Here is a 72,089-nt window from a genome sequence, read left to right on the forward strand (position 1 = left end):
TGAACAAGGGACCTGAGGAGGTAAACTAGGTCTTCCTCTTCACATATGGTTATACCTGGGCTTCACTAACGAAACTCAGTTTTGAAGGTAAAAGCTGTCTATTTCAGAGCATTAGGCAAAGTCAGAGGATCTTCCAAGTATGAGCCTCATGAGACCCATGCAAGTCTGCTTGACAAGCAAGACACTGTAGAGTGTCTTGTCTGTTATGCCATTATGTAGCATCCAAGGCTGTCTGGTTGTTGGCCTCCTCAGAGCTGTTCAGTCACTTCCCTTCCTTCCTTCCCTCTCTCCCTTCCCTCCTCCCTCTCTCCTCCCTCTTCTTCCTCTTGCTTCTCTCCTTCTTCCTTTGACTCCTCTTGGGACCACCCTTCTATAGTGGATGACCACACACTTAAGAGTATATGGACATTATGGATTGAACTAAATTGGGTTTAAAAAAATGTGGGGACACAAAGTTGGGTAGGTAGAGAAGGGAGGGTGGGCTTTGGAGGAGTTTGGGGAAGGGAATATGATCAAAATACATTGTCTAAAATTCTCAAAGGATTAATAAAAATGGGCGATAAGCATTTCAATTGAGTGATGCATAGGATTTTAACACAAATTTTGGCAAATTAATAAGAGAGGACATGAAAAATCTAGCATTCAGGTGAACAGAAACAATCTTTAAAGAAGAAAAATGAGAACTTATAATCAGGTGAAATGCTCAGCTATGTCAAATACTTTTTTAAAAAATCAAAAGTTCTGCCTGTTGTAAAACCTAGTAGTATTTCTTGGCCATCAATTTTCAAATTTATTTTATTTTACTTTTTTTTTTTTTGAGACAGGGTTTCTCTGTGGCTTTGGAGGCTGTCCTGGAACTAGCTCTTGTAGACCAGGCTGGTCTTGAACTCACAGAGATCCACCTGCATGTGCCTCCAGAGTGATGGGATTAAAGGTGTGCCCCACCACCGCCCACCATTTGGCCCTCGATTTTTGTGAAGTACAAACTTACAAAGCCAACTACATTTAGTTAAGAAGATTGTATTTTTTCCACAATATTTACCCAATAGCATACTTTACTATATGCAATACTAATTGTTAACGGTTTGACTTATTGCTGACTTTTTTTCTACCTATAATTTTCATTACAAATGAGACACTCTTACTTCTTCAGAGACATCTCTACTGAAAAAGCATAAAGATGGTGGTGGTGGGGGTGGAGCTTGCAGTTAACACCTGGAAGATCACTCCTGTTGGCATTTAAACGATGTAATTACTTGCACTTGGTGAGCAGTTCAATGGCATAGAAGACTATAAAGTGTAAAACTCCCCCCACCACATTCTTCTCTCTGAAGCAGCAACATTCTGCTTCTATGTCTTCCAAAAATGTTTCAGCTGAAATTTATTTTTGAGCTTGAGACTTTGGAAAGTTGTGTGTAGGTGTTTGAGACAATGACAACATCGGATGAAATGATATGTGACTAGAGGAATAATGTAAACAGTACCCTGGAGCAACCCTAAGTAGACCTTTAGGGTGCCACACAATGGTTTCAGGTTGAAATGAGGAGGTCTGCACATTTTCCCCTCAAATTTGGGAAACAGCATATTTTACTTAGCCTCAGAAGCCATTCAAACTTAAAAGTGTTCATGTGAGAAGAAATCTTCAACTACAAGATCACTTGCCATGCTATCTTCCAGTAATATATAGAAATGCTGGTACACATTAATGGATGAAGAACTTTAGGGTAAGTGCCGGAGAGATGGCTCAGTGTGTAAGGACCCTTGCATGCAAGCACTGGGACCTGAGTCCTATCGTGGGATATTAGTTCACCGTGTGAAGATGTATTTGCTATGGTTGGTACAATAAAAAGCTGAACGGCCAATAACTAGACAGGAGGTATAGATGGGATTTCTGGGGGGGGGGAGAGAGAAGAGGAGGAGGAACCTAGACATATAGGAAAAGCCTGGAGACGTGGAGAGAAAACAGGACAAACAAGACTGAGGAGAGGTAATGCCACATGGTAGAGTGTAGATTAATATATAATATAAATGGGTTAATTTAAGTTATATGACCTAGTTAGGAGCAAGCCTAGGCTATAGGTTGAGCTTTCATAATTTGTAAGCCTCTGTGGCATTATTTGGGAGTTGGTGGCCCAAAGAAAAATCCGCTTACAGAGTTCAGGTCCTCAGAGCTCATGTACAAAAGCTTGGCCTGATTGTAGAAATGCTTGTAACCTTAGTGTTGTGGGAGATGGAGACAGAGACTCCTGAGCCATGCTGGTGAGACACCTAGAATCAATCCAGGTTCAGAGAGAGACCCTATCTTAAGGGAATAATGTAGAAAAGAAGACATTCTCTTCCTGTCTCCGTGTGTATGTACTACTGTGTCTTGCACAGCGGAGTCCTGGAAACATGACTTGGATGACAAGGGAATGAAGAAAGGACAGACACACAGATATATGTACAGAACAGGTGGGATGAGGTAGGCTGTGCCTGCTCTGATGGTGAAGCACCAACTATACACAACCTGGAACTTCATCCTGTTTATTATGTTCAGATGGGGAGGGGTGAGCTAGTGGTAGGAAGTCATTGTAGGGCCTCAGTCTCAGGTTGTAAATGTCAGAAGGAGGAAGCTGTGGTTGCTAGTGTTTGCACACAGTGGTCACTCATTCATAAACACCTTACACACTGTCAACATTTGAACTTGAACCAGAGGAAAGCTTTGTCATCCCTCTCTCTGAGTGGTGACAGCTTTGCCATTATCCTGAGTCTGAGTCATTTGTCCATGACATGGCTGTGCCCATGCCAATGATACAAATTCACTCAGAACTTCGTCTGCTCCTTACACATTCACTCAAGTCTTCCTCTGCTCCCATCAATGTACAAATGGGCACATGTACTTACATGTTCATACATGTCACACATGTACACCATACACATATATCACAAGCAAAATATTGAGTTTAGGGTAGTGTTAATTACAAGGAAGTGATAACCCAAATTCTTTTAAAAGAGAATTTCATGCATGTATGCAATACATTTTGATTATATTCATTCCTGCCCTTCCCCCTAACTCATTTCAGATACAACACCTCACCCCTCCTAATTTCCTGTCCCATCTCCTTTTTAACTCAAGTGCAATTTGTGCTACCCACATACTCCTAGATGTGAGGCCATCTATGGTTGACCTACTGGGAGCCACCCCCTTAAAGAAAATTGACTCTCCCTTCCCTGAGAGCTCTCAACTGTTAATAGCTTCTCAGCTGGGGGTGGGGGTTGTGTTGCCTGACTTGATCTTGTGCAGGCCCTGCCTTGTGCATTCGTCCTGAAAGCACATCCAGAAGATGCTGTTTTGCCCCACTCCACCCCAACCTCTGGCACTTACAGTCTTTCTGTCCCCTCTTCTGGGACAGTCCCTGAGCCTTATGGAAGGGGTCTGACTTAGGTGTCCTGGTTGTGGACACTTATCTTCTGCATGATGTCCAGGTGTGAGTTTCCGTGTTAACTGCTTTCTACTATGCAAAGGAACTTCTCTGATGAGGTCTAAGAGCTGCACTAATCCCTAACTGGGGTAGTTAATTCAAAAAATATTTCCACAGGAAGGTCATCTTGGAAGAGGTGACAGAAAGATTCAAAGAGCCAAGGTGGGAGGGAGCAAAGAGACTTGAGCAAAACTGCCTTCTGGATTGTCAAGGCTGCAGCTCTCATGAACTCACAGTGCGGCATCTGCCTACACAAGAACTTCCCAGGATCAAGTCAGTGAATACAGGAGCATGGGATGGAAGAATGTTCATGAGGCCATGCCCCTCCCAGGCTGAGGAGCTGATGGCATGGGGAGGAAGAGTCAGCTTTCTTGAGGGGACAGCTCCTGGTAAGTCAAGCATCTTATAGTGGATGCCCCCTCCCACGCAGAGGTGTACAAACAGCATAGAGTGGAGTTGATGGAGTGTTAAGTTTTTAAAAAAAGAAGACATTAAAAGTTTCAGGGGTAGGAGTGGATTTGGGAGGAGTCAAGGAAAGGGGGTTGGGTTGAATGTGATCAAAATGCTGTAGGAAATTCTCAAATAGTTAATAAAAATATTTATTAAGAAGAAGTATTATATATAGTGTATTATAACATGCAGAGGTCAAGGCATGAGAATTCCAAGTTCAAGACTAGCCTGGGCTACCTACTATGATCTTGTCTCCAACAACAACAAAAATAAGAAATATATAATAATAAAACCATCTGCAAAACAGCATTTAATGACCTATTTTTGGTAGTCCTTTGAAACAAAGCAAAAATGGGTTATGAAATTATATGTGAAAAATTGTCTTTAGAATGGAGGAAACACAGGAGAAAGGCCAGAATAAATTACGCTGAGTAATAATTTTTGAGATATAAGTTTTCCAAATTTCCTAGATATAAAATGGAATAGTAGTGTTAAATAAAGTGCACAGGGACCTATAGGTTTGGACTTACTCCTGAGCCCCAGTAGTAGATCAAACCAAAATGGAGTCAGTCATGAAAAAGCCACATGTCACCAAGCCAAAACTCAAGACATCAGTCTGGCCATCTGAGAAATCAGGAGACAGCTCCAGTCAGGACAAGAGGTCCCTTCTACAATATTCTTTAAGAATATTCAGAGATGGGGAAGATGGCTCAGGTGGTCAAGGGTTTTTGCTGTTCCTGGCACCCACACTGGGTGGCTCACAACCCTGAGTAACTATAGCTCCAGGGGGGTCTGACACCTTCTCCTGATCTCCTTGGAGACCTTCCTTCACGTGAATATACATACACACACAGACATACACCTAACATTTTAAAAGAAATCTATACAAAGAAAATGACTTTAGAATGTTGTGGCTGGTTCTTGCTCTTTATTTCTGAGTTCTTCAGCTGTTTTTTATGCTTCCATGTGCACTACCTGAGCTACCTAATCTGTAAAGCCAACTTCCCCTAAACTCTCCTGGTTCTCAGGGTGCCTCATTGCAGACCGGCTTAATGTTGTAAAGGTTGAATGAAGGTTGAATGAAGAAACTTGCCCAATGTGCTGCATTCTGCCTTCAGCACCACAGAGGAAGCAAAGATAACAATGAAAAAACAAAAACCTGTGTTGAGTTTACTTTGTCAACTTTTGTCTTCCATCAGCAATTAATTATATGTTTAAGATTTCTTTCACAACATTTCTCCAGAGAGCCAATGGGCTCTCAGTATCCATGGCAGCAACTTACCACACTTGCCCCTCAGGGCCAGAGAAGGAACTCCAGAAACGGGTGCTGGTCTCCGGCTGGTCATGAGGAGAGAAATAAAGTTGCCAAGTACAGAATAGTTAAAGGACAGGATAAAAATTCAGGTCAGCTGCTAATATATCAAGCTGTGTTTTTTTTTTTTTTCCCCTGAAATACCGAATCTTTAATTCAAATCTTAAGCGCTAATAAAAGTGGGCATGAATTGCCTACCTCACCCACATCTCTTCAGAATTCAATCACTACCAGCCATCCCTGGGGGATGAAGAATGAAATAAAAAAGCACATTTCCCTGAGTTTAAGAGATTCAATAGACACGGAGGAGAACATCACTTACTTGTGTATGCATAGACTTCGAATAAGCGGGAGATAGAGGATCAAAAGCTTCAGGCCCTGATGAGGAAGAAAGCCTTCTGTTTAGCTGGAGGTGAAAAAGCCACACCCTGCCAGAGGACTCTAAAGAGGGGCTCTGAAAGTCCAGAGCAAGGATAAATTAAAACTCTACCTCATGTGTTCCAAAACATGCATCCTAAACAGCTCCTCTGCACTTCCCCAACGTTTCTCTGTCATCCATCTAGAAAACCACCATTTTGGATGTCTTCATGTTCTTAGGAGAGGCAAGTGAAGACCCTGGTTTTCTGTGTTTCGCTTGGGGTTGGTGAGTGTGAGTCCACACATGAACAGGAAGGAAAAGGAACAGCTGAACAGCTGAGAAATGTATAACAAACAGGCTTGGGTATTTGCTGTTGTTGTCATCTGTTAACTTAAATTCTGATTTCTGGAAGGACTTGCATTATGCTATGGTCTATTTTCAGAAGTTTGTAAGTGAGCTACTGGCACTGGAACGTGATATATAGGACTCTGCCAAGTCCAAGGTAAAGGAAACCCTGGATTGAAAAGAGAGTTAACTTAAGCAACAACAACAACAATAAAACCCCAACCAAAAAACAAACACAAAAGCAGGACAGGAGACACGTCTCAGATGTCAAGAGCTCTGGCTGCTCCTTCAGGGGACCAAGGTCCAGTTCTCAGTATCCATATGGAGGCTCACAGCCATCTGTAACTCAAGTTCCAGGGGATCTAATGCCTCTTCTGAACTTTAAGAGCATCAGGAATGCAAATGGTACACAAACATTCATACACAAAACTCATACAAGTAAAAAAAAGAAAATAAACTAAAACAAAAATGCCTTATATAGCAGATTCAACATCTTTAGTTGAATATAACTCTGACTAAATACAAATTTGTTTTTAAATTTACAATTTATTAGTGCTTAAAAATGACCTTTATTGAAATGTCATTCGAATAAATCACTTAGTTTTAAAAATGATTTCCAAGCTCATAGGCATGTTCATGATCAGAGGCACCTTTTGGGACACAAAAGCCTGGGTCTGTGTTTGGTTCTTTCTGTAGCAAATCAAAACCTTGATGATTACTTAAGGTTAACTGCACTCAAATTGGTAGTGCATACTTAGGAACGTTCCATATTTGATGATGATAGCAATGGCATACTTGTTATTTATATACACACATAATAAATACATATATGTTATACATGCACACAAACGTTTTGCTTGTGTGTGTATACCCATGCACATGCACATGCCTTGGTTTGAGTATGGAGGTCACAGAACAACTTGTGGGAGTCAGCTTTTAATTTGTACCATGTGGATTCTGGGCAGTGAACTCATTCAAGTCATCAGGCTTAGTGGTGGGTGCCTTTAGCCACAGAGCTATCTTTCTGCCCCCATTACTGTTTTTAACATTGTGTAAGGATACTATGTGCACATTTTTCTTTCACATTCTTGCATGGATTTATATCTCCAGTCAGATTAGTAAATGGGAGAAACTTATGCATAAGCAAGGTCAAACAACTCACCCCACATCATCTGCTTCGAGGGTAAAAAAAAAAAAAATAGAGTTAGCTTGCTTTCACTGTGTCCATTAAGCTGGCTCAAAATCAGAAAGACGGGGAGTGGCAGCCAGGGACATGAAGGTAAAAATAGGTCTCCAAGGCTCTGTTTGTTTTGATCAGATTCAGCAGAAGTAGGATATAGGGAGGGGCACACTCACACTCAGGCCTGGCTGGATGGCCACTAAAGCTTGTGGGACACTAATAGGAGAGTCAGCCATTCACACTGTGGGACACCTGCTGAGGGGTAGACTTGAGCATTCCCTCTGTGTTTTGAACCCTACACATTCCTTCTCTGTCCCTTCTGATATCCCCTTGTCTTTGCCACTTGGCTGACAGGCTGACATCTGAATGTTCATTGTGTTGTGGGATACTGCCTCCTTGCCTCTCTCCCCCTCCTCTACATTTGTTTTCGGTTGTCATACCACCCAAGATCAGACTTCATTACTTCATTCCTGACCACTCTAATACTGCCTAACCAGTTCTCAGTTTTAGACATTTTTTCTACTTGAATTCAGCCTGAACCCATAACACCATCTAATTAATTTTCTTGAGACACTTTGATCATGTAACCACTGTGACCTCAAAATGTTAGTAACCCATCTGGCCTGCTGGACAAAGCAAAGCCTTCTTAGCACTGCATGCAAGGTGGTGAAGGACCTGGATAAACTCTGCTTAGAAATGATTTAACATATTCACTTTCAGATTTTTTTTTGTTCACACACTCTTTTCTTCTCAGCTAAGCCAAAGTTGTTTGGAAGCTTAAGTGAACCATCAAGATGTCCCACTCAGTCATTTAACGATCCATCTGGGGGAAGTCCATTCCCCTTCATCTCCAACTACAGTCATAGCTTCATGAGGAACCCAAGGCACAGAATGCACAGCACCAAAGGGAGCATTGGAACCAACATGGCTGCCATGTAAGTAGAAGTAAGGACAAGTTCTTCTGTGGGATTAAGGATAAGGAGGCTGGCGAAATGCCAGAACCAATTTGAAGTTATGAAGAATAAAGGTAGTCACAAGAAGAAGCAGGTATGATAGGGATTGCTGTCATTGCAAGGAACCATTTTAGCTAACACTGAAACAGCTGCTGGTGGTTCTCCATGACATTTGAGGGGAGATCCGTATCTCTGAGGTTGCAGTTCTTATCCCATCCCTAGAGAAAGTATTATTTTCTAGTCTGAAACAGTCCAAAATTCCTTTAAAACATGGGAGGCTTGAAGCAGTGAACATATCACTCTCTTGTAATAGGTTCATAACATTTCTACTTGGGCCATTTCCCCACCTATGTCAAGAGACCTGCCACTTTGGTCCATACCACCATTCACAGAACTTGTATTGGGGACTCTTTTTTTTTTTTTTATCAAATCCAGAACACCCCACCCCACCCCCACCCTTATCATTAGTAACATTTTACAACATGCACATATCACATGCCATGTTAGCCTTAGTCTGTCTCCAGCACCACGAGTCCTGGAGACGAGCTTTATAATTTTGAAGTTTCTGAACTATATATAATATCAAGGACATGGCGTTTGTAACTAAACAATATATGGGAAGAAACTCAGGGTAATGGCATTTGGCTGGAGTTGAAAGCTTAGCTTTTAATGTCCCTGAAGATCTGAAAGAAACTTCGGTTTTGTTTTCTACAAGGGTCCTTCACAGTTAACTGCATAATGCCCAATTAGGCATCTTAGAAGAATTAAGGGTTGAGAAAACCCAGCCTCTATTGGAATCTTTGATTCTGCGAACCATACTTTTCCCCAAACCAGCTTTTATACAAGTAAACTCCCTGTGGGATACAGTTGATTGTCATAACTTTTGAGTTTGCCTGGCAAAACCACAGACCCATTACAGGAAAATGCTGCAGTTTAAGATGTTTAAAAGTCTAGTGTTGTAGCTGATTTTGTTCATTACTTGATCAGGATAGGAAAGAAAAACCCAACAAATCTTTTTGTTTTTCTTCACGTCTTGAATGAAATGACATTTCAGTGTTTATTTTCTAAGTTTGCAACATGTTAAGCACAGTGTTTTTTCTTTTTTGAAGGTGGGGGAATCAGAAACCATGAGAAATATTCTGATCTAAAAGATGGAAGAGAAGGCACAATGTTCGTTTGCTGCTTGAGAGCAGGGCCACAAGGAAAGCTTTGTTTAGTCTCCGTGCCCCTGTGGTCAGGGTATGACAGGCTATCCCTGCCAGCCACAGAGACAAATTTGCTGGGGCTGCAGGTGTCACGCTGGTATGAGAAGGTGTAAGTCGTTTGTCATGCATCTGGTTTTGCAGAAATCCCGGGGCTGCAGGAATTTATAAACACCGTTCCCCTTAATTTGTGGAAGACATTGTACAGATAGGGCTTTCCACAGGCCTGAGGCAGGAATCAATTCTTATTCCTCTTGGGGGAGGGGAATGCATTCTCAGTTTAGTAAGAGAAGTTATGGAAGTCACTGGTTGAGTCACGGATTTAGTTACTGAATTTCATTGCCCTTCACCACAGTTTCCCAGCTCAGCACTACTCACATTGCAGTCCCTGCAGTTCCTGACATGGGGAGCTGCTCTGTACATCCTAGGGTGTAGGCAGCAGCCCACAGCATCACCCTTTGTTTTTTCCACCCGCTGTCATATCAAAAAACACTTCTGGACATTTTTAAATGTGCCCTGTGGAGGGGGCAGGGGTGGGTGAGGAAAGAAACCACTTTGTGCAGGTTAATTTTTATTTACTTGGCAGAAACTAGAGTTATCCGGGAAGAGGGAAGTTAGTTGAGAAATTGCCCCTTTGTCAGACTGGCCTCCATCAGTGTCTGCATGGGTATATTTTTGGTGGCCAATTGGGATAGGAGGGTTCAATCCACTATGGGCAGTGCTGTCCATCAGAGGTGGCCCTGGGCGGGGAGGTGAGCAAACCGGAGGCAACAAGCCAGTAAGCATCATTTCACCATGGCCTCAGCTTCCTGGTTCCTAGCTTGAGATCCTGCCACAACTATCCTCCATGACAGACTGTGATGTGGAGTCATGGGTCAAATAACTCTTCCCCCCACCCCACCCCAGGTTGCTTTTGGTAAGTGTATTATTACAGCAGCAGAGACACAAACTGGAACACACCCCTGGTTGAAGACCACTGTTGAGGATTTGCTTTATATCTGGGGCTGTGGTCGCCTTATATGACATCCTACATAAAGGAGAGCAGGGTTTGTGAGGGACAAATGGTCAACCATTGTTCCAATGACAGAATGTGTTGGGACTTTCTTAAAGGAATCATGGAGTCTCTCAGATTCAGTGGCAACCAGGATTCCATCTTGGGCCAAGCTCAAGGAATTTAACTTCTGTAAGACTTTAGAGGGTTCAGAACAGTTGCATATCCTACAAGTCTCCGCTTACTTTCAGACAGTGTGCACTCTAGTTTCCGTTGTAAATGCCGGTGTTAGCTCTTCTTCTCACTGCTGAGATAATCACCTGACAGAAATGACTTTAAGCACAAAGGTTTATGGTTTAGGATGGTACAGTATACCCTGCAGGGAAAGACAAAGCTGTGGCTGTGTACATCCATGACATTTCGAGCTGGGGTACAGCTTGTTATATCTTGGGGGGGGTACCCAAAAGAAGAGGGAAAGGATGAAATGTGGACCAGAATGTCTGTACTCCAGAAATCTATTTCCTTGAGTGAGACCCCACCTCTTAGAGTTTCCCCCAAATGCTACTGCCTGCTGGAAACCTAGTGCCTATTAAACACAAGCCCACCAGGGGCATTTCACATCTGAATCATAATTAAACACACACACACACACACACACACACACACACACACACGCACATATACGTGTGTGTGTGTGTGTGTTTATATATATATATATATATATATATATATATATATATATGCTGGAGATATCTCTCTCTCTCTCTGAGTGTGTGTGTACATATATATATATATATATATATATATAAAATGTTGGAGATCTCTCTCTTTCTGTGTGTGTGTATGTGTGTGTGTATGAATACTTTCTTCAAGGCAGACATCACTAATCAGTTGCTGTGCTTCTTGTCCCTGAGCTAACTGTGAAGTCTCAGAATCTTTGTGGCACTGGGCCCTGGCCATGGCCTCAGCAGTGTGTCAGGATTAGGGCTCCAGTGGAAACCTCTGTGTGGACCCTTTCTTTTATAAGGACAGGTTACTTAAAGGACAATGACAGCTAGTGATGAAATGTTATTTGGTTCATTGTCTGGAGGAAGAAAAAGCACTGAATTCAAGAGTGGAAGAGAAGAGGGAGGAAACTTTAAAAACAGGGTGGGTTTCGCAGAGGTGAGAAGAGAGACATTGGGTACAGCTAGGACCCCAACCGCTGAGTCCTGAAAGAGGTCAGAGAACTGGCTCTGGGCATCATTTCATGAGAAAGCCACCTCTCTCTAGATACGGTCACTCATACTTTGGAGGTCAAGATCTCTTTCAAGTCCAGGGAAGCCACAAAACTTGACACATACTATTCAAAGATGGAACTCAAGCTAACATGGCCAGTTTCATCTTAGGGGCCTAGCAACCATATATGGCATTCTGGGATGGGACTAGCAATCTGTTGTGGACTCTGACTTGGGCTCCTCCCATACCCCCAGATGATCGTGATACGTGTTGAAGGTGGAAAATACTGACTAAACCATATGTGCTTGATTTTTGGTTTACCTTCCGGTTGTTAAAGTGCGGTGACTTGGGGTAGAAGGTGTCTCAGTTTTTGTACCAACTTTTGGTTTGTGGGTACAACCCGTGACCCAAAGATGATCCAAAGATGGCAAGATTTGGAAGGTAAAAATCTGTGTTGCTGTCTACCCTAGGAGCTCTGGCCTTGTGGGACAAGCCACTCCCAGGACTGGGGTTGAGGCTGTAGAAGAATGGGGAAGCTGTGGTGGCCTGGGGAAGGTCAAACTGAGGACAGTCTGGAGATGTGTACACTTCCTTGGACACCTGAAGGTTGCCTGTCATCTATTCCCTAGGACTCTGACGTCCCAGGGACATGGTGGTTTCAGCAACCAATTTATCACCCTTCCAGCTCTCATCCAACTTCAGGTTGTGTCCATGGACTGTGTGTGTATTAGGGGGTGTGTCTCAAGGACTGAGGTTGGGGCAGAAGGAATTTCTTGGCTTGATCGCTGCTTCTTTTTTTCCCTTTTCCTCCTTCCTTCCCTCCCTTCCTCTCTCCCTCTCTTCCTCCCTCCCTGTCCCCCTTCCTCCCTCCCTTCCTTCTTTTCTTCTTTCTTTCTTTCTTTTTTTTTTTTTTTTTAAAGTAGAGTCATTTTAGCAGGTGTGACAGGAAATTCACTGTTTTTGAAACAGAGTTTCCCCCTAGGTATCCCTGTCTGTCTTGGAACTCACTCTGTAGACTTTGCTGGCCTTGAGCAAAGAGATTTGCCTGCCTCTGCCCCCCCCCCCCAGTCTGGGATTAAAGGTGTGCACCATTTTCATGAAGTCCTCTTGTTCCCAAATGTTTTTCACTTCCCTTATTCAGTGACCTGGGTTCGGAATGGGATCTGATTATTTCTAGAAGTCAAATATCTGTCCCAGAATGAAGCCTGACAGTTCTGGAGCTGTGGAGAAGGAGAAGCCTGGTCTCTGAAGGTGGCTGCCTGGAAACTGAGACACATTGAGACCAAGATTTTCAAAAGACTCCTGGGGAGGGCTTTTCTGGAAGCTGCTCATTTGCATAGGCCATGCTCACAGGTACATGTTGGCTTACAGAGGGACAGAGCTTGTTGCAAGTAAGGGCTTTGGAACACTGGATACAATGGTGTTAGGAGCCAAGGTGAGTACAAGAATACTGGGGTCCTTGAAAGCAGAGGAGGGAAGAGGCCCCAGGGTGAAGAGAGAAGGCCTGGGTTTGCAGCTTTACTGGCCACCAACTCCTCAGCCTCTGCTAACCACTGTGTGTTTGGGAGGGAGAGGAGGTGGCCATGACTCCATTGTGGTTCCTGAGTCAGCCAGAGCCCATTGCCGCCAGGGAACCAGACTCCGTGAAATGTTAATTATCTGTTAGAAAAAACAGTTTATTTTATACAATTTTGAAAACAAAAACCCGATTCCTGAGCAGCCTCTGTTACTTGACTCACTCAATGTACATTTATTTATGCCCCATAAAGGTACACAGAAAACCACACAGTGGTCTTTTTCAAAGGCGATAACATGTTCTGCACTTGAAACCATAACACCTACGCACACAGTGATTGAGTTATAGTCAGAAAGGTACCAGAAATGACATTTCCTCCCACTAACTTCACATTGCCTGTGCAGTTCTAGGGAGCAACATTGCTCTTCTACAGAAAAAATGTCTTATCCAACTTGGCAGCACCACATGGCTCTCCTATCCCCATCAGCTGTTTTATCAGCTTGGCTTCCCTTGTTTCTTCAAGGATAACTTGATCTCTGATTCCTAGTCTGCATTTTATGGAGTGTGGAGTCACAGTAATTTCCTTGTCCTGGTGCCTGTTAACTTCCTGGTACTATTGTTTGAAGTCTCCAGACCCTGATGTGTAATCCAACTGTTTCCCCACCGTGTGGGAAGCGGAAAGCTGTCGGCTTATGTCTTGAACAACCCAGGCTACAGCTTCCCTTTCTTTTTAACTTCTTTTTCCCATGGAGATTCAGGTGAGAGCTTGTTGAGGATTCTGGGATGGGTGCAACTCACAGCAGTTTTGAACAGGAAGCATCTCTGCTCTGTCTGGACACCGAGTTAGACTCTGCTGGGAGCACACTGCTTATTAAGAAAGTTTAAGCCCAAAACTCTGAAAAGAAGACCTTTGCGGTGTTCATATCTGCTCTTGGTGGATTTTTCTAAGTCCTTGCCTGTTTTTTTTTTTTTTTTTTTTTTTTTTTATGCCACATTTTTTTTTAAAATTCTTGATCTTATTCCATTTTCTTTTTTTTTAAACAGTTTCTATCTCTTCTTCCTTCCTTTCTTTCTTTTTTCTTCCTTCCTTCCTTTCTTCCTTCCAAAAATAACTTTATTATAATTACCTCCAAGTAAAAATACATGTAAGTAGATTAATATAGCCAGTGAAGGTAAAAAGAGATGTGGGTTTTGAAGGGACATTTAGGTAATTGCTTTTCTAAGTTCAACCCCGGCTCTGATTTTTCTTCTTCCTCCTTCTCTTCCTCCTCCTTCTTTTCTTCTTTTGGTAAGTCCACAACATTTAATTGTCAGTAAAAGTGTAAAGCCCTAAGGCTTCATGGCTTCAGAATACAGAGTTTTAGGCTGGGCAAGATCTTGCTTGACTGGTTACCGTTTCATGAAACAAGCTGCCTCTCAGTTCATTCTGGAAGAGGTCACCTGGCTCACGTCCCTCCAGTTTCTCTCCGTCTCTGAATTCCTCTATGTAGTTCCTCTTCCAAACATTTTCATGTTGGAGAGATCACCCATGGTATTGACATCTTACATGTCTTGGTCTCCTACTCTCCCTTTTCAAACACTATGTCTAATCCTCCCCCAAACTCCTCCATAAATGTGCAGAGCTGAGATTCTGGCTTATTATGAAACAGGAAGCAATTTGTGGGGGATGAAAGAGCAGAGGAGGACTGGAGGTGGGGACACCTGCTAGTGGTACTCACCAGTCAGAGGAATCGGGAGGTGATAAAGATGGGTACTGCTGTGTGTCATCATCAGAACAGAAGAGCTTGGGCAGATGCCACACTGACCTAAGCTGTAGGTGGTTGCTACTTCATTGGAAGTGTTTGGTATCTGGAGAGTTTTTGCACAAATATTGGGGTTGTTACAGGTAAATGTCCCACAGGAGGAGAATTACCTGATGAGGGGATAATGATGAGATGTATTTTAGCATGTTACTATGGAGCAGTAAGATGGCAGGCATCTCAGTTAATTTTCTACTGCTCTTGGACAAATTGCTGTGAAGAGATAGCATGACCAAGGCAACTTGTAAAAGGAAGTATTTAATGTGGGCTCATGTTTCCAGAGGATTAGATTCCATGGCCATTATGGTGTGGAGCCTGGCAGCAGCAGCCAGATGGGCATGGTGCTGGAACAACAGCTGAGAGCTTATATCTGATCCCGAGGCAGAGAGAGAGAGAGAGAGAGAGAGAGAGAGAGAGAGAGAGAGTGTTAAATGGGCCTGGCGTGGACTTTTGAAACCTCAAAGCCCACCCTCAATGACAAACTCCTTCAACAAGGCTGTCACTCCTAAACGGACTACCGGCTGGGAACCAAACGTTCAAATATATGAGCCTATGGAGGCCATTCTCATTCCAATCGCCGATGCTGGCTTTGCTGCTTTGCGGCCCAGGGTGAAGAGCATATAAAAGTGGGCACAGCTGGCAGGGCAGGATTTGAGTCAGAAGACTCAAACAGAGAAAGAAGAGGATTGGCTATAGTCTCATTAACCCCTTGGATAATCTATGCACTTCCTACTAGGCTCTGCCTTTTAAAAATCTCATTGATTTTGGTAGCACCACCATCAGGACCCGGGTTCCACCACGTTGACAGCATTTCACACCCAAATTACAGCAGAGATGATCTATTATCTCATGTAAGATGACCAACAGGGTACAGTGTCCAAAGCCCTGTTTTTGGAAAACAGTTTATAGATGCAGCAAAGGTCAGTGAATCCCACCCCTGCCTTCAGGAAGCATGCTCTCTAACAGTGGAGGCAGAGCACAAGAAGGAATTGCCATCTGACTCCCAAGTGTTATCACAAAGGCTAAGAGGGGTGTCTTTATCACCAGTGTGGAGGGGGTGACTTGAGTGAGGGTCTGCTGGCTTCTCTCTACCTGAGGGATATGGAACCGGCAGTCACAGTCTGTGATGGCTTCACCATGTGATGTAGAACAATTTGGGCATCTGCCTCTGTGTATTTCATCACCAGCAGTGAGAAATGCTCTTATCATAATCACTTTGTTTGCTTCATAGGTTCATAGTGAGCGTTAAATATGCTAAGACATATCATACTGGGCAGTGACTGACTTGGAAGAAACTGCCATTTGCAGTCTAACATCTCTGGTGCTTATTTGGAAATAAGTTCTATTTTCACCCCGCCACACCCCCCTCCACACACACAAACACACACACAGTCACACACTCACACACACACACACACACACACACACTACTACTACTACATATATTTATATTAATTATGTGGGGGGCACACAGGCCAAAATGGGTATGTGGACATCAGAGGATAACTTTGGGGACTTGGTTTTCTCTATCTACCTTCCCCCCCTTTTTTAAATTTAAATTTGAAACAAGGTTGTTTTACATGTCAGTCCCAGTTCCCTCACCTTACCATCCTCACCAATCACCCCCACCAAACCCCAGCCCCTCCCCAGGGAGGGTGAGGCCTTCCATGGGGAGTCTTCAAAGTCTGTCTTATTATTTGGGGCTCTTAGAAGAGAAAGTGGAAGGTATTCATCTACCTTTTTGAGGGATCCAGGGATAAACCCAGGTCTCCAAGCTTGCACAACAAATGCTTTGACTTGTTACACCATCCTGATGGCCCATCACTCATGTTTTTATAAGTGAGGCAATGAATACAGATAGAGACAAGGTGTCTCTTCCAAGGCCACTCATCTACAAAGGTCATTTTGTTCATTGTCTCCAGGACTGCCAGTGAGAAAGGGGTTTCCATACTGGGCCATGGGGAGATCCAGACCCCTGACCAGACAAACAGTGGCTTATCTGTCATATGTACTCACAGCTTAGGAAGAAGTAATGCAGGGCCTTGGTGGACATTCTAGAATGAAGCAAACCAGCAGAGCCTGTGTCTGGAATTGTTACACTACTCTCTCCCTAGAAGGTGTGACCAGTATTTACACAAGTCTAAATGCTGGCAGGGGACCAGGACTGCTACCCACCAACAGGCAGGCACTGTTTGGCCCCCCAAAGAGTATTGTTTGGCCGAAGGACTCTAATAATTCAGTATGGTGAAGGGAGGAAGCCAGGAGGCAGTCAGACCATTCATGACCTGTCCAAGTAGCACCTACTCTGAGTCCTAACTTCAGGGGCCCACTTCTGCACCTTAGAGGGGATGAGGTCCTGGATGATCTCTGTGCTTGGTGGAGAGGGTATGCCAGAATATCTGGGTTTGGTATGATGCATAATCTATTTTTTTTTAAAAATGTGTATGATGTTTTCTTGCATGTATAACTGTGTGTCTCAAGTGCAAGGAGGTCAGAGAAGGAAATCAGAGTCCCTGGAAATGGAGCTCTAGAGGATTGTGAGCTACAATGTAAGTACTGGGAAATGAATCCAGGTCCTCTGAAAGAGCAGTCAGCACTCTTAACTGCCAAGACATCTCTCCAGCTCCTTGATGCATAATCTTAAGGAAATGCTTGAGACTGGCCTCAGCTTACCCATGTTTTAGATGGGGGATGATGATGGCCTCTTAATAATATTATATTTTTTTTCCTGAAAATCCAGGCATAGTTTAGAAAGTCTACAGGAGGTAAGGGTTTCCTTGTCTTTCAAATGTAGAAGATGATATTAGATTTCTGTATGTCACCCGCACAGAAATCAGTTAAAGTGGATCAAAGATCTTAATGTAAGACCTGAAACTCAAAACTCTTAGAGAAAAACATTGAGAGAACATATAAGGCAGAAGCCCAGGCAAGAACTTTATGAAAAGGACTCCAAGAAACCCTGGGATAATGGCAAGAGCTGACAAATGAGTGATAAGACAGCCCACAGAATGGGAGAAAATAGCTGTATACCAGGCAAGAGATTGGTATGTAGGATCTCAGTAAAGTCTCCAAAAGCCTGAAGCGCCTATGGCCCACATCATCCAGTTAATAAACAGGCAATCTAGTTTAGCAGTCATTTCTCAAAAGAAGAAACACAAATGGATGATAAATATTTGAAAAACAATGTTCAACTCACTCAGCTACCAGGGAAATTTGAATTTTCAGAATGGTTGTCATCATCAAGGCAACAGCTAGGTAAATTGGTCACACCTGTAACTGCAGCCCTCAGGCGGTAAGAGAATTGCTTTAAGTTTGAGGCCAGATTATCAGGTGTTTTATGGCAAGCCCCTTCAAATAACTCATGTTCCCCCCACCTGCCCCTACTCCTCCTAAAACAAAAGACAGCAAATGCCAGAGAATGCGGGGGTGAAAATGGTGCAGTTTCTATGGCATCGATATAGAGTTTCCTCAAAAGAACCAAGAACTGAATAACCTCATGATCTAGCTATACTGCTCCTAGGAAAGTACCCAGGGAACTCTAAGTCAGTATACCACAGAGACATACACAATTTACCGCTGTACTATTCACAATAACTCAGTCATGGAGCCAGTCTAGATGGCCATCAACAGATGGATGGACAAGACAATGTGACAGATGTACTTACCGGAGTTTTGTTCACCTCTGAAGAAGAGGTCACTGCAGGGAAATAGGAAGGAACAGAGATCGTCATGTTAAGTGAAGTAAGGCAGACTCAGAAAGACATATGCAGTGTGTTTTCACTCATGCCGAATCTAGATTAAACAAAACAAAACAAGATGACACAAACAAAGAATGGTACATTGAATAGGGGAAGAAGAGTTCTAAAGGGAAGAAGAAAGTAAAAGAACACAGAGTCATTGCCGGAGGTGGAGACAAAATGTAGTATTTTTCCTCATGCAGAATCTAGGTGTGTGTGTGTGTGTTTGTGTGTGACATGAAAATAGAAAGTAAGAACATTTGGGGTGAGGATTGGGTGCAGTGAGAGGGTTAGAAGGATGAGGAAGCATGGTAGGTATGAGCACACATAAGGTAAAATTACTCACACATATATAAAGCATACAATAATTTCATATACTTGTGAAGTGTAATGAAAGCTATCATTTTGTATAGCAAGTAACATTCAGTTAAAACACAGCTTCCCTCCCTTGAACAATGTGGGTTTCTACTGACCCCTATGTTACTGTGGCTCTTACTGCAGTGCTTTGCTGAGTTGCACCTGTGTTCCGAGAGCAGGTGCTATGCTTCCTCTTGTCCTTGTCCTGGACATTTCTGCTTCACCTCCACTTGCAGGCTAGGGTGCTCATGTTGGTGGAGCTTCTGCTAACTGGCAAGCAGCTAAGAACTTTGGAATTAATTGTATACCATCTACTCCTTCTAGGATCATTATTAACGGGGGGAACTATATGTCTGTGTCTGTCTGCAGTAATCTAACAGATGACAGAAAACAGAACACAGTAATTAACTGTGAATGGCTTTACTAGTGTGTGTCCATATGCTCTACTGCAACAAAAACTGACAAGATAGTGTGGTACAGTTAGTAGCAACCACTGAGGACTCACCTTAGTCCAGCATCACATGGTAGATGTTCTTCTTGACCACAATCATCGGGTATGGATTTGCCTGCATGACATCTTCCAAGTTTGTAGCTGGCTTTCTTGACTGAGTGACTAATGACACACACAGCCCTGTGTTGTCAGTTCGGTTGTTATAAGCTAATGATGGCCCAAATATCTTAATGGGTAAAGTGGTCAGAATTCCTGGAGTTCTTTATTTCAAATGAGGAAATTGTAGCCTGGCAACTGCAGTATATAGCCAATGTTTTTTATCAAATAATCAAATAAACAACCACACTTAAAAATAATCAATTCCCTATAATTTAGGTTTAAAATAAAGCACTGAGGTTATTTTCTCCCCTGTCGCCTGGCTTTGAGAAGATTTGACTTCCACAAGGCAGGGGTTAAATTCTTAAAAGCTAACAGAATGTGAGGCACACAATGCTTGCTCAGCAGTGTTTGTTGAATGCTTGTAAGATGGAGCAACAGAAACGTGGAGGTCTGAGGCAATAAAGGTAACACACAGTTTCTCCCTTCTGTATTGTATGTGCTTTCTCTAGTGGCTTTGACATTTGGATTGTGAGCCAAACTAACATCTAAGCCATCTCTACAGCCATCTTCACTAATATTTTAGGCCTAGTTTATGTGGCTGAGATGTATAAAGTTCTATACCAGAAACTATGAATATGATTCTATCATAAATAAGAACTTTCAAAGTCTTTGGTTACTTCCTTGTCTGTACTTCATCAAGCTATTCATTTACCTGCCTAAACGTTTATTCTTCCTGTAATGAGATAAGAGTCACTACCAAACTCCTTTGCATTAAAAATTAGCTCCATGTTAAGTCAGGCGTGGTTGCTCATTACTTTAATCCTAGCACTTAGGAAGCAGAGGCAGGTGGATCTCTGAGTTTGAGGCCAGCAAGGTCTACAGAGTGAGTTCCAGGACAGCCAGGGATACACAGAAAAACCTAGTCTTGAAAAACAAAACAAAACAAACAAACAAACAAAAAAAAACCAAAAGCAAACATCAGTCCCATGTTGATGGTGTATAATTTTTCTCATATGTATAATCTATATTAAATTGATATGTGTAAAACTGTCTACATATGTGACACAAAAGCAAAAGGGAGTCTATTTGAGGAGGAGAAGAAGGAGACCAGAGAAGGTGGGATGGAAGAGACAAGAGTGAGTTTTGAGGGTGTGAATATGAGCAAGACACAATGATTGAAAATGCCATAGCTCAACACATTATTTTACATGCTAATGTTAAAATTTAGTTAAAGCAATCACTTAAAAATAAGAAGTTACCATAAGGTCAAACCCTAGCATTCCAGATGTGAGGGCATTAATTATATATATATATATATATATATATATATATATATATTATATTTATATATATATACACATACATACACACAAATATATGTATATGTATGTGTGTGTATGTTATTTTGATCTTATTTTCTAATGAACCTTATGGTTTGGACCCAAAGGACCAAGCTATAAAAAAGGAAAAAAGTGTGAAGATCAAGCTGATCCAAAAGCATAATAATATGGGTCATTAATTCCAGAAAGTTGAAGATTCCCTGGGGTGTTTTAAAGTCTGTAAAGAGCATGTCTAATAAATATCACTTCAAAACTGCCAGAGAAAAGTAGCTCATATCAAAATAGGCTAAAGGAAGATTTAGTCCTCAGGTCTTCCGAGAATAAAAAGTTTGAAAGGATAATGTAAAAATACAACTTTTAAGTGATCTCATTGCGGTAGCTAATATAAATAGTGAGACTGAGGCCCATAAAATAGAATCTTCCAGTGTTGGAGTTTCAGGTTACCTTTATACATTAATATACTTAAAAGCTTAAGACATTGGGCTTAACCAATATCAGATACCTCTTAATGAATATAAACCATTCAGGAAGAAAACATGAATCCCCGTAGATTCCAACTTGAAGTGGGAAGGAACATTAAAGCCATTCTATCCAAATCCTATCTTCTGGAAAGGAGATTGAGGTCAAGAGAGGCCAAAGAACTAGTGGTGCTGCACAAGGAGCGTTCATAACTCCTGGCACAACATCTGTCACACCACACAGCCACACAGGCACTATGCATACATGGAGAAATTATCTTCCTGGAACAATGCGATGGTGCTCAACTTTGAAGAATTCAGTTTAATGCAATGAATTTGGACCCTCAAGACCAATGCTACCCCAGATATCTGGCATCCCCCTGAACACTACCCTGTGAGCACAATACAATGGAATATTTTACAAACAAACCGGATGTAATCTGTTTGCTAAACTCAGCCCCAAATTGGAATATCTCTATCATATCCCTCCCCTCATGGTCTGGGGATCCTGTGGAAGAGGAGGACTAAAGAGTGCCCTTTGTGCGTATATTATGGCTTCCAGGGTTGTATTTTTATGGGATTATGGAGGGTGTGAACTAGTGAGTCTCGTGTTTCTATTTGTCTCTTGAGCCTTTTTTGGGACTTTTTCCCTTTTGTTTAGTTGTTTTGACCTATTCCAATGTATTAATTTTTTGCTTTATCTTAACACATTTTATTTTTTAAAAAGGAATTTGAAATGCAAATAGAACAGTAGATTATCCGTTCAAAGAATGATGTGTCCTCATTGTATGTCATTGGTGTCCGCAATTTGAAAGTTGACATCAGTGGGATACTGAGCTTCACCAGACAAATACTGAATATTTCACTCCTGAATATTCTTTCTTTTCTTTTTTAGTTTTCAGGTACTTATTAGTGTTAGCATACCATTTTTATACATGTATTTATTTGATTATATTCTTCCCTTTATCCTCTCTCATACATCCCTACAGAAGATTTTTCTTTTTCCCTTTTTAGTGTTATGAAGCAAAGCCACACTCTGTAGCCCAGGCTAGCTTCAAACGCCTGGTCTTTTTGCCTCTGCCTCCTGAGTAAATGGCATTATAGGGTAGTACCTGGCACTTGAAATACTCATGTAGTATATTTATTCTCCCTTGTTCAATGTGGGGTATCATGTTACAGATGAGGAAACTGAGGGCTGGTGACAGTCTCATAGCACATTTTGTTGACACCAATGTCAGAACCTGCCGATTTGCTTTCTTTTCTAAAGTATGTTATGTTGTAGATGAGTCATGTTCTTCTGTCTCCATCTCCTCCTCTAGTTTCCTCTCCCCTCTCCTTTTGATGGTACAACATGCTAAGTGCCCAACTCAACTACTAGAGATGCCCTGTCCCATCATTCTTGACCATGGCTAGGTCAGTCCACACCTGCCCAGATGCCTAAGCCAACACACCCACCTATTTGGGCATCTAGGTATAATTTTTCTCCAGGAAGAGTCAAGTCCCTCAAACATAAGCATCTCCTTAAAAACAACTCCTAGAACAAAAATTCTCAAGGTCAGAATTTCAATGATATTTGTTCTAAAATCTTATTTCTGTCTTCCCCTGTAGTCTAAGGTATTAATGTATTAAAAGCCCTTAGTGAGAAAAAAGAAGAAAGGGCCTAGTGGAGAGGGAGTTACCACTCTGGTGGCGTGAGTGGCAAAGTGTAGCCTGGAGCCTGGGCAGAAGAATTAAGCTCTCTCAAACACTGCTTTGGAAACCCCCAAACACACCAGACTCTAGTTTTAGACTATGCTGGATGCAGGCTTCCTAGCTGCATGGTCATTTTCTTGTAACAAAAACATCCTTTAAAATGTGTTATTTAAACCAGGCGGTAGTGGAGCACACCTTTAATCCCAGCATCAAGGGGATGCAGGCAAGCAGATCTCTGTGAGTTCAAGGCCAGCTTGGTGTACAAAACTACACAGAAAAACCATGTCTCAAAAAATAAGTAAACAAAAGTGTTATTTACCAGAAGGGTTGTAAGCAGATAAAAATAAACAGTAACAAAAACTGTTATGAATCAAAGAGGGCAGAGGGTTAGAGTACTTCTCAGTGTTGACTTTTGGACTGTTTCACACACTGGGCAGAAGGGCGTGGAGGGCTTAAATGGCTCCTGTTTGGTTGTGTGACCCCTGCATGCTCTTTTGAGCATCTTCCATCTCTTGCCCCGACACCTTCTCTGTCTTCCTTGTTCCTGTTGGCCTCATCTTTCCTGGGCACCAAGGTTTGTTTGCTCAACCCTAAGTTCCCTGATGGGAGATGTCATTCTGTATATGTTTCTCATACTGGTTAATAAATAAAGCACTGTTGGCCAATAGGAAAGGAAGATAGGAGGGACTAGGAGACAAGGAGGAAGAGGAAGTAGTAAGGAGGAGTCAACATGGAGAGACCGGGGAGACCAGACGCCTGCCTCACTCCCCAGTAAGGAGACCACGTGGAAATACATAGAAATGGGTTAATACTTAAGACAGAGCTAGCCTATAAGAAACAAATAATGGGCCAACAGCATAATATCAAATACAGAGTCTCAGTGTGTTATTTGGGGCTGGCGCGGCTGCAGAAGGAAAAACCGTACTTCTTACAGTTCCCCTTACTCTCAGACACTGCATATGTCTAATGAGTTCCTTTATGTTCTGGCCCCTATGATGTCTTGCTTTATGCTAGATGAAGAGGTTGAGTAGGCTTATTTAATAAATTGTTAAAATGAAAAAGGATATGTAAAGCAGGAATGCCCCAGTGTGATGACTTGATGGTGTCTACAGAATCAGAGAGGAGTGACAGGCCTGAAGGAGTTGTGTTGAGTAAACACCACCCTGACTCCTGCGCCTTCTTCTTAAAGAATGGGTAGGTGGTGACACAGAAGGGAAGAATTCCACATGAAAAATAAGAATTATTCCTTACGTAATTGTTAAGGAAGTTCAAACCATTTTTATCCATATATGATAAAACCCAGAGTATATGTTTTTCTTTAGCTGCACGATCATTTCCTCATGGAACAATGTGGAAATATGATTGCTGACCTGGGTAGTTGGAACCAGAGAAGACAGGCATGACACAAAGAGAACAGAAGGCTAGCTCACTTGTTCTGTGGTTAAATCCTGGAAGGTGGCTTTTAAAAGTAGCTAAAATAGCTAAAATGTTTAATTTCTTAATATAGGATCAAAAGTTGCTCAAAAAGAATAGAACATTTCCATGTTAGGTTTGCTATTTAAATGTGTGTGTGTGTGTGTGTGTGTGTGAGAGTGATACGTAAGAACAACAAAATATATGAAGTATGAATCCCAATTCTGATCTTAAGTGACAAGAAACAATACTTAAATTTCAGTGCTAGACAAAAGCCAGCATGGAGAGGGTAGGTAGGTATACATTCCCAGCCCTAGTTGAGGAGCCACGGGCAACTAGGAGAGGGAGGGAGAGGCAGCTTTCTCTAAGTGGGAGGCCCTTGGTGTGTCCACCATGCTCCAGTAGGAATCAGCTATGTACATATACGAGAATCACAAATTGGTCTTGATGGATTTTTTAAAAGGGGTGGGGGTGGTGGCATGAAATTGAGTGGGTAGGGAAGGGGACTACGTCTGGAAAGAATTGGGAGAGGGAGTGAATATGATCAAAAACACTGTACAGGATTCTCAGAGAACTCATAAAAACAACTCAGTGTTACAGAAAATTCCATTTCATAAAGGAAGTTAGAGATCCTTTTTATAGATATTAGAAAAATTTTAAGGAAGTTGGGTAAGGTGGATTTAAATATTCATGAGACTGAGACTTGATAATGCAGTGCATGTGAGGAACATTTTAAAACATGAAAAAAAAATCAAGGCAAATTGAGCCTGTCACACTTTATACCACCGTAGCACACCCACTGAGCTACAGCGTTGGAGGTGGGGGGTCCGAACCTGTTACTAGCTGTTCTACATCAAGTAATTCAGGCCACTAGGGTCTCAGTGTGAGGAAGACAACACGACAAGAATTGGAATAAGCACCTTTATGTAAAATTTAAAGTCTATGTTCAAATTGAGAGAGCTGTGAACTTCGGGTACTCAAGTGCTATAGAAAGTTCCAGTGACCTCTGTGACCAAAACAGCTGAAAAACAGTTTCAGGAAGACAGGCGTGACTTCAGAGACAGTCTCAGGAAGGTGGGTGTGATTTCAGACACAGTCTCAGGAAGACAGGTGTGACTTCAGAGTCAGTCTCAGGAAGGTGAGTGTGATTTCAGAGACAGCCTCAGGAAGACAGGTGAGATTTCAGAGACAGTCTCAGGAAGACAGGTGTGACTTCAGAGACAGCCTCAGGAAGACAGGTGTGACTTCAGAGACAGTCTCAGGAAGGTGAGTGTGATTTCAGAGACAGTCTCAGGAAGACAGGTGTGACTTCAGAGACAGTCTGAGGAAGATGGGTGTGATTTCAGAGACAGTCTGAGGAAGACAGGTATGATTTCAGAGTCAGTCTCAGGAAGACAGGTGTGATTTCAGAGACAGTCTCAGGAAGATCGGTGTGATTTTGGCTCACAGTTTCATGGGGGGAATAGTCCATTATGACATAGAAGGCATGACAGTCTTCATGGGCAGAGAAACACTTGGTGGAGGCACTATACAGAGCAATTGTCCACTCACAAATGGAGACCCATGTTCCTATAAGTCTATGAGTTTGAGATATGAAGCCTGTAGTGAGATAGTTCTGTGGCACTGACCACGCCCATTGGGGGGGTGGAGCCAAGGGCAGAGTGACCTGTGGAAGGAGGTCGGAGGGGAGCCAGGTAAGGCTCTCTCTTTCTGGTGTGACTCGGACAGGAGAGGATCGGGTTGAATTTCCTGGTGTTCATCTGTCTAGGTTGTAAGTTATTTCTCCCTGAATAAACATCTATTCGGCCTAAAAAAAAAAAAAAAAAAAAAAAAAAAAAAAAAATCTAAGAAATTAACTTTAGAGTTTTGCTTTTTCTCTTAATTCAATCTCATTCTGCTGGTTTTTAGCACTACACTTTTCCACAAGGAATAATAATGATTCCTAACAGCAGTCTTTGAACTCTCTGGAAAGAAGATGGGGCCCCACATCATCGTTTCCACTTGACTCAACCTGATGCATCTGAACTACAAACATCACCCTAAAACCGGTTTGAGACTGTTTTGCTCGAGACAACTCATGACTAGCTAGCTGTAATGGTGCACCTTTTTATTACACCCTGGCCAGAGTTTCAAATAGAACTACAGTCAAGAATTTTCGGCCACACAGTGACTAGCTACATATGTCACAGCCAGTTCTGTTGAGAAATTTGGTTGCTAAAAATTTTCTTCCTACAGGATCCATTGGAGCAATCAGTACCATCAGCTGAGCCACAGAGCCTGTTGGAACTCTTGTTTTCAGTTCCACAGCTCGACAATTTAGTTCTCCTGCTTTGTTCGAAATTCTAATATTACCATGCCCCACTTTCCTTGTCTTTCCAGGCCTTGACATTTTGAAGCATCTGTGTTAATAGTTTGGGTCAAGCATCTTCGGTTTGCTGCTCCTTTTATAAGAGATAGTATTTGTGTCACTTTCCAATTTGCTCTAAACATACAGCTGAGGATTGGGCAACCCGAAGATCTGACTCTTCTGTCTTCCCAAGCAAGAGGACATTCGAGATCTCCAGCCTTCTTCCAACTTCTGTACCATCTCTGCCATCCTAGGATTCCAGTTTTCACAAATCTATTGCAGTTTTACTATTTGATCCAAAAGTCTCTCAGCAAATTTGAAACAGCTGGAAGTAAGTGCACAGACGAGAGTAAGAGAAAGTGCAGCATGGAGCCCACCACACCAGGGTCTGATTTGGCGGGGTGGTGGTGGAGGGTGTGGGGGGGTGTGGGGGTGTGGGAGTGGGGGGCACGGACGGATGGGGGATGGGACTGTGGGTGGGGTTGCCTGTGGAGACAGTGATTTCAGAGGTAGCATATCAGTTGTAATGGCTAATAACAATGACTATTATACAGTGACTATTATTTAGTAATTACTATGTGTTGTATCAGGGAGTTGTGCTTAATTCTTATGTAAATTATCTAACCTATTCTTCACAACCATCACTGGAAATAGGTAGGAAAGTGCAGACCTGAAGGATAAGCAGTTTGCTTATGGATACATGGCTCACAGGGCCCAAAAGTCTGCAGGATGATGGTTTGGTGCTTAAGAGACCAAATGGCATCACACCAGATAGTCTATCTGATAATGGTATGCTGGAGGATGGTGTCAGGTGGCAAAAACTCCTGGATTAATGACTCTGGCTGTTGAGCTAGGCATGGCAGTGGGAGCTGAGGCAGGGTTATTGCCATCCTAGGTGACACAGTGAGGACTTTTTCCCCCCAAAGAAACAAACAGTAAACGATGCCCAAGACTCCTGGTATGCAGGGATTCCACAGTTACCCATACTAGTCAGCATCTCCTGGGATGGGAGATTCTTGTGTTACTATTCACAGCTGGCCTACCGTGACTGTTCAGTTTTCCTTTTGAATGGCGTCACCTATTGGTTTAGCTGAGTTCTCCAGACCTAACAAAATACTTGTAAATGTCCGTCTCTCTTGATAGCTTCTCAAATGTTTGAAGATAACCAACGCCTTCCCTGAGCACGTCCCATTTTGTTCTCTTGTTCTTCTCCACCCCCTACACATGTGGTTAATGGTCCTCCCCAAACCAGGTCACTGTTCTTCGATCAGAGTTGTTCAAATCCTGGGCAGCGGGCACCACATGAAGAGCAAACAAAACCCATTTGACAATTAAGGCCCCTTAAATGTCAGGAGAAAGCATTGGGTCAGCAGCAAGTTATCAGCTGAGTGTGAGAAAATAATCCTTGGGAGGCTCTTGTGTGCCTGGATGTCTAGAAGAATCCAAGCTGCTGTTACGTCGCTCATTGTCCCTTTAAAATTTCTCTGAAGGACAAGTAGCTTATACTTCTCAGGAGCATGATCTGGCATACATCTGAGCGTTTGTGCACACTGGCTCCTGCCTTGCAGTTAAAATGTTTTCCTGTGGAGGGGATTTGATTGGCAAATGAGACTTTCATCTTTTGACGCCATGACTGATGGTCTCAAGAGGTGGATGATGGATTTCTCTAGAAACACATGGGCCTTCTGTATGGCCCAATTTTGGGCTCTTCTCTCATGCTTAACTTGTAATTGATTTCCTAAAATAGAACTCCTGTTGTCAGTGGTGTTCTCCGGGCCCTGGAAATAACAGTTGTAGCACAGATCCCAGTTGTGTCTTAGTCTGGAGAGCCAATGTGGTTTATCTAAGACAATGGTTCTTGTAAATATATATGGGAAAAATCCTCCAGATAAGAAGATGTAAATCCATTTGTATTTGCTTGATGTTAATTGAATAGTCTGTGAGCTTACATAGTAAAGACAATGCAGATCTGCAGTTGACATCATCCCAGTATCCAGAGTCTTCAAAGCTCTAGCTTCCTTTATAGGCATTCTGCAGAGTCCCTGAATGCTAGCAGCTATAGTAAACTGTGGCTATTCTGTTTCTCAAAACTATCACCCAAAGGATAACAACAGCAATAACAAAAACCCAAAGCCGCTAAGAGATATTGAGTGTTATCTATCTCTAGAGATGTAGAGTAAGTGCAATATTTTTCAGATTTTAGGAGCCATTATAAACGCAATGGACTTAGAATCTTTAAAAACATTTTAAAAAATCACATCTGTATTTATTTGACATGTGTTCATATGTGTGGGCTGCACCTGTCATGGAAAAAGTGGAGATCAGGGGACAACTCAGGAGTCAACTCTCTCCTTCCACTACATGGGTCTCAGAGAGAGACAGAGTTCCAGATTGTCAGGCTTAGTGGCAAGCACCTTTACCTATTGAGCCTGAATGTAGATTTTTAAGTCTCCTTAAAATTTGTTCATAATACTTTACTAGAAAAAATTTCTTTAATTTGTCCCCATAAAATTGGGGATATCAAGAGTTTTATCAGAATGCATTTGGGTTGTAAAGTTCATGTTAGTAATATGTTTGGAGAGAGAGTATTTGATATTGCATTGAGTCCTCTGGCAGATTAATTAAAAACTAAAAGGAGGCTGGGGGGGTGGCTCAGTGGTTAGGAGCACTTGTGCTTGCAGAGGATCTGGATTTGGTTCCCAGAACCACAAGACATGGTGGCTCACAATTGTTGTTAACTCCAGTTCCAGGACACATATGTTACACAGACATACATGTGAGCAAAACATTAATATGCATAAAATAAAATAAATGAATCTAAAATTAAAAGGTAGATGACCTAATATTTTTATTGTACTTTTAGAAAGAGTGGGTGCTATAAGACCTAAAAGGTGGTTTCTGTTATATATAATTGACATCGATGAAAGAAATGACTTAAATTTAGGGTTAAAAATGGCAAATACAGGCCTTCTAGCTAAGACCCATGTTCACGGGGTCTGAGTCAGTCCAATGTTGGATTCCCAGCTATCAGTCTGGGGGCCCATTAGCTCCTCCTTGTTCAGGTCAACTGTCTCTATGTGTTTCTGCAGCCTGGTCTTGTCCTCCCTCTCTGCATCTGGATTCCAGTTCGGCTCAGTGTTTAGCTGGGGGTGTCTGCTTCTGTTTCTGTCAGTTAGTAGATGAGGGCTCCATGATGGTAGATAAGTTAGTCGTCGATCTCATTACAGGGAAGGGCATTTATGTTAGCCTTTCCACTGTTGCTCAAATTGTTAGTTGGGGTCAGTCTTGTAGGTCTCTGGACATTTCTCTAGGTTCAGTTTTCTCTTCAAACCTATCATGGCTCCCTCCTTTGTGTGTGGTCTCTCTCTTTCCTCTCGTATATTCCTCCCCTGACTCAATCTTCCTAGTCTCACATGCTTTCCTCTCCTCCCTGTCTCTTTCTCCTAATTCCACTCACTGCCCCTGCCCCACTCCCCATATGCTCAGGAGATTTTATCCTTTTCCCCTTCTGTGAGGGACCTTATATGAATCTCTTAGAATCCTCCTTGTATCCTAGTTTCTCTGGCGGTGTGAATTATAGGCTGGTGATCCTTTGCTCTATGTCTAAAATCCATATATGAGTGAGTACATACCATGTTCCTCTTTTTGTCACCTGGGCAGTCTAAGGGACCTCGGACAGTGGAACCAAGATATATCCGTGGTGCACAAAAGGACTTTGGGAGCATATCCCCCATGGAGGGATACTCCCTTAACCTAAAGACAGGAGAGAAGGCCTAGTCCCTACTCCAAATGACTTGACAGAATTAGAGGACCCCTCCTGGAAGGCCTCACCCTTCATGTGGAGTGGGGGAGGAGGGGAGGGTGGTTGGGGAGGGCAGTCGGGGAGGACATGAGAGGATAGGAGAGAGGGAAAGAGGGAGGGAGAGGGAACTGGGATCAATATGTAAAATAAAAATAAAATTAAAACAAACAAACCTGGAACTTAAGCACATGCTCTATCACTGAACTACATCCCTAACATTTTCTGTGTTTTAATTCAGCATTTGTCATACTGAACGTTAAAGAGAAGAAAAATTAAATCTGTTATAGTTGCAACCAGAAAATTAATTTGCTTGGGAATGCATTTAACCAAAGATGATGGTCTTTATAGGAATAAATTGTCTTCTTAAAATAATATTTTTATAAATTCTCAAAAAATGGCAAATACAATTAAGTATTCTGCTGAAATATTATAGTTTTTATTTCTGTGGAATGATAATTGTCAAGACCTATGGTTGCGATTCTTAAGCGTCCTGGCTTCATGTTGTATCATATGAATAATTCAATTTGTGGGAAACAAACAAACAAACAAACAAAACCTAAAAAACAGAAAACTCAAAAACCTCAATCTACCTTCTAGCCTAGAAAATCATCTCTTTTCTCTGCAATGGAAGGACACGCTGCTTCAAATAAGAGACACAAAGTTATCTTCAGAGAGTTCAGTGTTCCATGCAGAAGTCATACACCCAGATGATATGATGTATGTATGATATATGTGAGGTACGGTTGGTTCATGTGGGCTTTGCGTGAGGCAGGCCTCGGTGGGTGGAGGTGTTTGAGGGGAGCATGGGAAGACATTGAGCACGGAACATCAGCTCTTCAGGAATACTGGTTCCTGGACTACCACACTGTCTGCTGTGGGCATGGTGGAGTCTCCCCAACACTGAAGATTCTCTACAGAGCCAAGCAACTTTGCCCCTTTCCAGAAGAAGCTCAGCTTGGCATGCCCGGGGAAAGGAGACTTGTAGATGTTACCCTCCTCAAATTAACCCTTTGAAAAATTAGCCTTTAAAAAGAGTCGTAAAGGAGCCAGAGATTGGAGCTGACACGAGCAAGGACGATTTCAAGGAGGCTGCAGAGGGAACTAGCTTCCCCACTGCTGAGCTCTTCAGTCACTCTTATGAAGCTAGCAGTAATTAGTCACCATGGCCACCTGTTCAAGACAAGCAGTTAATCCTCCAGAAGCTAAGGTTGGCAGGCTCTCTCCTCCCTTCCCCTCTCCTTTCTCTCTTTCCCTCCCTCAGAGTCCTTTTCATCTTTCTCTGCTACCCCCAGCTTTTCCCCTAGGCTTTTCTTTCTTTTTCACTTCTGTCTCTTCTCTCTCTCTCTCTCTCTCTCTCTCTCTCTCTCTCTGCCTCTCTCTGTCCTCTCTCCTCTTTCTTCCTCCTCATTGGCAAGTGACCACAATAAGCTTCTCTCCTTAGGACACTTTCCATTTTGCACTTAGAGGTCAGGTAGCAACTGTTACAGGGAGGGAGAATCAAAGACCACACAGGGAGCTTAGTTGGCATATTGCTGTAGCCAGTGTGGTTAATTATTGCAACCTCGTCACTATAGATGATCTAGCTTTCATGTGAGATTGGCTCAATGGCTGTACCAGGATCTTAACCAAGTTGCTGAGGCATCTTAAAATCCCAACCCCAGGCTGTCCAAGTTGGGAGCCCAAGCTGGGGTCCCTTTCTCTATTGCTACTTCCCAATGAGGTTCTGCCATTGCTACAGGCTGCCCAGGAGATGGGGCACATTGCTCAGTGGGCTCCTACTGTTACAGCATTTCTAGTTGTATGGAGAAACCCAATTCTAGGTCATAAATCTCCAGAATCTTGGAGATTAAATGAGGGCAATACTGCTCTAAGTGTAACCAACATCCGCTTAAACATCCGTCTGATGGCCAAGCATTCATTCCTACAAACTTGTCCACTGGAATGGGCACACAGTAAATCTGGGTTTCATGATTAGGTCTACATGAGTCCTAACTCAATAATTAGGAGATAAAGTAACTCTGAGAAATAAAAGTAGTAAAAGAAAACGTGGAAAACACTGCTTTTGGGAAACATAATGAGTCCCATTTGAAAGAAAGAAAAACAGACAATAAATCAGTTGGACAAATGCAGAGTAAAATCTGGACGAAATTATCTCAAATGAGTTAATAGGTTAATTCAAAATAATATTTTAGGCTTCCAGCCACAGGCTCACAGATTCACTGAGCCTGTCCGCAGCATCGGCTTTCTGAGTCTGTTCTGTGTTTATTTTAGTGGAAATGAGTGAAGAATTAAGAAGTAACTAAATGACTTTTCCATGATGCACACCGAGTGCTGGTGCCATAAAAACAGCTTCCTCGGCATTTAATTCATCAATTAGACGGCTAGATTAAAATAAAGATACTCCCTGGACATATACAAATATACACATGTGTGCAGTGGCATGCATTTATCTCTCATGATGCTCCTAGGGCACCGTGGGCATAGGATGTTTGAGTCACCAGCTTGTGGATTGGTTGATGATCCCAACCATTGCTGGTGGACATTCCTCCAGCTTTCTGATTCCCAGGCTCAGGCTCAGCAGACCCAGAATCTGCTTTTCATTGTACAAATTGGTTTTAGTAATATTTGTTACCGTGCTAGGGTACCAAAATATGAACATTAAAGTCTACTAACTCCTTTGAAATACATAAAATAATATACAATATATAATGTTTCAGATAAATATAAGCCCCATCCCTAAGAAAAGAAAACTCTAGAACTGCTTTTTCAAGCCACACTAGCAAGTTACCCAGGTTGCTGTTTCAGGCAGTGCCATGTGAGCTGATGCCTACCTGTCTCTCTGTATGTGTGTGCCATGTTTGTGTGTGGCATGTCTGTGTGGCTGTGTGTGTTTATGGAGGTCAGAGGTTGACATTGGATGATTTCCCATATTGATCTGCATCTTATTCTTTTTGAGACAGAGTCTCTCACTGGATCTGGAGCTCACCGACTCTGATGGAATGATTTACTAAAAGTGAATCCTAGGGATCCTCCTGTCTTTATTCTCGTAGGGCTCTTGGAGTGTGCTGTGCCCAGCCTTTTCATGTAGGTTTTGGAGATCTGAAATCAAGTCCTCACACATTTGCAACAAACACTTTATCTATAAACTATCTCCCCAACCCTTGACTTTTGCAAATTTAATTGTAAGAACAGCCCAGGAGAAGACATTTTCAATCCATGCAGTGAAGTTAATTGTGTAGAATATATAAAGAATTCTTGCAAATCAGTGCGATAAGTCTAAATACTGGCTGTGACAGAGGGAGACTAATTGGCAAAGGATTTGAAAGACGAAGCAATAAACCAAGGACTATCCACTGGGTTTGGGAGGTACAAACTTATTGTTGGTTGTTTTTATTCTTTGATCCAGCTCCCAAATAATCACATGGAACTTATTTTTTTTTTCTTATGAATGCCTGGCCTTAGCTTGGCTTATTTCTAGGCAGGTTTTTTTGTAGATTACCCTACCTACCTTTTGCCTCTGGGCTTTTACCTTTCTCTATTTCTGTATATCTTTTCTTTCCTTCTTATTCTATGTTTAGCTGGATGGCTCAGTGGCTGCCCCCACTCCTGCTCCTGCTCCTGAATTCTCTCTTCCCAGATATCTCCTCCTATCTATTCCCTCTGCCTGTCAGCCTCACCTATCCTTTCCCTTGCTTAACTATTAGCCATTTAGCTCTTTATTAGACCATCAGGTGTTTTAGGCAGTCAAACTGACACAGCTTCCCAGAGTTAAACAAATGAAACATAAAAGAATGCAATACATCTTTGTCTCAGTAAACAAATATTCCACAGCCTAAAAGAATGCAACAAATCTTCAAGTAACATTGCACAATACAAACTAAAGCAATAGGAATGTGGAATGCCCCAGTAATACCTATGGGGCATTGAAAGTAATGGCTCTCCCATAAAGAGAAACTAAATGATAACCACTCATAGAGTGTGTGTGTGGTGGGGAGGATCTGTACACCTTTGATCCAACAGCACTGCTTCTAGTCTGTAATGGAGGGTAAAAAGAAGGCTGCACACATCATTTCTGTGACACAGAATTCTGAGCACACACATTTCACACACACACATATTTCACAAACATGCATTTCACACATTTTCACACACATTTCACACACACATGCTTGAGTATGCAGAGATAGGGTGGAGCAGGTGTAGGAAGGATTCAAACTACTATCAGATGAAGAGTTACCTCTGCAGAGAGAAGAGGGGGGCTTGACATTACTTCAGTTTATCATGTTTAAATTAATCTCTGGGAAATGAGGTCTGTGGCAGACTCTGCAAAGTGGTAAATCTTGGCTAAGTTGGGGGTAAGTCTTAGCTGTGTGTGTATGCCTTGGAACTTCCCCATAGGCTCAAAATATTTTATGAGTAAATAGCCACTGAAGGAGTGAGTGAGCCTCTCCTTTGTTGGAGGAGGAACCTGGATCCATAAACAGAGCCATTCCAAACAAGTCCAAGCAAGCCATTCACAGACAGCAGGTAGCGCCTCTGTTGAAAATGGTCAGGGACCAGAGTGAGGTCAATGTGGGTCTGAGGAGCTTGTCTGAAGAAGAGGGTGCTTTCCAAAGTTTGATAGGACTGGCTTTGGAAAAGAGTAAAGTCTGAGCACACTCTTCATTGAGTTCTACCTCTTTGTAAGTCAGAAGATTAAGTCATAGGCTGAAGCACTATGGGTAATGATAAGCATCACCCAGGTGGAGATCAAAGGTTGCACTTGGTTCTGGCGAAGAAGGGCCAGGCTGGGTGGGGCAGTCTTCTTAGTCTGATAGCTGAGGCGACACAGGGAGGAACACTGGTGGATGTCTCTAGAAAGTCAAAGGATTTCCAAAGTGCCAGTTTTTTTTTTGCTCTGACTTCACAAGGCTAGAGACTGGTGTCTTGTGGTAAAAACTGGAGGTGGAAATAAGTACAGAAAGTTGACACTCGAATGCATTCGCAAAGTACATGGAATTAATGAAAATTTGCCTAAATTTGATGCTGTTTGAAACACTCAAGAAACAATAAAGGGAACCAAGCCTGAGTAATTATTAAAGATGCATCAGTCTTAAGCCCCACCCCAAAGACTTGCATTTTCCTTCCCAGCTTTTTAATAAGTCGTTTAATGTGTTGTGTGTCCAGGTCAGAGAGCTCATGGCAGAACCCGGTAAGCAGTCCCATGACACCACTGCTTAAACCGAGGCGTAATGTCCTCTTAGGCTGTGTTTCAGAGGGTAAACAAGTGCAGACTCTTCTTTGAAGACCCTGCTTGAGTCTGTAGTTCGTTAAGCCTTCCTTGCAGAAATCAAACACGGTTTCCTGTTGCATGTTTACCAAGTCTCCTCCTCCAGAAAGCACACAGCACGCAGGACTTGCAATCTTCCCATTTGTTAATTGTTCCCATTGAACTCACCCCTGCCTTTTAAACATCCTCTTTCTTGTAGTCCACCTCGTTTAGCAGTAAATACAGGGGATTACTAACATTCCTATGAGATATAAAACATTCCAGGAAATTTAATTTCTTCAGTCATGGATTTTTAGCTGTAATGATACTATGCATTTGTATAACATCTCCTCGATGAGAAATACGAGCTCCTACCTCATTATCTGGAGACAAGTATCATTATCATAATTTTGCATCCATATGTAACTGAGTCACAGGAAATGAACCAGAAGCCAATCATACCTGGAGTGTGTCTTGCAAAGGAACGCAGCTGAAAGGAAAGATGCATGGACACTTGCACTCTGCCATAATGACAGCTGCCATACCACTTAGAGGGGAGAGATCCATTGTTTAGGTCTGGGGTGGGAAAGTGGGTGAGGGTGGCTCTATGGCTACTGCTGTCATTAGGGAACACTGGAAGTCTTTCCTTGGTCCTCCCTCAGTGTTCCTGTGCCCCTAGCCTGACCTATCCCTGAAGCCCCAGACACTCTTCCCTGGGCAAGGGAGGTGGGCCCACTTATCTGGGGTTTGTGGTTCTCCCAGGATGAATCATTCACAGCCCAATGGCTTTATCCATCCTGCCCAGAATCATGGTAGTTTAAACCTTCACTCCCAGAGAATTTCTGTGAGGAAATGGTATTTAAAAATAGCTAGTGTTTTTTGATGGGAAGTGTCAAGGAAAGAAGACAAGGATTGGGGAGTAAAGTCCTTGCCATGCCTGAGGACCTGAGTTTGACAACAGAATCCATGGGTAAGAGGAGGAGGAGGATGTTGACATGTGCTTGTAATCATAGCACTGGAGAAGCAGAAAAAGCGCTCCCCCCCATGACTTGCTATCTGGCCTGCCTGGTTTACCTGGTGAGCTCCAGGCCATCTCAAAAAACAAAGGAAGCGAACAAAAGTGATGATGCCTGAAGAGTGATACCACAAGTTATGCTCTGACCACTGCAGACTTGCACCCCCCCCACACATGTACCTGAACATACATAATCTCACACACACACACACACACACACACACACACACACACACACACACACACACACACACACACACGACCTAGAAGAAGGCTTGGCAATTAAGAGCATCAGCCACTTTTCCAGAGGGCCCAGTTCCATTCCCAGGACCTGTATGGTAGTTCACAAAAGTCTGTAACTCCAATCCAGGGGATTCAACACCTTTTTCCTGGCCTATGGGTACTGTGCAAATGTGGTAGGTACACAGACATACATGCAGGCAAAACACCAATGCACATTGAAAAGAAAGGGCCTAAATGAAAGCTGTTGTTGAAGATTCTTCCTTATGTCCTTTCTGCCCCTCACAGTCTTTTCAGCTGATCCTTCCACAGTTACTAAGCATCAAGCAATACCCAGGTCCAACAGGAAAGTATGAGAGTTGGTAGTTGTTCCACAGCAGAGTCCAGGGACCCATCTGAATTCGTGCAGTGTAACATCTTAGGGCACACAATCAAGCAACTGCCTTACTGTCGTGATGTGCATCTGCCTCATGCCCGAGTGTAGAATTCAATTAAATAAGTCTGTTCCAAAACAGAAAACATGATAACAAGCCCTGAACATTCAAATCCTTCCTGACACAGGCAGAGGGAATGCTGCAAAATGGTCCACTATACAATCAGGGAATTGCTGGGGTGGGGAGCGGGTGTCTGGGCTATTCCCGATACCCCGAAGTTCAGTATAGCCCTGCAGCCTGGCTGATACACATCAAAAGCAGACCGAGGTTCCCCAAGTGCATCCTCAAGTGGCTTCTGTAGCAGGTGTAAGGACGTGAGTTAGAGCAGGTCTCAGAACTTTGCAGGACTTTGCCCCCTGGCCTTATATCCTTCCCCCTTGTAATACTCAATCAGTGGTGACATTGTTAAAATGGTATTGGCCTAAGAGGTAGCAAGGAAGAACTAGAAAGTGTTGACCTTCCAACAGGAGGCCTTTTTTGGTGTGTCTGTAGCATAGTGCAAGAAACTCTCATGAGAACTTCTAGAAAGGAAACACACTATGTCTGTCACCAACAGGGAAAAATGTCACTGGCCCAGTAAGCACTGACGGGAACAATGAGGAGCTTCCTGGTGCCAGGAGTCAGAACAAATGTGTGAAATGGGATGCAGAGACATTACCACACGAAGCTTTCACAGGAAAACACTCAGTCAACCAAGGACTTCGCGTCAATATTTGGATAAGGAAGCATGTCTCCGCTGGACCAAGGCACTCTGAAAGCAAAAATCCTGGAGAGATTTTTATACAGAACTCGGGCTCTGGGGTGGCCCTTCTCACTCCAGAGCGACATATGTGCACAGTGGTCTCTATCTCTAAGTTCAGGGGTTACATGTCCCCAGCTTTCACCCAAAGGAGGTGGCCACGGTTGTACAGCAGCAGAGCTCTCAGCTCCTCGAAGGCAGGGAGGGCCCACAGAGTCAGGGACCATTGATCTGCTTCATTTGTGCTCTCTGCAATTTATATACAGTGGGCGTATTACTCATCTCATGTTGTATTTGGTACGTTTTTTTTTTTTTTTTTCCTCAAAAGCTGAGTACACAGAACCCACATCCAAGGCAGCTGTGCTTCTAGTCAACCCAGTAGGGAGAAAATTGCAGGCGTGATTGAAATGCAATCAGATGGATGGTTGCTTTCAAGGGGCACAGAATTCCACCTGCTCTCCCCAGCCACCCAGTAGGGAATGCTCTCTCTGGAGGGCTCTGACGGTCAAGAGCAGACATCAGGGACTGAAGGAACACACAGTAATTCAAATCTGTGGCCCCATGTTCTCAGACATTTCCCTCATCCTGGGACTCTGAAGGGAAAATCAGGGAAATTCAATTGAAAGAAACAAAAGTATCTTTCCTCATTTTCTTTAGCACAGAGAGATGGGGGAGGGAGAGGAAAGAGAGTGGAGAGAGGGGAAAGAGAGGGGAGAGAGAGAGGGAAAAGACTTTTCTATTTTAACACTTTACTGTATAATGGTGTATGAATAATTTCATCATTTTTTTCTGCCATTTATTCAGATGTGAAAGAACTCTGTGAATAATAATAGCTGCTGTCAAAGGTATTTATATTTAAAAGGTCTTTATGTGAAAAAAAAAATTGTCAGGACTGATTTTTCTCTGAGAGGATCCCTCTATCTCCTAGCAACCAATATGGCTATCTTTCTGAATAGACGCCACACTTACAAGTGGGCACGCAACCTTTATGTAGAGGCATTGGCAAATTCAATACTTAGGACTCATATGAATTCAAAGCAAGTTGTTAATGTGGACCTAGAGCCAGGCTTGTGAGGAAGTCAGGGGTGTGTGTTGGGAGGGGGTTCTCTTCCAGGAAAACTAAACACATGTGATTCTCAAGGATCCTCCTCTATCATACCTAAGTCACACATGTCCTGTGATGCAAATGGCCCCTCCCAGTAACCTGCTCAGACAACTTCTTACATACCCAGAAAGGAGAATGCACCAGCCTAAGGAAATGCAATGACTGTCCTCGGCAAATGACTATTCTAATGGAAAGATTATCTTTCAGGAAAGAAGATATCAGCGGGCTTACTTGTTAAAATGCCCCCCATCCCCTGAAGAAAGAGTAATGGGAAGATTTGGAATTCAATCATCCCCTTTGCTTCTTCGTTTTGATTACTCATAATATATGGAGGTCGTATTCACTCCCATTCATTCTTACAGTCAGGAACTTGCTATGTGTTCTAGAAACGTTAACCAGGGTCCTTCATCTTTCTCTGAAATAAATACCGTAATAACCTGATTATGAATGAATCATCTGAGACAGATTTATAGAATGAGGGGAGAGATATGGAGACAAAAATGGTTTAAGCTCTGAGAGGCTGTATCTCATGGCAGGATGTGTATCATTAGAAATTCTGAAAAAATGTCATGGGCATGCACCCTGCCAGAATGAGTACAGGGTATTAAGAGAACTACATTTAAATAATTTAAAAAAAAAAAACTCTTTAAAAATGAACCTCATGAGAAAGCGTGTTTCCAAAAATGAAATATCCAGGATACAGTAGAAGAAAAAAAAAAAAAAAAAAAAAAAAAAAAGAAAAGAAAAAGAAACCCTCATGAGAATCTAGGCCAACTAAACCAATCAGCAACACATACTGGTGTGTAAAGCTGCTGGCCAGCACTGAGAAGGCTCAGGCTACCAAAGGCTACCAAAACTGACATTACACAAGCTTGTTCAGTCGGCAAAGCATGGCATCAGGGCGCTTACAGTTTACAAAAGGTGTGTGTGTGTATGTGTGTGTGTGTGTGTGTGTGTGTGTGTATGTATACACGTGTAGTTACACATCCATGTGTGCTTACCCATGTTTGTGCACAGATGTGGAGGTCAGAGGTCAACCAGTACCTTTGGAAATGTCCATTGTTTATCTTTTGAGGCAGGGTCTCATCCCTCTCACTGGAGCTTAGGGTTTGCTGATTCAGCTATGTTGATTGGGCAGTGAGTGGAGCGATCCTCCCATCTCTGCCTATCCAGCTCTGGGAGCCTCTCTGAGGTATCTCTTCAGCTGAGTCTCAGGAGCCCTTCAAGCGATCCCTTACCAGTTGGGACTGCTGCTGTCAAATCTGTCCCCATGTGACACCTAATGGGACCCTCATTTCTAAGTGAGAACCTTCCCTTCCCAGGAATCCCAATCTGGGCAGCATCCCCTGTGAAATTCATTTTTATTAGTACTTGAAACTGATAATCTCTTCTCAACAAACTCAAAAGTGCATTGATTTTTGCTCCCACAGTATTTTTAATCTTCAACGGGAAATTTCTAATGTATGTGTTGGAAATTAGCAAATCCCAGTGTTTCTGAAAGATCAGTTTACCTCTTCAAAACAGATATGGAGAGAAAGAAGAGAATGTTTCTGAGAAAAGAACAAAAAAAATTGCATCAAATAAATTAGAGAGAAAAATGTTTTGCAATGCATGTTAGATATAGGTATTGATTTGTTCTGAAGTGTCTGCAGTCCCTCCAGAGGACACGGAGGGAGGGTTTTAGAGGCTATCAGAACCGCAGGACTGGCTTTGGCGCCTTCCTGTAAACAGAAGACTGTGGATCAATTCAGTTAAGAAGGCAGTGATGTCAGAGAGAAAAGTCAGGTGGTTTATTTGTGGCTGTCAGGTCAACCTGCGGCCTCAGAAGGCAGGAGATATGTTCCCTCTGAGTGGCTGGTTTGGATATTCTGGAGAATGCTTTAAAACAGTATGGATTCACAGTACTGTACGGGTGGCTTTGTTCCTTTACCAACAATGCACTATACCGGTTTTAACACCCCACTGTCATTTCGGTGTTTAGAAGACATGGTATCATATTATTCCAAACAGCTTTCGTGCACACGCTTAGGCAAACTGCCCTTTCTGCTCCCCCAGATGTGCCTCAGATGGTTGTTTCTGAGTCTAAGGAGAATAAGACATCTTTCTGTGTTTGTCTCTGGCTTGAAAGCTTTGTCTTGATGTGTTTTCACAGGGTGACAGCTAATGGGAAAGCTGAGTTCTGAGGACGGAGCAGAGTGGCCCAGCAAAGATGTCCAGAGTTAGTGGCCATTCTGGCAAAGCACCTAGGTTCTGTCTAAAAAAAAAAATTCCCATTGGTGAAGCATAAAGTAGGCCTACCCTTCTCCACCGTCAAAAATCATATCTTTGCAGCTCAAACCTCCGCCCCAGCTTAATTCAGCGTCTCTGTGTTGTTCTCTTTTAATGACTCCATATGGAGACAATGAAGCGACATGACAAATGGGCCCTGCTCAAGTTCCAGTATTTTCTTCCTGGTCCCCATTCATCCTCTCTTGTCAAGGTACCAGTCCCATCCCAATTTTTCCCTGCCAATTTACAGTACTTAAACAAATACATTTTTCATTTATTCCTAACTGGCATTGGGGCTGAAAATAGCCGAGCCAACACTAAGGACTTTTTGCTATGTAGCTTTCCCTCCAAAAGAAGATGCATTGACTCAACTGGGTTAGGAAGTTGCAGAATTCAGTTACCTGCATGCATGGTGTTTTATTATGCCCTCTTCAGATGCATTTCAATTCTATCTTTAGTTTGCAGTCCAACCACTATCTTCCTTTAGCCTCACCTTGTGAACCATGTGGCAGTTTCCCAAGCTTTATGAAGGGTGGTTTTATCTTTTTTTTTTTTTTTCAGATGCTGCAGACATTTTCTTTGTAGTAACAGTTCAAAACACTTCAACTTAAATGAACTTATTGTAGTGTCCAGTTTATCTTCATCTAGGCTGCTAAGAGGTAGTTACTTTCCTCATTCATGTGCTGCTTCTCAATGTAAATACTATAGTTTTGCTCCTTGAAATGATGTTGTAGGCTACAGAGAAAACTTTGGGCGGCAAGGGATTGAAATATTAAGTAAAACTAGCTCTGGGTCTTAGCGCCATTTTCTTTGGAACTCCTGTGCCATCTTCTAAGTGGAAGAAGAAGGGAATGCGCAGACTGAAGCCAAGAGAAGAAAGATGAAGTCTAAGTAAAACTCGCTTGTCTACCCACGAAGGCTGAAGGGGCAAAAGCAAGGGATGCTGAAGGCCGGGACGCAGTACCAGTTGTTGGACTGTGTGTGCCCCTGTCGATGTAAGTTTCAGTGGACCTGGAACATCACCATCTGCTCGCAGAGACCACCTGAGACACTTGCCTGCCTTCTTTCTACCAAAACAGTCCCACTAGCCCTCTGCCCTGGATCTGTGATACTCTGGACTCATTCTGTTCTCAACAGAATGTGGCCAAGTGTAACTTGTGAACAATAAGCAATCTTTCTCCATGTCTCAGCTGAGAAGTTAAAAAAAAAGTTAAGTTAAACTAAATTTGCCACCAGGGTCATAAGTTTTGTAGCAAAATTATCTGACATCTAATGTAATTGGGGAATTGTTGCAGCCATTAGTTTAGGAAGGAACCTAACAAGCAAAACAAAATAACCTGCAATGCTGGACCCCTGCATACTCCCCATGGGTCTCCCCTGCAGTCTGTGCCCCCTCTGTTAAAACCGCCAGCGCTGCTTGGTTCCTGGGAACCTTCAGGTGATGCTGTGACTGCACACAATGTCTTCTTCTGTGTCACATCTCCTCCAGGTTCCATATGTCTCATCTGCCTCTGGTAATAGCTTGCTAATTTGGAGGAATGAAGGTTGATGCATCCTGGTAAGGAGGGATGGACTGAAGCTATGAATATAACTCACTCATTTATGGGACCTAACAGGTATCTGTTGGACTATTAAGGTAGTGTTCTAAGAGATCTCCCTGTGTCTTATTTTCTTATGGGTAGTGGGCTCTGAAGACATAGCCTTGGCATGGTTGAAACAGAATGTGGTAAGAGTGCTACTTTCCACAGCACAAAGCCAGTGTCTTCTTGTACTTCATGGAGCACAATGAAGCAAAACAAAACAGAAACTGAATTCTTCCTTCATGCTGGACCTCAGCAGGTGAGGTTGTGAAGATTGGGCAGGGCAGCCAGGTGGTAGCAGGAAGATGAGGATGGTCGTGGGGCCAGGCCGGTGAGAACCTCACAAGGTGGATATACAGCTTGTCCAGGGCTAGCAAGGGTACAACAGGGATGCTTGTGAAAATGGTCTCAGAAGAGAACTCAGGATGGAGAAGACAGTTGGCACATCTACATATCCTTCTAGAAAACTGGCTGTGCCAAGGTGTTTGTAAGGAATAAGAACCTGGGGTCTGGCCACTCTCTCAGTGTGAATTACTTAACTTTTTCTTTTTTATTTCAGAAAATTATAAAACATTGTTGTAATACATTTAATAAAAGCCTACCAAAGTAGGAAACTATACAGTAATCTTAGGCCAAAAGTTTCAAGATTATAAAAATTTGTATGATATGGCTTACCAAATGAATCTCTAAATTCAATACAAATCTAGTCCAAATTTCAATGTCCTATTTTCTTCAGAAATTGTTACTGTAATTCCAGAAACCATACAGAAAGACAGATGACTGGAATTGCCAAGATATGAGGTAGAAGAAACACACACACACACACACACACACACACCACCACCACCACCACCACCACCACCACCACCATCAACCACCACCACAAACAAAACAGTAGTGAGATTGGCCACTGTTACTATAAAGCACAGAGACACACTGGTTTTCATTGAGACCTTTTATTGAAGTTATAGTAATTAGGATCGCATGATGACGATGCAAGGTTAGGCCAATTGGATATGAGAGGCCCCCTTATGTCTTCTAGAAAGGAACAAGAATGGACCTGGTATAACACTAAAGTTGGAATGAACAGACTAGGTGTGCAGATGATAGAGGCCAGGCTCCTATGTGTCAAAGATGTCTGTGGAGAAGCATTCAGGACTAAGACTCACACATGGTGTAGCACTGCTGGTGTTCAGAAGTGACTTACAAAGATGTGTAAAGGCGATATCTGCACTTCCAGAGCTCCAGGAAGGCTGGCAGTATTTAGTAATGGACGGAATGAAATGCAATGGGGCAGAAGGTCCTGCCTTCTCGAGACAGGCAAGGGGGGGGGGGGAGGAAGGCTGCATTTGTGGTGAGCAGTCTGGTTTCACCCTCATACTCACTTTCACCTTAGCAGAGGTGCATGAAGCTATTCTGAGGCAACTCTGGATGGAGAAGGAGCTGATGACAAGGACAGTCATGGTGTACTCACTGTTCAGTTCACCATGGTCACCGGAAGTCTCCATGTGATTTTCTCAGGCCAACATGGCATCATTGGGAAGACAGTTCTTTATTAATTTCAATATGTGTGCATGCTTGTGGATCCTTATTCATGAGATGGTTGCATTTGTTTGAATGGCCACAGATACATGATTGTATTTATGCACCTTCTTATCTCTGCTCCCCAAGGCCAAACACAGAGGGCAACTGTCATGGTTCCAAAAAGCCACTGGCTTCCTGTTTACCATCACAGTGCAAGCAGGCTACTTTCCCACTCAGACTAGAGAGGTACAAAGAGTCTGGGGAAAACACTGGGAGCTGGGAATTTATAAAACAAGCCAGTGACAAGAGAATTCCCTGTATGATAGATTCTGTAAAAGCAGAAATGCTCAGCAGCTGCTTAAGAACTGTGAAGATGGCAAGGCAGGTCTCCAGGACTCCCCAAACCTTGAAGGGGACAGAGTCATGTCCACATATGTCCTTGCCTCACCAGGTCCAGTCACACTCCTGACCACTCATTAATTTGTAACAGAGCTGATGACTGTCACTAAATAAAAACCAATATACTTGCACTTAGAAAGGAATTGGCTTAATATATTGTGTAACCACAGGGCATGTGTTTTTCCCACTTCCCCCAAGATGGTTTTTTTTTTCCCCAAACCTTTTCATATCTGTACACAGAGAACACACAGGAGAAGAACACACCTTGAGGGAGCAACCCCAGGAAACACAACTTGATATTACCTTGTCCCTTCAGCACCTGCCCTGCCCCTTCCTCCTCCCCTTCACTATCTCAAAGAACCAAAGGAGGTAATTTATTATAAGAGTTTCTAGCTGTTCCCGCTCCAGCAACAGTATTTTCTCAAGTACTATATGTATCGGAGATTTGTCTCGACATGGTCCATTTATTTTAATTTAGAACTGTCAGTGGCGGGGGTGGGGTTGGGAGAGAAGTAATTAAATTTTTGACTAGCATGGAAAAACATTTGAGGTGTTAAGGCCGCAGTGCAATGCTTGCCAGCATTGCTTCTCTTCATCTGCTTGTCAGATCAAAGTCTTAATCCTGAAGACTCACCCATGTGCCCATTAATTTATTTATTCAACAATTTTTGCAAATCATGGTCCTGTGCATTGTGTCATTTTTACCTTCATTCAGGTGGGTGGAGGTCTTTTTCATTGCTCCATTCGGGGCACCTTGGAAAAAGGATGTCTTCAAAACTCAATTCCAGTGCTTTTGTGCTGAGAAGAAAGTCACGCAAGAGTTTTCAATAGCATGTTGCATTGTAAGGAGACTATAGAAGAAGCCTGCTTTTCCGTATGACGCTTGGGTTTAACAAAACTGATCTCACAAATTGAGCTCCCTGTAATTGTCTCTCTGCTTTCTGCTGTCTGGCTCCTGCCCTGAATAATTTACCTAAGAGAGGTAAACCATTGAATTGGGGGCTTTTCCTCTTATTTTTCTCCATCTTCAATTTCTTATCAGATAAATAAGGCTAATTTTACATGAAATCAGTAAGAGGTTTTGTCCAAAATTGAAATTAGCATTGATTAGGACACTGGCTAGAACATCAGAAAAAGTCTGAAATAGTTTTTGTGTTGTCCTTTTGAATATGATATAAAAACCACCCCTCCACACTCTGCTAGGCCCAACCTTTTATCAAATTGGCAAAAATCAATAAACACAAGTAAAACCAAAACCTTCCTGTGTGTCACAGAGCCTCTGCCTGGCACCTTCATTACTCTTTGCACAGGATGTAAGGTGTAGCTAGGAGCTGCACAGCCCCTAAGTCCTGAAGTGTTTTGTTGTTGTTGTTTTCTTAATGAGGACTGGGCTCACATCTCAGAGTCTGGGGTCCTGGCTTTGGGGGCACTGTAGGGCATCATGGAGGAGCAGCTGCCTCAAGACTGTAGCCAGGCAAACGAGGAAGAGAAGGAACCAAACAGGCCCACAGGGATGCTCTTGGAGAGCCTGCTGACTGCTAGCCAAGCACCAGCTTCTCTCATGCTCAGGTCATGGAGCTGCATATTACAAACTGAAACAAACACAAGAAACGGCTCTCCAAATGCATATGCCTCACTCAGAGTCCTGCAAACCTCAGCATAAACTTGACATAAGCATGACATAAACTTCATACATATTAATGGTTCCCTTCTCGTTCAAAACAGTGCTCATGGCAGAATCGTTATTCATATGGCCCAAAGAGAATTGTATCACCAAAACTTTAATAAAATACTTTTGTTATTAAAGTAATACAAACCATATTACAGTGAACATAGGAAGAAGTGGAAACAGTATCTTGGGTTTCATCTCCCTGTGTGTCTTCGTTGTGTCTGTGTCTTTGCCTCTTTCCTTAAGCATAAACACATTTGAGGCATTTTTGTTTATTATTGCTTTTTATCATAAACACATTATATTATTTCTGGTTTTGCACAATTCTTCCTAAGTGAATACAATGTAATTTATTTTCTTTTTTTTTTTTGTTTTTGTTTTTTTTTCTCCTACAAATATTTTTGGTTGGTTTCTTAGGCTAGATCCCCGTAAGTAAAATTAACAAGTCAAAATTCTGGCTCCATCTTCTGTGAAATTATTATTATTATTATTTCCTTTTAAAGGGATGTTTCAGTTTGTTAAGAGTAATATGTAAAATACAAATCTGTCACCCTTTGGATGATGTTTGGTTATCGAAAGTTTAGAAGCCAATTTATTTCTTATTTCATTTCTTAGTGAAAATGCCCCCTCTTTAATCTTTGTGCGGTTGACTATTTGTGGGCCTGTGTGTTCCATGTGTAGACTTGCTGCTTGCAGCTCTGCTTCCCCGAGGCATCCACTCCCAATCTTGTCATTTCCAGATGTGTTTCATTACTGCCTCAGCCTTGCCGCATGATTCACTCTTAACCCCCATTGCACACACTTGATTGTTCTTTCCTCTTCTCCCTTGTCTTGTTTTCTCCACTTAGCCTCTGTTTACCACTCTACATAGCTTCCTCTTCTCCTTACCACATTCTCCATGTCCTCTGTGGGCTTCCTTCCCTCAGTTACACCTCAAGGATGGGAGATCTCTTGCCTGATGCACACCCACCAATGCTTCATTCTCTTGCCAAAGGACTCTGTCTTTTCTCACAATTTACATTCAACTCACAGATGATGACCTGGATTCAAGTAGCTCTCTTACATTCCAGTTATCTGCCGCATGGCTGGAGAATAAAACAGGAGATTCGATTCCAAACCTCTTTCTGTCTTCCGATTGCCACTTTCCCCATCTTTCTCATGACATCTTCACTCCTTGGGGTGCTCCACTAAGAACATTCAGGGTCCTCCTTTTCTCTTCCCTTTCCACTCTGCTTGATCAGCTAGCCTGCCTCTGAATTGATCTTTTTCTCTGGTCCTCGTTGCTTGAAGTGAGGCCACATAGTTGAGACCATCACCCTTTCTGTGAACTTCCGTATTTAACTTTTTAAAAGATTTGTGTATATGAATGTGTGCATCACTTGTGTGTCTCATCTCAGCACAGGTCAGAAGAGAGCATTGGATCCCTTGGAACTGGAGTTAAGTATGGCTGCAAATCACCATGTAAGTACTGAGGAATGAACCCAGGTGTCTGCAACAATAGCAAGTGCTTTTAGCTGATGGGCCATCTCCAGCTCTGGGTTTTGGGTTTTGCATTTTTTTTTTTTTTTTTTTTTTTTTTTTTTGGTTTCTGTGCTGCACATTCCATTTGTTACACAGACAACAGCTTTGAGAACAAAATTAGATTCTGCGTTGCATAGTTGCATAGTTCTTTTGTTAACTTGACACAAGTTAGACTCATCTGGGAAGAAACTCAGTTGAGAAAATGCCTCCATTGGATTGTTCTGTAGACAAGACCATGGGACTTTTCTTGATGATTTAGTTGGGCCCACGTCACTGTGGGTAGTGCTACTCTGGGCAGGTGTTCCTGAGTTGTACAAGAAAGCAGGCTGAAAAAGTCACAAGGAACAAGCCAGTAAGCAGTGTTTGTCTATGGTCTGGACTTCAGTTCCAACCTCCCGGTTCCTTCCCTCAGTTGATTTACTTCTGTCATGAACTGTATCATGAAATGTAAGATTAAATAAACTCTTCCTGCCCAAGCTGCAGCAGACAGTACATGGACAAGCAAGCACCTTGCAAATGTGGATAGTTACTGAATGGAAACACTCCAACAGCATTTCCTTTATCATTTGGATGGTGGAGAATTGCTAAAAGATCTGGCCTTTTGGATGCTGCTTGGGAGGAAACTGTTGGAGTTTTGACAGAATCCGGAAGGATGGATTCCAGAAATACCTAATTGGGAATCATGTGAACCAGTTGGGTATCCGTTGTAATCTTGAGGCTAGAGATGATAAGTGTCCAAACTAAGGAGATAAGACACTTTGTATGCTCTTCAGGAGCCCAGTGTCAGCTCAGTGGAGTCCATTCAGGCTTGGCAACTGGCAAGGTGCCTTTACAAAGGTGGATTGGTGAGTTGATGGAGGCGGCCCAGGTGTTGTCTGAGGTTCCAGACTGAATGAGATGCCCAAGGCAAGCAAGAATGGGATATTTTAGGTGTTTGAATATGAAGGAACAAGAAAGGGAGTGATAAGAAGGCAGTGTGCGGTTGAGGAAGGGACTTCTGTTCTAGATGAAGCAGCAGGAACGTATGCTGTGTGGGAACAGAGACCTAGTAAGAAGGTAGCAGATTGAACAGAAGGGAAGAGGCCAGTGGGTGAGCAAGTCTATTCATTTGCCTGTGCATGTTTGTTTATAGTGACCAGTCTTGTCTCAAACAGAAGATTGTCGGTCACTTTTTCTTACAGTGGAAGCAGTGGCTGTGGAAACTGCCAGGTTCTTGTGTTGCTGTTGTTTTTGTTTTAGTTTGGTGTAAGTCCCTGTAGTTGGGTGTGATATTAGATTTCTTTCATTTTCTTCAGTGCAGACCTCACTTGTGGATGTAGAGAAGGCAGCACATGGTAGGTGAATACATGAAGTGGTGTCTTAATTCTTTAAGGATCCTTCATCCAAACTTGATCCAACTGGAGAGCTTACACTGACTCTCGGTGGGAGTTCTGTTATTTGAGAAACCACTTACAGGCCATAAAGCATCATTCATTAATGAGCCAGGTTCCCCAAATGATTTACCAGATATTTCCACTGTCATGAGTCTTGGCATCCCACAGCTGGGCACTATTAGAAGCTTCACCATATCAAAACATGTCTCCAGCCAGTGCCCACACTTTGTAGTTGAAGCAGACTTGTTCTCGGTTTTGCTAATTTACCAAAGTGGGAGCATCAACACCCTGAAACCCTGAAGGATTGCTTTGCTGTCCTTATACCTATGGCAGTGATGTAGGCCCTAACTTCAAATCTGCCCTTCACAACCTTTTAAGATTGTTCTTTGGTTCCTTTAAGCATCTTGGGTACAGATAAAGTGCCAGACAGCAAGGTAGAGCCACAACCTAGCTGGGAGAAGTATAGCCTCTTTTCTTCAGTCAGCTGTATTAGTAAGTCCGGGGGGTCCAATAAAATAGTCAACTGGTCTACCTGCAACCCTTAATTCTCCACATAGCACGTTTAGTGTAGGAAGAAACATAATACAGAGGCTCATACTCACTGTGTTTGCTCTGGCTTCCTGTGAAAGAGGAAGAATTTTTCACCCCGGCTCCCCCATGAAAATCACTATCTAGATCCAGTCTACTGAACTGTGTTGAGTGACCTCTGGTTAATTGTGATTGGCTGTTCTGAAAGGTTGAACAAGCTCAGAAAATAAAGGGCAGTTTCAGCAGGACAGATTCCGTTAATGATAAATTTTAAAAAAAGCATGAGAGGGTATTTGTTGACATCATGGTGTCTCATAAAACAAGTAGATGAAATATATTCTGTACTTCATTAATTCTATTTCCTTATTTCTTGAGCATAGGACTCCTTTTATTTCCCTCTGCTTGCTTACAGTTGGACTGTCTGGGAGATACAAACTTCAGGTTGGAGTGTTGGGGGTCGGGGGACAGAGACCTGGAGACCTTAAAGTTTTACTGATCAACAACACATGAAGTTCTTCAACAGGGACAGTATGCCTACAAATGCCTGGGTTATTATGAAGCCTTAGAATTGTGGAGTGTAGATTTCTTCACATAAGAGAATCCATATGTCAGCCATTTTGGAAAATAGTGCCTGCTTATAGATGATCATCGGGTCACATGAACAACTTGCATCAGTCTGTTAAAAATCTATTTGGAAGAGTGATTTGGGAACATGGGTTTATGCCCCCAATGCTAATGTGGTTACCTAGTGCTAAGAGAACAAAAGTAAATAGATACACACAATTGTAGATTTCATTCTCCTGTAAGTCAAAGACATAGCAAGCAGATAGTAGTCTAGAACCAAGTAAGGCCTCAGCATGGTAGATCCCACCTCTTTCTAGTATGGTAGATCCCACCTCTGCCTAACATGGTAGATCCCACCTCTGCCTGTGGGATATAAGGTCATTCTGTGGATCATTGTGAAGCCTGCAGAAGGAATGACTTGTGTCTCCTCTGATTAATGGCCACCCTGCAGGCTGGATTCCCATTCCAAGTTTACTGTGACTTAGAGCTATCCTAAGAAAATTTACACAGGGGATGAGCATTGGTTATTTTAAAATATAATTAGTTATTTAGCTGAAAGAAGTTAACAGAAGGTGTTTTACCATTCGAAACTACTTAAATATTTTGTCAATTTTGTAATAATATAAGGAAGGGTGAATGATTGTAGTACATGTGTTTACCTCTAGATCTTTAGACATACCTGCACTTGGTTATTTATCCTTCAGTGCTCTTAGGGAATGAATGAATAGGTGAAAATAACAATACTTACTCCTGACCCAGTTCTTTTTAGGGTTAGTTTGTAGATGCTGGGCTGTCCCTCTTTCCTTCCTTCCTTCCTTCCTTCCTTTTTTCTCTCTCTCCCTTCCCCCCACCTCTTTCTTCCTTTAAAAACTATTTTAATTATTTTCAATTGTTTGTGTAGTGGGGGGATGGCATGTGCTCACACAAGCTCATGCCTCTCCAGTGTTAGATGTCCTAAAGCTGAAGTTACCAATAGTTGTGAGCCACTTGATGTGTGTGCTGGGACTAAAACTGAGTCTTCCGCAAGCACAGCAACTATTCTAAACAATTGAGCCATTTCTCTAGCCCCTATCCTTTTCTTAATTAAAAAACACACACACACTTTCTTAAATAAAACCATTATATATAATTTATATCTAAACATATATATAAACATCACACACACACACACACACACACACACACACACACACACACACAATTTCCTTCAACCTGACACAGTTGCTCTCAAACTTGACTGCCCAGGACTCCTGCCTGTGTGCTTTGAATGAGCAGATGATTATGAAATGCTTTTGTGTGACTCAGTGTGATTCAGATCTGATGGGCCTGGACTGGTTTCCCCAATGACTCTGAGTTGAAAGCCATGAAACAAGGCTCTCCAGAAATTAGCCTGCCACCTTGTAATTTTCTACTTCCTTTTTAAAATATCTCCCAATTGTGCTACATAGTTTTATGCCAGTTTGAATAAGCTGGTGTCACCTGAGAGGAGGGGAAGCCAATTGAGAAAATTCCTCCATAAGATGGGGCTGTACATGAGCCTGTAGGATATTTTCTTAATTACTGATTGATGGGGGTGGGTCCAGCCCGTTGTGGGTGGAGTCATCCCTGAGCTGGTGGTCCTGGGTTCTATAAGAAAGTAGGTTGAGCAAGCCATGGGGAGCAAGCCAGTAAAAAGCACCCTCCATGCCCTCTGCACCAGATCCTGCCACCAGGTTCCTGTCATGACTGCCTTTAATGATGGACTATGATATGGAAGTATAAGCCAAATAAACCCTTTCCTCCCCAGGTCACTTTTGGAACACAGTTTTTCATCATGGCAGTAGACTCCCCTGACTTTCAACAAAAGTCAGAAGTGGGATCTTGGGAGTTTTTGTATGGATCCCAAAGCTAGATTGCTTGGGTTTAAACTCTGCCCCATCCTTTATAAACTGTGGTATCTCGAGTGAGTTGTGTGTTGTGCTTTTTTTTTTTTTTTTTTTTTTTTTTTTTTCTGATGATTTGGTTTTCTCTGCTGTCAATTGTCACTTCCTATAGCACAGACTTGGTCTCTTTGTGGAAGTATCAATTTGATTGACAGTTGTAAAGCACAAGAACTAGTATTGAGTACATTATAAAAATGAGAGGACAGACTTTTAAAGCCATCCTTTTCATTGTCTTAATTCCTTCCTTAAGATTAGATAAAAACCAGTGCATAGTTCAGGGATGAAGTTGATGTAGAAGGAAGAGTCATCTGTACCAGGGCTTTCTCAACATGATGATGGAATAAGTTTTCCTAGCTCTATATTCCACAAAAGTTATTTATTTACAATTTCAGGGCTCCAGTAAATCTTTTCTGATGCTACTCAGCACCCATACAAAGTGACCCGAGGCATACCTTGCCATGGTTTTGAAGTCATTGTGACTTGGGCATATGTGGTCACTTCTTTGGATCCCAAAGACAAACCAAAACAAGAGGCCTTAAATTGCTTTCCAATGTGTTGTCTGCAGGCTCAATCTAGCTCTACAAAATCCCAAGGGACTTGGTGTTATTACAGGCACGAAAATGTATGCAAAATGCTTCATGGCCATTACTGTAAACTCACCTGCGAAGGCAACCTAATGGTATAGAAAGTAGGTAGTGTTCTCTCACTGATCACCTGCTGATCACACAATCCCATTCTCTCCCTCCAATTCTCCCATATGCTTTATGTCTCCCTCACTGGCTGAGCTTAAGGAGTACAACTTGTAGCTATTTAAGTAAAAGGAACTGAATAGTAGCAAAAACGGCAGTAAAATTTTTATGAATTCACTTGAGAGAGGAGTCTAGACCTCTTCTTTGCCTTCAACTACTTTGAACCAACTCTTCTGATCTAGGCCACCACACAGAACATGCTTTCAGGGACAATAGCATCAGCTAACACAAGACAGGCTGGCGGGCATGCTGGCAGCTATGAGGATGTTAGGACATTAAGAGTTCAGTTGGTGTGTCTGAGTTAGTCTATTTCTGTGGCCTCTGTGTCCCAAAGTGATTTAATAGTGAGTTAATAGCTCTCTTCAAAGAGGACTTGGTCCAGTTTATCAGGGTTGTGGCTATCTGGCTCCTGACATCATTATTGTTGTAAGGTCTCCTGTTCAGGAAAGGTTTTCATGATGCATCTTGGATACTGTAGTTTTTGTTTGTTTGTGTGTTTGTTATTTATTGTGACTATCACATTAAGAGAAGAGCTTTTACAGTCAAAACTGCTCATACTTGCAAAGGCATTGAGGGGTCTTACGCTAGAAGCCACATGCACTGTTGAGTTCAAAGCTTGTTCTGAAAGATCTTTACAGAATGGATGAAAAGCCTTTTAAAATACCAATCAACGTCACTGCATCAAGCAGGCCGTGGAACCACACAACTTTGATTTAATCAATCTACTGTCCATTTAAATGAGAAGACTGGACTCCACTGGAGCCAGCATAATGCTGAGTCAGGTTTCTTCCAGTCATATGTAACCACTATGCTGGACAGCCACCCTGGTACACTATGGTGCAGCAAGAGAGTGATGATTGAATTTCCACTCATGTAGTCTTCAAGCTGCTCCCAGGGAGCAGTCCAAGCCTTAGGAAACCCCTTCTGCCTGAAGCCTTCTTCTCAGGGAGAAACACAGGGGGAGGGGTGGGAATGGAACAATTATTTTCATAAACTGCTATGCTTCAGGAAGCTGCCTGTTACAGCGAGTCACGTTTCTCTTGTTTACTGGCAGGGGACATTTCTGTTGCGTAGTTCTTTTGTTCTCTCCAAGTATAATCTCTGTCACACATGCAGTTCAGACAATGTAGATGACCCTGTCTTCTATGCACAGAGTTCCCTGTCAAGATATTGTTGTCCTTCCCTGCGCCCAAGTCCCATTTTAGTGCAAAAGAGAGAGAGAGAGAGAAAAAAAAAGAAATGAAATGACAAGGAAAGGAAAGAAACAATGGAGATAAATTTAGACACTGATGGGAAAAGTCAAACTGCTCACTGTCCACCCTTTGAAGCCACACCCAGCAGGCCATTTCCTCTAACCTTCCCAGGGATCCCCAGCCACACAGGGTAGCTCCAGTGAGCCAAGCAGACAGATGATTAACTTGAGACTCACCCTTTCCGTGGTAAGTTCATGTCCCAGGCAGCCCTTCTCTAAAACAAAAAACAGCCAACACACACACAGCAAAACAACTGCATCTAGCCTACAGTTACTCTCTCTGGATTTGATTCTTATCAACGTTTTCCCCTTGCTGCAGAGCAGCCCAAGCCTTTCTGACTTCATTAGTCTGGGTTCCCTAATGGTCTGTAAGCAGGTCTTTACCAGGCTCATCCTTGATGCGTTCTCATTTAGAACCAATGGCTTCCACCAGCTCCATCTCATCTATTTGTGTACTCTCTGCTCCCCCTAATTCTAGACAATGTAAATTGACCCAGTGGTGTGGAGAGACATTTATCAGCATGTAAGGTGGGTGACAGATTCTGAAAGTATCTAAACTGTGCTCTATTTGTGTTAAGATCTATGTGTCTGCTGCAGTGGCCCAGATAATAAGTGCAATAAGAGTGCAATCTCTTCTTGGGCTGTCTTGTTAATGAACTGTGAAACTAGACTGATGTAGTCCTAAACACATAGCACTATGTCACCAGGAAATAATGCAAGGCCTGAAGTCCTCTATCTTGTCTCTGGCAGGTCTTATTGTGAGGTTTGTCATCACTGTCTTCCACTCTTCAATGTCTGTAGTGATTATAAACTCACTGAGTAGGAGCTACAGTTTATAAATAAATGTCGTTAGCATAAGCACACTTATTCATAGCCAGTTATCCAAGCAAACGTAAGAAACTCACGTGGCATTTCTATCCGTCCATATCAGACATAGCTATTTGGACCTGCTTGTGTACAAATACACTTTATTTTACCCAGTTAAGTGGATACAAATACCTGAGAACAGTTTTCTAAGCCTGCAAGCTTTCCATCTAGCTCCAATTCCCGATTTGGGTTCATTTCCTTGCAGTTTTTCCTCTCTTCTCAAACACAGAAGAAACAGAATGTGGTGGTGGGGGGGGGGGATAGGAGAAAAGCAGACAGCAATTAAAAGCACACAAGTAAATGTGGAAATTGTGACAAGCCTGAGAAAAAGAAACACTGTGGCTGCTTGCTCTTTAATCCTGAGGAAAAAATTATCTGCCTAATGGCCAATAAGCCTACAGTGACCAGGGCTGAAAAGGTTTAACAGGAAGACACAGGACATAAGAAGCCATACTCGTTTGCATGAACCTTTTATAATCTCACAAAGCAAAACAGCATTGTAGTCCTTGAAAACAAACAAACAAACAAACAAAAAACCAAAAAACCAAAAAACCAAAACCATAACCCCACCAAAAATCCTAGACATACTTTGTATTAGATCAGGCTACTCTTACTCAAACATTTAAAGCAAAAAAGCAAAAAAAAAAAAAAAAAAAAAAAAAAAACCCAAAACAAAAAACACCACACTTTTGAGCTCCTTCTCATCTTTCTCCCCTGATACCCTTTGTACCAAGCATTGTCCTAAGCCAGCATCATCCTGCCAGGACAGCTGGTGAAGCCCAGCATCTAGAATGCATCTCTTCATTCTGGACACCATTCCTTACTAGGTGTCTTCTTCCTTTCACCTGGTCATTTTTTATCTCCTTGGGTTGTCATCAGCCCCATTAGTTACTGCCATGCTGTTTGCTGCCATGTTTTTGCAAACTGGGAGTGAAGATATTATGTGGGACAGGGCTTCTCATGGTGGACATGGGTGGTATCTTAGGCTACATATCTCTTGCTGGAGGACTGCCCCATGCATTGTGAGCTGCTTAGGAGCACCCCATCCTCCACATGTTAGATGACAGTAAAACATACAACTGGGACTCATGTGATTATACTGTTTTTGGATTCTGCCCAGTCTTCCCCAAATCTGATAAGCACCTAGGTGGTACCAACAGTCATATCTTCTCTCAGGCTTACTCTGTCTCAGAGTATGAAGTCACAGCATCCTCATCATGCACACGTCTTCCTGAGACCTTCACATACATCATTTCCTGAAGTCACCACTCATAAGTCACCTCTGTGGGGAGATGCATGTCCATCTTTTTTAAAGTTTTTAAACAGCACAGCACTGCCAGCACTTGCCCATCTCTACTTTCTCACTAATTTTACTTCAGATCATGTATTCTTTCCTTCCTGGATGGATATTTTCACTGGTCTGCTGGTTTGTGGTTGATATTGATCATAGAATTTAAAATCCAGTGGAATTGAGACTTGGATCTGTTCACAGATACCTTCTGCATAGGACACAGCACATGATGGATGCAGCTATGCAGTTTGTTGAGTTTGTGAGTGAGTCGCCAAACAATCTGCCCTGTTGAAGGCAAATCCAGAATGTAGAGTAGTCTGCTGAGGAGAAACATATGTGGGGTCTTTTCTTATGGCCATGGGTAGACTGCCCACAAATCCTTCAGTCTTCATTTGTGATTAATACTATGTGGATTCTCCCCACCATGGAAGAGTTATAAAAAGTGATAGTTATCATAAGCAAGTTGAGTAGGTCATTGGTACTTAATTTTTCTTTCCTGTGGAAAAGAACATTATGAGACCATTGCTTCTTTTTCCTTTGGTAAGATGTTGTGAAAATACAAAGGAAGTGAAGCTAGGAATTCAACCAGTGGCTTCATGCCTGAGTCAAACTCCAGTTACTTAAATTTAAAATGTGTAAAATGCATTTTGTTGTTGTTGTTTTCTTTTTATACTTACTGAGGTAGTTTCTCAAGAAGAGGGAAGAAAAGTGGGGAGGCAAGTGAGATCAAAATGTGCCAGAAATGCCTGTCCACGATGGCTAGCACCAAATGTGTCCTGTAGGCAAGGGACTCTGGATTCACAAACAATTCATCATTTGTGTGGACTCTAGGGCCCTCACATTGACAACCTTGAAATGTGGGGTTGCTGGGAAGAATATGAGAAGACTTGTGAACAGGTATATTGCTTTGTTATGGGCATTCTTCCTGCCTGCCTGGTCCCAGAGCTGCGTCAGCCCCAAATGAACATACAGATGCTATACTAGTTATAATACTGTTGGCTTGGGCCTCTTATTGGCTAGCTCTGTCATGATTGCTAACTCATTTCTATTAATCTATGTATTTCCATGTGATCTTATCTTACCGGAAAAAGAGTCTGGACCTGTTACTCCTCTCTTGTCCTTTGTGGTGACTGACTCTGGTTACATGTTCCAGAACCACCTTGTCTCCTAGTCCCACCTATCATCCTGCCTCGTTTCCCATAGTGCTTTATTCATCAGCCAATAAGAGAAACATATTTACATAATGACATCCCCATCAGCATTTATCATCCCCCTGCCATTCTTATTATGACTTTGGCTTGGGGGCAGTAAGTGGCTCGGAAGAAAATGACCCCCCAAAAGAGTAACACTATTAGGAGTTGTGGCTTTGTTGAAATGGGTGCGGCCTTATTGGAGGAAGTGTATCACTATGGAGGCTATTTGAGGTCTCATTCATATATTTCTAAGATACCACCCAGTGTCTCAGACCATTTCATGTTGCCTGTGCTAGATGTATAATAACTCTTAGCTACCTCTCTAGCACCATGTCTGCCTGCATGCCACTCACATGACAAAAAGCATTAAACTTCTGAATCTAAGCCAGCTCCAGTTTTTGCTATAAGAGTGGTCATGGTGTGTCTTCACAGCAATAGAAACCCAAATGAAGACAACCTGGGATCAAGTGCAGCCCCGCCATCACTGACTGACACCTTGGCAAACATGCCTTATAGTTCATCTCAGCCTTGGTTCCCTCACCAGTGAGGTGTAGATACATGTTATGTTACTTGTTGGAAGTGTTGGTTTTATTAAATGAGACCATTTGCAGACCTCATGGCACAGCATCAGAATCTCAGACCTGCTGACTGTATGCTAATGTAGTTTAATCCCTTTTCCAATTTAAAGAAACCCTGAGAACACTGGCATTCAGGGTGTCTTCTGGTTTCACTGGGCTCAATTCTGGTGCAGTCTAGGCAGGAAAATTGAAGAAAACAATGGAAATATATTATTTCTCTTATTCATATAATATTTATCACATTCATTTGAATAAATAGTATTTGTTTATGATGAGAACTTGAAAAAATAAAGGAAAAATGAGTGATAAGTCTTCAGCCTATGTATGTGTTGAGGAGCAAAGGGAACTATGCCTACCTCCATTAACAACAAACTCTTTATGTTTTAATAAGAATTAGTAGTGAACATAGCGAACATAGATGCATACAAAAGAATGCAAAATAAAACTCTCTGTTCCACTGTCTTCAGACAACACCCTCAGCATATTGTTAAGTTTCTTTTCAGAAACTTTCTCACACAAGATTTGGAATTTGTTCTAAAATCTAATTTGTATTATGAAATTTTTAATTGTAAGCGAAATTAAAAACAGAAAGCAGGTCAAACATAGAAAACTAGCCTTGAATGACTCATATATGGAAATCAACCTTTTTCTCTCTCTTCCTCCCTCTCCACAACCCATATGTGCATATATGCATGTCTGTCTCTTTTTTGTTTGTGTGTATGTTTGTCTATATGTATGTCTCTGTATGTATTTGTGTGTGTGTATTTGTATGAATTCAAGAGAACCTCAGAATGAATCCTGCCCATCTAATGGGTGGATATTAGCATGGGGTCTATAGCTCCAGGCATGAAGGACTAGGGATACAGACCAGTTTCAATGTACCAGAGAATGAACATGTAAGACTGACATCACAGGTACAGCCACTGATTTGAAGCCTAGCTGGGCTTCCCACTGACCATCCAGTGTCACCCAGCCCCAAGCCTACCCTTCATGGAATTTTCTACTTTAGAGTCTCCCATTTGAAAACCAAACTTCTTTTGCTAACAAAAAAGGTCAGAAATAACAGCTGTAAACAATATCATTGTTATAAAGAATTTCAGAAACTTGAAAGCATTTCTTATGGTCTCTGTTTAATAATGCTCAGAGATATTGCCTCTCTCTCTGCATCCTCAGATGACGATCCAATATGCTGTCTGTCTGGGATATTTTATAGACCCCACTGGAGCCCTCTTTCTATTTTAATATCATGTGTGTGAGTGTTTAAATATATTTGTTTCTTAAAGAATGACTTTAACTCTTCCTGGTATTTGCCAACATTAAACAGTTCCCTCTTGTTTTTCTTCCTTTATCCAGTATGATGGACACTAACAGACAGAACAGATCTGTGAGGCACAAGTTCCTAAAACAGTTCTATGTCTGAGGGAAACATTCTTAATGATGGTATCTGCAACCCCATGACATTTAGCAGTTCCTGTGATACACATACAAATATACTCAGCAAATTTGCCATCTGAGTAGATTTGACTAATTGCACCATTGTTGGGTGGCGTTGTGAATGCTCAATATGCCTTCCAATGCTATTCCCTGCTCTCCAAATTTTCTATAACGAACACTCACAATGTTAGGAAATTAATTTTACAGAGATCTGATTTCTTAGATATTTGAATCATGCCCATAATTCTTAAGATCATATCACTGGGCCATGATTTTTGTAACAAAAGGGTTCTTCATCTGGATATATATTTTGGATATATTTGACTTTGTTAGATTAGAAACAACTTGAGGTTAGGCATGGGGTCTTCTGTTGTCGAAGAAATACCCTGTTAAAGAAATACTAAAATACTTTCAGTGAGCCCCTCTACTGACTATAGGAACAATGTGACCAGGGATTAATAAGTGATACATGTTCTTCCCCATCGTATTTACAGTTACATGTGAAATTTATGAAGCCTGCTCTGACCAAGTCTTTATTGAGTTGTTAGTGGTGACACTGGTGTAAGAAAGGTTTTCCAGGAGTAAAGAAACAATTTCCCCCCACTATTGTAGCCAAAAGTAAACAGTTCTGGTATTTGCTGCATTCAACACAGATAATTTTCCTTCTGTGCTGCTGTTAGAAGCAAGCTGCTTGGGTGTGGGAGTGCAGGATTAAATTGATTCAATGCCAGACATCTCAACTACATCCAGCAGTTCTTGCCCCTTGAGATTCTGACTTGTTGTGGAAATCCCTTCAAATCAAGGCAATATCTGTGATCTTAAGCACCATATGTGTACTAGGCTTCTGCTAAAATGAAAATATGATATAAATGATGGAATTTAGCACCTCAGATTTTATGCACAAAGCAACCGTCTATGAGAAGAAAGCAAACCAAACCAGATCAAAAAAAAAAAAAAAACCCAAATACCTTGTTCGGCTGGTCAGAAGAGATGTGGGACTTGGGAATAGAAAAGAGTTGGTTAGGCAGATGTGGTTGGGAATCTAGGAAACCAGGCATCAGTCTAGGGTTTAAGGAGACTAGTTAGAGATTCCATAAGTGGTTTTCTGGGTGAGGGGCATTCGGATTCTTTTCAGGCTGGAAGGCACATACACATGGATTGTCTTGTTTCTGAGGCTTCCACACTGTTAGGGGTGCTGTTAACAGAACTGCTACACTGTGCACAGTATATGAGGCACGATGTTAATAGAAGTACCACCAGTCCCTGAGTCCCAGGGACTCTCTCTGTGTCTGGCCAGAGAACAGTAGTGCATGCCCTTTGCCTCACACACAAGGACAGTCCTCCCTAGGAGAATGGGAGGTGAATTTGCCAATATGAAATTAGCAGAAGCATCATCAACACCCCCTAGGTAATTAGGTAAGGTGATATTGAAGAAACTGGAACCTCAGATGAACTCCTAAGGAATGAAGGCTGAATGAAGCTGAGGTCTGTGAAAGCACCCTACCAGAGTGTCAAGTGCACACAGGGGAAATAAAAGGTGGTTCCTAAGGATAAAACACAAGGTGAAGAGATTGATGCTGCAAGGGTGGGTGTCAATATCCACCCACCCTGGGAAAACACCAGAAGTGAATGACAGAACTCTGAATGTAATAGATTATCTTGAAACACAGCAACACACATCCAATTGAATAGCTCTCAGTCCAAAATGGGACCTCGTAGGAAGGATTCTCTGGGTGGACAGAGGGGGATGATCACAGAATGTCTACACTGTGTGGAGTTGTCAACTCCCTGTTTTTCTTACTTTGTGTCTCTCATCAAAATTCAATCTTTCAGCTCTTGCTGAAGAGCTTGGACACACTGCCTGGTCAGCGAGCAGGTCCTTTGCCAAGTAGCTAGATCTCACTCTTGCTAGGGAAGAACATTGTTAACTAAAATAGTTTGTCTCTTGAAGCCAAAGGAAATCAAATTGTAAGCAAGCACTGAGAATGGGCTGAAGTCATCAAGGTTGCCCACTTCAGACTTGGCATCTCTTTGAGTTCCCAGGCTTATTAAATACATTGTGTTTACAAAAGGAAAAGGCTTTATTGCTTTCAAAATTTATTTTAAATAATGCCTTGGTGAGCCACTGACAAAACCAGAGTCCACAGCATCTCCTGGGTTCTCTAGGCATATGGAGAGAGATGCCGGGAAGGATGGACTTAGATTTTATTGAGATAGCTCAATTGTGAAGTCACAGGAGAAGGTGATCAGACTACCCTGGAGATACTGTTGTGGTGATGGTGCTGCAATGTGGAGAGAAAGGCACCCACTACCCAGCCTGTCCACATGTGTTCCATACCTGGGACCCACTTGGTGACAGAGTCAACTTCCACATCCCCAGCTCCCCTTTCACCTCTCCACACGCATACACACACCGTTCCCCACACATAAATAAATGAATTTCATTTAAAGAAGGATAAGCTTTTCTCTGTAAGCCCAAGAGATATCTTTGTGTTGACTTAAGACTTTAATTCAAGGGCTGGAGAGATGGCTCAAAGGTTAAGAGCACTGGCTGCTCTTCCAGAGGTCCTGAGTTCAATTCCCAGCATCCTCATGGTGGCTCACAAGCATCTATAATGAGATCTGGTTCCCTCTTCTGCTGTACAGATGTACATGCAGGTAAAACACTGCATACATAATAAATAAATCTTAAAATACCAGTTTAATTCAAAGGGCTAGAGTGATGGCTCAATCAATGGTTAACAGCACTAGTTGCTCTTTCAGAGAACCCAGATTTGATTCCAATACCCACAGGTGGCTCAAATCAAACTCCATCCCTAGGGCATCCAGCATCTTCATCTGGCTTCCACAGGACTGCATGAGCATAATTCGCAGGCATACATGCAAGAAAAAAACCCCAAACACACAAAAGTTTTACAATAATAAAAGTATTCAATTCAAATTAAAACTAGATGCAAGGATTTAAATGCTTATCAACAAGACTGGTATTTAAATATGCTATCTCATTTTGCCCTTGTGCCAAGAACTGAAGCTAAGTTTGCATCCTGTCATAAATCTGGAATCATAGCTCTTGTATTCATGTCCTTTACTCCAGATTTGTCCCAGAGCCAAGGAGTTACAGATACAAGACTCTGTTCAGGTCCTTCATAGCCTACAGCTCTGCTCTTATCCAGAGGTTCCTTGTGCTGGACAAGTTTATTGGTGTCCCAGTAAAAGGGGGCAGATGAAGGAGTGACTTCTCTAGCATGCTCTCATACCTTCCCCCTGTTTCTCTGGGGCTGGGACTTAGGTGGCTCCAGATCTCTGCATAATACTGATCTGATCCACTTCCTTGGCATATGTTGAGCAACTCCTAAACAAGGACATAGAAATAAGGCTTTGAATACCACAACACAGTGCAAGTTGCCATGGCCATAGATAAGACTGTTGGATATGTAAAATTAGCCTCCTCCTCCTGGATTTGGTGGGACAAAGAATATAACAAAGTGAATGAAATAGCCCGGTGTGATGGCATCTGCAATTCCAGAACTTGGGAGGCAGAAGCAGGAAGATCAGGAGTTCAAGGGCATCCTTGGCTCAGTGAGACCCTGTTTTGAAACAAAAGTAAAGGGAATTTCTTCTCATCTCCAATATATGTGGGAGAAAGCATTTTCCAGAGTTTAGAGAATAATTCTGGGTTATTTGATTTATCTAAAGTTTTTTTTTTCTTAATAAAAAAGAAAAGAACTGATTTTTTTTTGTTGTTGTTAAAATGGGAAATGACAGAGAAAATTGTTTTTCTTTTTCTTCACTTTTGAAGCATGATATGCATTGATTTGTGCCTTATGAAGCATAATGTGACACTCATCACCATCTACTCCTCTTTCACAAGTGATTTTTTTTTTAATGAGAACATTTAGGCAGCACAATGAATCGAATAGAAACCATAGGGTAGGGCTGCACTTAAACACTCCAAGTTATTTATTTCTTTTAATTCCATTTAGCAGAAAGTCAAGCACACCATTTAGGCATGCAATTCCCCCAAATTAAAAAAAAAAAAAAAAAAAAAAAAAAAAAAAAAGAACAACAAAAGAGCCGAATGCTTTGAGGCCTAATGGGCAGGGGCATCTTACAGAAACAGTGTAGCAAGGTTTATATACGGAGTCCGTCTTCCTCTTGGCTCTGATCCATGAGTGCTAGAAGCAGGCTACTATAAAACAAAACCCTCTGCATCAGCATGGAATAGCCAAACTGTCCTCTGCTCGTCATGCCACAGCTCTTTACTATTTGGGTTAGTGGGGCCAAGGCAGAGAGGAAACTATTATCCCACCAGAGGCTCCGAGGGGAAAATTAAAGCCATCGGAGCTGGCAAAGCCCAGCCTTTTCTTTGAACACAGGAATCATGCTTTAATTCATTGTGACCCCTTGCAGAGGGTAGCAGAGAGAGGAACATGCCTGGGTTTCTATTCCAGAGGAGCCCTTTATAAGGTCTCTTCGCACCCTCCAGAAATAGAAGAGACTTGCTTTTTGGCAGAGGGAGGTGAGAGGGACGTGCGAAGTTGGGTGAAGAATCTAGAACTGAGATCTTTGAAGCTAGTTTAAAGCACTGTGGGGAGCAGATCCACAAACACACAGGGCACCTGAGGAAGCAGAAGTCAGAGGTGGGGGATCCCCATCCCCAGGATGGTGCTGGTCCAGAACACTAGGCCAAAGTGAAGCAGGTCTTCTTTCTTCTGACCCCTTGTGCTAGAGAAGCTGCAGGCCCCTGCCACTGGCCTTTGATCAAACACCAGCATCCCTCAGGTGGGGATAGCCGCCTGGAGAATATGAGTTACCTCCTCCAATGATATGGTCTTTCTCTGTACATCTCTTAAAGTTTATAGGCAACGATCCTACATTGTGATGCAGACAAGAAAGCATGTCCTGCCTAATCCTGGAGCATCCCCAGCCCCCACTGGCAAAACAGCTGTCCCCCATCTTTCCAAGGATCACATCCTGTAGAGACACACCTCGGCAGAGATTTAATTCAAAGAAAGTCTGTCTTCAAAGTTTAGTAACAGAAGGGTAAACTTGAATAAAATACCAAAACACTGTTTATGGAAGCACTGTAGGGGCTTTTATGCCTATCAAAAGTAGAGCCAGGAAACTCTAACACCACAGAGGCATTTTCTAGGATCTCTCTCCTTGAATATTTTTAAAATAAGGATTATTTCTTTAATCCTGTGAAATGCTCCCAAATTTCAGCTGGAAGCTGTTTGTCATCACCTAGGTAGTGACACAGCCACACTTTACAATACAATACAATAAGTGGGTGCTATGGCCTGAGATCATTTAGTATCAAGTCCCATTCGGTGCTGCCTAGCACCAACCTCCAGGCAGCCACACAGCACTTCCTCTGGGGGTGATCTAATGCAGGGAACAATACAGAACAAATAAATGGATTTCCTCCCCTTTGGCGACTGAGCTGTCCCCCATTGTGTAGGTCTTCACAGGGCATTGAAAACTGGGAAGTGTCTTGACAAAGGACTGCTCTGGCCTCTAGGATTGAAGGCTCTTTCTCACTATTCTTTGTTTCTCAGATAAGTTCATACATTGTTTTCCCTGTTCAACCAAGACCGTGACTAAGCTGGGGGTGCCCTCCACTGAGGTGGGCACTGATGGTTGGGCTGGAGTGAAGGGACCCTTAGAAGTGTCCATTTGTTTTTATAGAATGGACTGGTTCATGGAACCTCTGTGGTTGATCAAGAAGAGTGAAGCTGGGGGAGGGGCAAGGGGTGTGTGTGTGTGTGTGTGTGTGTGTGTGTGTGTGTGTGTGTGTGTGTGTATAAGTGCTCAGAGTCTGGGTCTAGTTCAGTGGTGGGGCCCTTGTCTAATATGTGTAAAGGACTGGGTTTTACCCATCAGTACAGAGAGAAACAGACAGATTGAGAGAGTGAGAAAGTGGCTGAGATTCTAGCATGAAGTCTCATTTTGGTTCTGTTTGACAGCCTGCTCTGCTTGCTCACAGCGCTTCCTGGGGACTCCACAGAAGGGGAACAGAGAGGAGCCCTTTAGTTTCTTCTGCAGAGGCTTTTACTCCATGCTGCCAAACAAGACACCAGAGGCTACCCTGTGGGCTGCCCTCGAACTAAATTGGAACATAGAGGTGTCTGTGGGCTCCATGAATATGTACTATGAGCAGGACATTGAAAAAGGGGCAGATGTGTTTCAGACACACTCCCACACATCAGGGGTTACATCACCTCACCACCGGATTTAAACACACAGCGACGTCTAAATGGCTTCATCACAGAATGGCCATTGTCTTGGTTCCCACTCTATCATGTGGCTCCTTTCTTGAACATTCTCTGCACGCTCACCAGGCTCTGCCTTTGTTTTCTCTACTATACCTGGAACACATTTGGCCACACATTTTCTCTACTATACCTGGAACACATTTGGCCAAGAAACAACTATGTGCTCTTGTGAAGGCAACTTCACCTCAGGGTTCTCATGCCTTTTTCTCTCAGATGAGGTGTCTCCCTGCTGAGGCTGTGACCCCCTCTGGCTGTGCTGAGGGTGGGTGCCCAGAGTGACTGTGTCAAGGCTATTTACTTACTTGTTTTCTATATTCCTAAGCATTGCTCCTCAAAGCCCAATTCCATTGTTCCTAAATTATTCAACTCGTAGACCTCACGGGCTATGGCATTTTGTGACATAGCCGCTGGCTAAGAATGTCCAAACTGACCTGAAATGTGTTTTTGAAGACATTCATCTCTCCATGGCCGAGGCAATGCCCACACTCAGCCTGTGGAAAATTCCACTAGGGCACTCAAGGTTTTCTGACATCTTATTTCATTGTTCTGTAAACTTATCTTTCCAGATGACTCTGCAATTCAGCCCAACCAGGCCATCTCTAATTTCCACATAAACTGTATTTTCTGCTTTAGATCTTTGTTGATATCTTTTGTTATTTTATAATGACATCCATTCTTCATGATTCCTCTACATATTGCCTGTTTGTCATCATTTGCCTTGTTGTTTTCTCTTTTGCCTGTTTATTGGTTTAGGGGAACCACTCAGGCGTTTCCTGTGTGTTCACAGTGTCCTTCAAGTGTCTTCACTACCAAATTCCAGAACATTTTCATAAACCGCTAAAGTAATCCTAGATTCAGCAGCAGATACTTTATGTTCATCACCCAGGCAGAGCGACCCTACATTGAAAGGTGCCTCTATCATACTGACCTGTGGGCAAGTCTGTGGGGACATTTTCTTGATTGATGTGGGAGGGCATAGTCGACTGTGGCTGGTGTCATCCCTGGGCAGGCAGGTAGTCCTGGATTGTCTAAGACAGCAGATTGAACAGCCCACGGGGTATAAGCCAGTAAGCAGCACTCCTCCATTGCCTTTCCTTCAGCTTGCCTCCAAATCTCTGCCTTTATTTCCTGCCCTGACTTCCTTCATTAGTAGACTATAAGCTAAAATAAACCCTTTGCTTCTCAAGTTGCTTTTGGTTATGGTTTTTACACAGCACCAGAAGCCTAACCAAACAGAAACTGGCACCAGAAATGTCATATTGCAGTGACAGACCTGACTGTGCCTGCTGCCTTTGGGGGGACTGTAGTGGCATCGGGAACTTCAGGCTGGGAACGACACCAAGTGCTCTGAGTCTAAAGGATTAATTCAGTGCTGAGAGCAAATAGTCAGTAGAGACTATGGTTGTGATGTTTGTCTGTCTATTGCAGCTGTTTGTGTGATCCTTTGAATTGAGAATCTGGTAGTTTCCATTCAACTGGGACCAGGTAGTCAGCTGTGATTAATAAGAGATCAGGATCATTGAGGTGAAACCTTCCAGGAAGTGTTTCTGCAGAGTCCGCACAGAGAAGCTGTAGTTCCAGGGGACCAAGGATGTCTCTCAATCTGGCAGCAAAATTTGGTGACATGAAGGCTACAGGATCAAAGAGGTTATGGACAGTAGTCAAGGCTTTGCACTGTGAGAAGCCAGGAGAGGCTGTTTGGTAAAGGTGTCCCCTCGGTTGCTGTAGAAACAACAAGATGGGAAGGCTTTGACACTGTATAGCGGGGCCTGAGTCCCTGAGGAGAGGTCGCCAGACCATTGGTACAGGTTCAGCTCCAGTTACAGTGGACCCCAGCATATTTTCAATTCCAGGACCATGGCGTGACTACTCCCCTCCTCTATCCCCCTCTTCTGTTTGCTCAGTACTAGGGCCTCACACATGCTAGACAAGCACTGTGCCAGTGAGTTGATCTGTACCTCCAGTCCTCATAAAAATCCATTCACTTTGAAACTTGAGTCTACCAATTTCCAGATTGGTTAGTATTTGTAACCCTCCTGCTTCAGCCTCATTAACTGGGAAAAGGCCAGTACCTGCATGCCCAGTGTATCCTCTTATCTTTTCGGTTTTTTTTTTTGGAAGATGATAGTGTTTAGTTTTAAACAAGTCCAAGTCCACTTTATCTTTCTCTCCTTCATTGCTTGTGCTCTGGTGTCACATCTAGCAAACAATGGCCTGACAAAAGCTCAGGAAGAGGTAGGATCTTCTTTCTAGGATTTGCATGATTTATATCCTTTTAGGTGTGGGATCAATTTTGAGTTAATTTTTTTTTTTTTTACATCATTTGGAGACCCAGCCTCACTGTATGAGATGTTGGTACCTAACTAGCTATCTGGCATTATTTATTGAAAACACTGTTCTTTCCCTCTAGAGTCTTCTTGGCACTCTTGTTGGTAACCAATGACTATGAGCATATGGCTGTACTTACAGACTGAGCTAGTTCCCTGTGCATCTATCCTTATGGCAGGTCTTGCTATTTTCATTACCATTCCATCACAATAAATTGTGAATTTGGGAAATGTGACAGTCCTGACTTTGTTCTTTATTTGAGAGATTACTTGGGCTGTTATGGTTGCCTTGCATTCCCCTGCATATGAATTTGGGGATCAGTTTGTCAATTTATGCCAAAAAAAACAAACAAAAATAAAAGAAAGAAAAAGCCAGATGGAGTTCTGATGGGTAGTGTTTTGAATCTGTAGAAGCAGGGTTTGCCATCTTAGCATGTCTTCATTTAAAAAACATGAGATGTTTTCCCACTTACTTATATATTCTTTGATTTTCCTCAGTGGTGTTCTGTGGTTTTCAGTATCTGTCTCACATGTATTTTGTTCAATTTTCTCCCCAATATTTTATTCATTTTGACATTGTTTTAAGTGGAATCGAATTCCTGGTCCTGCTATTGTAATGTTCATTGTTAGTGTATAAAGTACAATCGATTCTTGCATATTGATCTCAGTAGTTTTAATAAATTCTCTCTACCCAACCCTTACTCCCCACTTTTTCCCCTCTGTGTGTGCTCTAGGACAATCTCTCCTTTCTCTATCCAATGTCTCCTCACCATATGACAATAAGACATAGTTCTACTTTTTTCTCTAATCTAATACCTTGTACTTAATTTAAGTATTTTTAATAGTGTGTGTGTGTGTGTGTGTGTGTGTCTACACATGATTGCAGGCACCTGTAGAGGCCAGAAGAGGGCACCAGATTCCCCTGAAGCTGTAATTATAAGCTGTTGTGAACTATCCAGTGTGGGGTGTGGGTGAATCAGTTCTCTGAAATAACACCATGTGCTCCTAACCATTGAGTCATCTATCCACCACTCTGTAGTTTTTTCTCACTAGAAATAAACTTGGTTGCTAGAACCTCCTGTACAATGCTGTTAAAAGTGGCAAGGGTTGCTTACCTGAGGATGGAAGTTTTCTCTTCTGCACCATTAGGGCTGATGTGATTTTGTCTTTCCTGTGTTTGCCCTTGTCAGGCTGTGTAAGTTTTGTACTTATTTTCTAAGTTATTTTAAATTCCTCTCTTGCCTTATTCTTGCTAAAAACCATACATTTAGAATAGCAGTATAGACAGTCTAGAGACCAGCTCCTCTATCCCAGGATTTGTCGTTGTTGTTGTCTTTGTTGTGTGACTCTCCTGAATGCCTCATTTTGAAAGTCTATAAATAAACTATATCTGTAGTTTCTAACTGTTTTGTTGGTTCATGTTCAATAAACTGAATATTAGGCTGAGATTGCCTGAAACATCTCAATCCGTAATTATCCAAGAAGCCATGATACTCTGTGTGTGCTTATTGAAACACACCTTCAACCATCCAGGGAGAAGGCTGCTGTCTGTTGATAAAGTTTACTTCCAGGGTTTGCAGAAGCTTCCAATCCCTCTGCGGTAAGATTCTGAAGTCTTCTCAGGCCTTTACCTAACTGGTTCATAGTTTGAAAAATACTTCTCCTTTAAAGCCAGTAGTACACAGCCTTGTCCAGAGGCATCTATACAACCATCTCCCTAGATTTTTCTTTATGTTTCTTTCTCTTGGTGGAGAAGAACTGTGGGTTGAACCTCGGATTTGGAGCACACTTGGCAAGTGCTCTACCATCAAGCACTTGCCTTCTTATTAGTTGTTTTTTTTTTTTTTTTAAACACTATTTCATTTGCTGAATGGAGTCACTGCCTTGGGCAGCTATAATGTTAAGCAACTTCTATGCTTAACCATTTTTAGACAATGTCCTTGAGAGTCAATGTATTTATGTCTTGATAACAAAGCATGTGTGTAATTTTGAAAAAAATAAATAAAAATCTTTAAAGGAAACTAGCAAAATAATGGTAAAATATGCTTTATTTAACAGTCTAATTTGGCTTCTATAATTCAGGGTTTTTATCTTTGTGAATTTAAGCAATATGATTCAAAGCTTTGTGGGTAAAAAGTGTATCAGTCCTGATACATACAAATATTTTCCATACAATTCTTCCATAAATAACACACTAGAACGAATGACTATAGGTCTTCACAGTGTCCAGGGTACAATTGTTGTTCTTTTGCTGCAGCTAATGCCTATGAAACACAAACACGAGATTCAGCGCCCACGTGGAGTTTATTGAGGGAAGGGAGAGAAAGGGGGGTTAACTGGTGGCCAACCGAAAGGGGGGAGAGGGAGGGGGAAGAGCTAGAGAGAGGGGAAAGAGAAAGAGAGAAAGAGCAGAGAGAGAAGGCCAGAGAGAAAGAACAAGAGAGAGGGGGCAAGACAGAGGGGCGCACTTGGCACGCTTGCTTTAAAAGGGGGGCTTGCGCATGTGTAACTGAGTCCTCTGGCAGCCAGGTAAAGCTTGAGCAGGCAGGTAAAGCCTGACATAGCCATGGCATGGCCATGAGCATCCCGCAGCAGCAGACTGCCGATTCCCAACAACAATAAACACATTAGAGTTGCTATAACATGGGTTATGCTCAAATGCTGCATGGTGTAATAAGGGTCTCCATGTAAAGAATTCCTCATAGGCATCTCTGCTCCCAAATGTATAATGCAGCAGCACATATCAATCTGTTTAAGTCTTTTTCGTGTTAACAATTGATTGATCTGTTTTTAGATTTCACATAATTAAAATATTCCTTGTTTGAGTTGTTCTAGACAGACCAAAAGTTTTTCAGTAACCAAAGGAAGTTTCAATTAAAAATCCTTTAACCTTTATTTTTGTTTTGTGTATTGTTCTTGACTGCTTGTATGTCTATGCAGCACATGTATGCAGTGTGCACAGAGGGCAGACAAGAGCATCAGATCCACTGAAGTTACAGACAGCCGTGTATCATTGTGTGGGTGCTGGGAACCAGACCTGTGTTCTCCGGAAGAGCAAGCAGTGAGAACTCTTAGCCCCATCTCCAGACCTGACACTTCAGTTTTAAGTTTTAAATTAATGAAAATTCAATTAAACTTCAAATTGAAGTCCCACTTGCTGCTAGCCATAGATCAAGTACTCCACTACCACACAATAGACAGCTTAGGCCCTGAGGGCGACTTCTTAGGTCCTTGCTTGAGTGGGCAAGGTGCTTAGCTGACAGGGAGCATTCAATAAATGTTTGTTGGGTCGATCAACGAGCAGCTGAGACCCAGTCAGGTTAAATGACACGCTCTGCAATCCCTGGATACTAAAGTGTAGTGATATAAACTAGAGCTAGGCTCCCTGCCAACAAGTGAGACCTAAAATAGGATTCACTGTTTGTGTTTCGGAAAATGAATCAAGACTTGGATAGCAAGAGATTTTTCTCTGAAATGTTAGCAAATCTATGTGGATCTTGATCATAGAGAGGG

Source organism: Phodopus roborovskii, unplaced genomic scaffold, assembly GCF_943737965.1.
Source record: "Phodopus roborovskii unplaced genomic scaffold, PHOROB, whole genome shotgun sequence".
Taxonomy (NCBI): Eukaryota; Metazoa; Chordata; class Mammalia; order Rodentia; family Cricetidae; genus Phodopus; species Phodopus roborovskii.